General features: G+C 49.3%; 2 protein-coding genes across 2 annotated transcripts; one reads left to right on the forward strand and one right to left on the reverse strand.

The window, feature by feature from the left end:
- Positions 1-610: 610 nt before the first annotated feature.
- On the reverse strand, positions 611-41,312 carry LOC122376501 (formin-like protein 3; the record flags this gene model as incomplete). The annotated part of the gene is made up of 12 exons (XM_043356390.1): positions 39,881-41,312; positions 34,252-34,348; positions 14,505-14,752; positions 11,137-11,231; positions 5,885-6,093; positions 5,175-5,314; positions 4,257-4,380; positions 3,641-3,805; positions 2,700-3,095; positions 1,806-1,946; positions 1,213-1,354; positions 611-870 (listed from the first exon to the last, which is right to left on the reverse strand). Coding segments are annotated over exons 1-12 (2,088 nt in total), but the record flags the coding sequence as incomplete, so codon positions are not given.
- Positions 41,313-44,719: 3,407 nt separating this feature from the next.
- On the forward strand, positions 44,720-48,047 carry LOC122376502 (the record flags this gene model as incomplete). The annotated part of the gene is made up of 4 exons (XM_043356391.1): positions 44,720-45,944; positions 46,125-46,875; positions 47,209-47,698; positions 48,000-48,047. Coding segments are annotated over exons 1-4 (2,514 nt in total), but the record flags the coding sequence as incomplete, so codon positions are not given.
- Positions 48,048-61,602: the final 13,555 nt, after the last annotated feature.

Genomic DNA, 61,602 nt, shown 5'->3' on the forward strand with positions numbered 1-61,602 from the left:
TCTCTCTCTCTCTTCTCTCTCTCTCCTCTCTTCTTCTCTCTCTCTTCTCTCTCTCTCTCTCTCTCTCTCTCTCTTTCTCTCTCTCTTCTCCCTCTTCTCTCTCTCTCTCTCTCTCTATCTCTCTTCTCTCTCTTCTCTCTCTCTCTCTCTCTCTCGCTCTCTCCTCTCTCTCTCTCTCTCTCTCTCTCTCCTCTCTCTCTCTCTCTCTCTCTCTCTCTCTCTCTCGCTCTCTCTCTCTCTCTCTCTCTCTCTCTCTCTCTCTCTCTCTCTCTCTCTCTCTCTCTCTCTCTCTTCTCTCTCTCTCTCTCTCTCTCTCTCTCTCTCTCTCTCTCTCTATCTCTCTCTCTCTCTCTCTCTCTCTCTCTCTCTCTCTCTCTCTCTCTCTCTCTTCTCTCTCTCTCTCTCTCTATCTCCTCTCTCTCTCCTCTCTCTCTCTCTCTCTCTCTCTCTCTCTCTTCTCTCTCTCTCTCTCTCTCTCTCTCTCTCTCTCTCTCTCTTCTCTCTCTCTCTCTCTCTCTCTCTCTCTCTCTCTCTCTCTCTCTCTCTCTCTCTCTCTCTCTCTCTCTCTCTCTCTCTCTCTCTCTCTCTCTCTCTCTCTCTCCCCTTCCACTAACCTGGAAGCTCTATGCTCCTGATGCCGTGCTGTGCCATAAAAACTCGCTGTCGTATCGCTCCCCTCCGATGTCTCCGGCTGGAAGAACAGCGCTGCCTGCTGGTCAGCGCCAGCCGATACAGAGCGGACGAACCGAGCAGGGGGCTGTGGGATGCGGTGGGGGATGATGGCCTGTTCCACGGGCTCCTCGGGAGGGGTAGGCGCCGGCGCTGGCTCCGGGGGTGGGCGAACGGTCTCTGCCGAGGAGCTGCTCCGACCTGTGGGGGGGGGGGGAAGGTCAGATAGAAACAAAAACAGAAACAAAACAGAAACTTAGTGGAGAGGATTAACTGCATTATGTAGCGGCTGGGGTACTTTGAATAAAGTATTTCTCACTTATGAAATCCATACTGGTCTGTGGACCCCAGAATTCACTCTGCATGTACTCAGCGTAAAAACGAGCTATTTACTCGATTTAAAATCGAAGTACAACTCGTGATCGGTTGCAATTTCCACCGAGACCAGGTTCAGTGTGGACTCAGAGTGCATTCGACGTTGACTATGAACTCACCCGAGGTGAGACTGAGTATGGACTCTATATTGACTCTGAATGGACTCACCCGAGGTCAGACTCAGTGTGGACTCGGCGTTGTGTATGACGCTGGTCAGCTGGTCCATAGCCTCCTGGATGGCCGCCGCCTCGGAGCGCCGCTTCAGGGTCCCCTCACCAGGTGTCGCCTCGAACGCCCTGTTCTCGTACACCTGGTGACGTCAGCAAAAAGGAACGAGTTATAATTCTGAACAGGATGACGGTCTAGGCATCACAATGGACGACGTATGAGTGAATTATGTATGGTTCATAACACAAAACAAAACAGCAATCTTCTGAGGCAACGGTGCAGTTAATGACGAAAATCAAATGTCACGGTATCTGGGCTTGGTGTTTGAAACAGTATACACGTTACTTCAGAGAACCATGAATAAACAACATCTTATAGCCAGTTGAAATCAGAGCCCTTAGACAACTAACGACGACGACGTTAAATATAACCTGCTTTCGCTCTCCTCATTCCCCGAAAGGGTGAATTAGTACTTGGCATCACTAAACTACATATGTGCACTAAAGACGCAGTAGCCATTACCCCTTCCCTTCCCATCCTTCCGAGTGTTTCTTTTATTATTTTGATTCGATCAATATGTGGCCAATACAAACCTCCTGCGGTTTTCGGCGCGGCAGGGTCAGCGTATCCGAGCTACGGTGAGGGTCAAACAAAATCATGTCGTTCTTGACCTCGATCGTCTCCTCGCAGATCTTCTCCTTTTCAAAGTCGTCACCGGCCGATCGGGAAACCGTCTGTAGAGAAAGGGTTTAAAGGTCAATGGTGACAGGTCAGGTGTCATAGGTCAAGTGTTTGATGCCAGATATCATGCGCCAGAGGTCAGGGTCGGCGGTCACAGGTCAAGCTGAGAGTGCAGTTGTCAGGTCAGGACTAGATGGAACTACGCTCAACTAGACGTCACATGTAGGGTCAGGGGTCAGAGACTTCTAGGTCAAAGTTAAGGTCAGAACTGACAGATAAGGCTCGAATAGTAGGGGAAATTGATGGGAGATTTAGTTTGGCAACCAGAGGCCCTGACCTGAAGTCGAAGTCCCACGTGACGTTCTATCCACTATCGTCCTCTGCCATCATTAGGGCTTTCCGGCGTTCAAATTTATTGTTTTGTTTTGTTGGGTTAGGCCCTTTCGGTCCAATTAGACCATTTCAGAGCCGGAAGGATGATAGGAATTAGGGGGAGACATTGGTCTGGGCAGGCACCCTAGTGAGTCACCGGGGCTGAGCCCGTCCAGAGGACAGGCCAACCAGCCCCAAGGTACTCACTGCACCCGGCTACGGGGTGCGCTCCCTCGGGAGCAGCGGTGCCGCTCCAAGGGAGCAGCCCCCATGAGATAAAGTTACCTGTCCAACCCGGTTAAAGGGTTACGGCGTGGAGGAGAAGGATTTCAGTATCCTGAGGATAGAAGCACGGAACGGTCGGTTTAGCACTTTCCTTGATGTCCCTATTTTCTCTTCCCGACCTCCTCCCACCGTCCTCCCGCCATCCTCACCTGTTTCTCATTATCCTCCTCGCTGCTCTCCTTCTCTTTCTCCTCCACCTTCCCCTCCTTCACACTCGCCGGCGATCCTGTGACGTCACTACCCCCGCTCTGCACTGACGCAGACAGAGAGGAGAGAGAAGACACACCCGAGGCGGTAGAGCTGACCTCCACCCGCGCGCCATCTTCCGGCCGCGGCGAGAGGCTCGAGTACCGCGGCCGGCCGCCGGGCGGCGCTGCAGTCTGCGGGGAATTCTCTCGGCTGAGCCGTTTACTGAGCGAGTCGCATTCTTCCTTGGTGAGAAGCAGTTGTGATTTGTAGAAGTCGATTTGTTTTTCCAGTTCTTCCACGCGGCTGCGGTAACGCGCCTCGTTCAGACGCAGGGTTTGTATGGTATTCTCGTGCCGCTGCCGTTGGAAGGAGGGGTCAGGTCAGGTCAGGTCAGGTCAGGTGGCAAATGGCCACAGCACTTGAAAATTGAAAAGTATCTGACCGCTAACGAACACACAATAGCTGTGAGGCATCTGTAGCAGCATTGGCGTTATCTACACTGCAACGCAGACAACAGGAAAAACTAGTCTAAAGCTATCTTAGGTGTTGTTTTTATCCGCTGGGACTGAGAGCGTGAGATGATGTTTTACGCTGGAGTACGAAAACATCATCTCACATAGTCTAGTGCAAACAGCATATGCCAAAGTACGGTTTACGGATGCCTATTACCTATGGTGAGCGAGACAAGAGACTATCATATCGAGGAAATAAAGATATACCTACCGTTGTTCACATCTAATCACTCATGACAAAGCAAATGAAAAAGCTTCCATGGACTTTAAAATAAAATTAACATGCTGGACCAAAGAAGAGTACGAAAGAATTTCTGTATCACCAGCCCTGCCTGGGCTCCCAGCCCCTTCCCTCCCTAGATTCTCCCATCAAATATGACGCCGTATACCTTGATGTCGTCCTTCAGCTGATCCTTCTGCTGTCTGAGCCGTGACGACTGCTCCCGCTCAGTCTGTAGAAGCTGGTACAGCTCCTCGACGTCTGTGTACTGCCTCTGCCACCTCTCCAGCTCGGCACGGATCGCCGCGTGCTCGTTATTTGATGATGAGAGGAACTGGGGGAGATGTGGGATATAGTGTCAGAGACTGGACTGAGGTCGAGGTGTCAGAAATGGGACAGAGTGTAGATGCTTCGCCCGAATTCAAAGTTTGGCCACCGATTCTAGGTGAAATCAAACAGCTCTGCTCAGAGGAAACTGATTCGGGTTGCAGTCGAAGAAGCTATCTAAGTGACGCTTAATATTTATCTATCGTGCAGTTACCTAGATTTATCACGAATTTCAACGAAAAAGTCATTATTCCTGGAAAAATGCTTTACCGCTGTTGAGAATGAAGAAGCTAAGAAAAAAATCATCTTACGAAGCATGGCTTAACATGCTGGCACGTACCAATCAGGCCAAATAATCATTTGGATGCGATAAATGAATGCGTTATCAAAAAAGTAACATTTACGTCCGACCAAGAGCACACCAGCTACCACTGCCATTTCAGGGAAGTGACGCGCACCTTTTTGATGACGTTGACGTCGAAGCCGGCTTCCTCAATCTCGGCCTGCAGGTGAACACGCTCCTTTCTGTCGGCTGCCGTCTCTGCCAGCTTGTTCAGGAACTGCAGACAGGCCACCTGAAAACTGCAACAGCACGGGGTAGGAGAATATGTAAGAGTGCCAGCTTGTTCGGGTATTGGGGGCAGACCACCTACAAATTTAGTGGCATGAGAAAGGGAAATGCGCTACAGACTTAGCTAGCTTGTTTAGGAATTGGAAACAGGCCACCTGAAAACTGCAACAGCAGGGGAAAGGAAGCATGTTACAAACTCTGGAAACCAAAACCACACGGGGAAAGGGGATATGTTACAAAATCGAACAGTCTGTTCAAATACTTCATGAAGACAGGCCACCAGGATCTAAAAATGTAAGGGAAGTGAGAGCGGTACACGATTGCTCCAAATCGCACGACTGCAATATTGCATTCCACGATTCTGTGTTTCCACGATTTCAGCATTGAGTGTTGTTTAGTACGACGAGTTACAGCTAGGAATGGGCCACGATCAGGCAAAACAGAATGTCTAGAACTGCTACTGGCTACAGGTCGGCTGCATATAGTTACAACATTGGAATGGGAACGAAATCATAACTTGCAGCCCACTGACATTGGAATACGTGCGTTGTATGGCTGCGAACAGCAGCCTGCATTCTTACGTTCCCGACAGAGAAATGATGCCCACTGAGGTATGTGTTGTGGAAAATTTCAACATGAGGCCAATGCACTACTATCCTAGCCAATAGGGAGACCTGAAGTCAGAATCAAGGTCTCTCTCTCTCTCTCTCTCTCTCTCTCTCTCTCTCTCTCTCTCTCTCTCTCTCTCTCTCTCTCTCTCTCTCTCTCTCTCTCTCTCTCCCTTCCTCCCCTCCTCTCTCCTCACCTAGCCACACCAAACGAAGTGAGCATGCCGATGAGAAACTTGAAGCGGACCGGCTCTCCGAACCTCAGTCTGAGAGTGGAGGCTGCTTCCAGTACCTGCTCGTGGCCCCGTGGTGGCGTTTCACAGGCCACAGTCAGCAGCTGAGAAACAGAGGGCAGGGTCAGCAGGTTGAACAGAACAGAATAGAACAGAACAGGACAGGGTCGAAAGGGGGGGGGGTGTAGGGAGGGTCAATGGATAGGGTGAGGAAGTGCGGCATCAGTTGAATAGACTGGTAAAGCCGGGCTTTGTCCACCCGCTCCAGGTGAATTTCGATAAAATGGGGTAAAAGGGCTATGTGACATTAACCATAATAAGAGATTCGTAGCCACAAAGTATATAAGATCTAACCACGAAGTACAGGCTAATATCATAGGCCTAAAACAATGACACGCACGAAAGATTTTGGCAGATCAATATACATTCAGCAGGCTTCAGATAAACAAACCATTATTATTATAATTATTATTATTATTATTTCATATTCCCACTAACCACCATTCGGTGGGCATTACAGAGGGAAACACATTGACACACATAAACAATATACATACAATACAGGCAGCAAATGTATGATTAATTCAATCACGCTATAAAAATGCGAGCCGAGGAAGCACTGCGCTAAGAAGTTACAGCTCTGTCCGTTAGATGGCAGCACCATCACCGCTCACCTCCAGAGCCAATGTTCTCGACTTGCTGAAGTTGCTCATGATGCAGACTGCCACCGTGTAGAGGCCGTGCGAGTAGCCCACCAGTTTGCCGGCCGTCTCCTCACAGCGCAGACAATGTTTCAGACAGAGCAGACAGTCGTATTCGTCCGTCAGAGCACGGCGGAAGAAATTGTGGTGCTCCTTGGAGCGGAGAGTGCCGTTCATCGAGGCTGAAAAACAAAACAAAAGAAAAAGAGCGTTCAAGTATAAGCTACTGGGTAGCACTGCTAAAACCAAGAGTCAAACACTTATCGTGTTAGAAAAATGGGTAAATCGTAAAATGTGTGTTCAAACACCGGTCAAATCAATTCCAGAACCAGGCTTATGTTGCGTGTCACACGACTCAAATACCTACTCAAGAAAGCGTAATTGCATCGACGATTGTACTGTAGGTAATCGCAGTTCAAAGGTAATGCCTAATGACAACTGACAAGTGATAAACACTGATGTTCGAAACACGTACAGGCCTCTTCAAGTGCGTACCCACTTCACAGCTGATCTAACATCGTGGCAAGGCGCACCCATCCATCCGACACACACGCATTTCCGAAGCAACCAGAGGACCCACTTCCCACGCTAGCCAGAGCGTGACGTCACGGCATGTGCCCCACTGACGTCACGGTATGTCACCAGTGACGTCACGCCCCACTAAGGACCGAACTGTTGTTGATGAGCCGATCAAACGCAATGACTCGGTCCGGTGGCTAAACAACGGTATAGGTTAACCGCTGGGGCGAGACGCACCGATGTGGATAGAGCACTGGGATGACCTCTCCGGCCTCTACCTTCCATAAATCTCGTCATTTTTCACAAACGATGGTGGTGATATTTTACCTAACGAGGTTTTTGAGATCACAGCGACCATTTTTGCTTTGTGAGGCAGGTGCTAAGTGTTTCTCTAGTCTCATATCTTTCGATCAGAAGTCAGTTTCTGAACGATGACCCATATCTTGTGACCCGTAGTCCACTTTTTATCACATATCTCCCCATTTCTGTTCGGCTTCCGTGAGCCCCCGAGTTCCATTAGAAGCTGATCCATCACCATCAAATTATTCGCGACCAATCTGATGGGTTTCCAGCCTCCAATGATGGTTTGACCGCGCGCCAGTGGAATAATCTCCATTGGTTCCATTTGAGCACCAACATGTCATTAGAACCACACAAACCAAAATGTCGGCGAGGTCGGTGGTGTGGTTTTGCGTTTTAGCAGAACTAAAGACTGACTTCTCCAACCAGTTAACCCTCGCACGACCAGGCCATTTCTCCTAACACGAACGACCAGGGGGGGGGGGGTTGTTACGACCCCCCCCTGGCGTTTCGAAACGGAAGGTCGTAGAGCTTAGCGGAAAAAAACCAACGGATTGCTCTCAACGAGATCTCGCGAATGGTGGTATATTTTTTGGTCCTAGGTCAACATTTGACCTACTTTTGACCGGTCAAAGGTCAAAGTTTCGGAAAAATAGACTTTTTCAAATTTTTCGTGGCGATTGCGGCAAAACGGTGGGAGATATCGACTTGAAACCTTCACTATCGTGTTCCTTGATCAATTCTCTATCGTTTGGTATGTATTTCGTTTCCCTAGCTCTAAAAATGGCGCGTTGGGAGCGCCGGAGGTCGGCAAGGTCACAGTCGGCGGCAGAAATTCGAAAAATCAAAATTTAAATTTTTGAAATCTGATTGTATTTTTGGATTTGGGATGTCCATTTGCTCCTTATAGAAGCTAATATTGCTGCATATTCCCATTGAGGTGACAAGAATTAGCAAAATAGTGGTTCGGGCGCTTTTCAAAAATAGTACCGGACGATGTTCCTCTTGTGACGTCATAGCTCCGTGACCTGACCTGACCCGGTTAAGTTTCTTATACCATATGATAGCCAATACTTGCCCCAACATGCATGGGAAGTTTCATCACGATCCATCAACCGATGTCCGTACCACCGGCAGGAAACCTCGGGCGTTGGCACTCAGTTTGTGAAAATCCGGCCGGAGGCTGTTCCCTTTGTGACGTCATAACTCCGTGACCTGACATGACCCGGTCAAATTTTTTTTTTATGAAAAGATGCGCCAGGTTTGCCCCATAAGGTACCCAAAATTTGGCGGCGCTGCGCGCCGCCGTTTTTGCACTATTTCCGAAAAACCTCAGGGGGGGGGGGGTTGATACAACCCCCCCCCTAGGCGTTCTAGGGTTAAAACAGCCATCAATCTTGTTTCTCTGAAGAGATATCGACATGACGCACTGGCCACTGCAGCTAACTTTGCTCTCAGGGATTGCAGCGGTCCAGAGCGGAAGAAAACACAGAAAGTGATGTAAAAACTCTAAACTGCCGACAATGCAGCAGAGTTGCAGACAGGTGGGATGGGAATCCTCGCGTCAGCCTGACGACAATGGAGTCCGTGGAACAATAGGTTGGCCAAAGAACAGCGACAAAAAGCTCCGGCGGCGTAGACGGCGTGAAACACGGGCGGCTGAAACGTCGCACCAATTACGGGTCCGGAAATGTAACGTAATTAACGAGAAATAATGTCTCGGGCCTGCAGCCATGAGAGCAAAAGTGAGTGAGGGAAAATATTATTAACTTTAACCCGCGCCCTGCTGGGGGTCCTGGATTTCCACGCCCTGCTGGGGGGGGGGGGGTGTTTGAACACCCCCCCTTCTAACTCGGCTCCTGGGCCACGTAGCGATACGCGGAAGGCGGCGTTCGAAAGAGCGCCAAAAATAATGAGGAAATCACTTCGGTCAATTTTTTGGTCAGGTCAAAGGTCAGGTCACCAGAGGTCATTGAAGGCAAAATTTCGCCGATTTCCAGGTCGAATGTCGACAATTTCCAAGAAGCCAACGCATAACTCGGGAACCAATAGAGCTACAGCGCCGCGGAAAAGCGCATTCGATAGCCCTATTAACGCCCTTTCTGGATAATCTTCTCAGATTTGACCTAACGTCAACGGTTTTGCCTGCAGGGGGCAAAAACTGCAAAAATAGCCGATTTTTTCGGAAACAGTTTTTCTGCAATAACTTTTGACTCAAGCCTTGTACGAGCTTACTTTTACCGGCATCGTGTTCCTCTCGTCAAGACGCATCGAATGAACTATAACTTGACCTTGAAAGGTCAACTTGAAAATTTGACCTCAGGTCAAGGTCATGACCTGACCGGAAAGGGTCATGTTGCATATCAGTCGATCCGTATCGTTGAGCTGAACACATCTAAGGCGTTTTCATCGCTCTAGCATGCCTCTATCAAAAGTTATTTGCGAAAAACTGTTAGATACCATTCGTGACCTAAGATGTCCTCAGGGCATAAACAGGGGTCACGGACACCATTTTCATGTACAGTGTGTCTAAACCACTTGTAATTCAGTGTTTGGGAGTGTTTATAATGTCTTTCGTCCAAAAGAGGCGCATTTCAATTTTCTCCCATTGACTTATAATGGGGAGGTCGCAAAATTGGCCTGACCTTAGGTCATCGATATCAAAATTTTGAGATATACATTTTGTACATGCTATTGCCCTTAGCAATCGCTGAAAGTTTCAAAGCGATCGGTCACTCGGTGTAGCTATGACAGACATTGAAACTTTTTATGAGGTGAGGTCACTTCAAGTGACCTGGTGACCTGACCATGAATGACCTTGGTCTGAAATTTTCACAACATGTGTAGAATTGATGTATGATAAGGTGTACCAAAAACGGCGGCGCTCCGCGCCGCCGTTTTTGAGATATTCGCGAAAAACCACAAGGGGGGGTGTTCAAACACCCCCCCCCCCAGCAGGGCGCGGGTTAAATATGGATTGTGCAAATATACGACGCAGAAAGTCAAATATAGCAAAGAGATGTCGAGCTCATGACTATCTATTGGCCCATCAGATCCAGCAGCCACCCTAACTAATGCCATTACACTACTAACCACCAAACCAAAGCGACCTGACCTCTCAGTTCCCGCCCCTTCCCCCATCTCCACGGAAGACAATACGGATCCTTGGCTCCCCTCCACCTACCCTGTGTGGTCTTACGTCTCCCGTGGCGGTAACTGACAGACCCCGGCTGACAGCGACCACGGGGGTGCGATGGAGTCACGTCAGAGATAGTTGACAGACGGATGACGGATGAAGGATGACGGACGGATGACGGGCGGTCAGCGTGAGTCCTGTTGACAGGTCGTTCAAACCACTCAGAGTGACGGGTTCCATCGAGATGGGCCCATGTTTGTGGTGGGTCAGTGCGAGATGATTCGGAAGACGTGTTGTCTTGTTGGGTCCAGCTAGGGTGCCTTTTGGTGACGGGTCATTGTGACAGGTCTGTAAATGACATATATGAACCATAATACTCTACATGTCTGTCGTCTGTCTACACGTCTTCATGTCTTCGACAGGTCAGTAGCGACATTTCTTCAGTCAATAGAAATACAACGGCTTAACCGGTCGTCTCATAAAAGGATGTCGAACAGTCATGTGCATATGTGATAACTAGACTGTACTCTTTTCTTCAGCCCACATCCGGATCTGTAACACTAGCTCATACCTCCAGCCAAAATCGAGCCCGACTCCAACCACCGCATTAACTCCGTTCCGGTGTAGCGGGTGGCTCTCGTCTGGTGAAGCGGCACTAACACCCGTGAACAGCGCTTATTCGACCTCGCCCATCGAATCCGGTACAACACCGATCGACATACTGAGACGACCGCCGACGGGTCAAACTTCGACCGCCGACTGGTCAAACTTAGACCGCCGACGGGTCAAACTTAGACCGCCGATGGGTCAAACTTACACCACCGACTGGTCAAACTTAGACCGCCAACTGGTTCAACGGTGACTGACAGGTTGGTGAGAACTGCGCCGACATGTGAACACATTATTTATCGAGAGGGTTAGACGAGTGCTCTTATTTGGATGAGACGCAATCTCTCATTTGGGGTGTAAGGAGTGGTCCAGTGGTTTTAGGCTGTTCCAGAAAAAAACTCACTCAAAAGGTTCGCACAAGGACTTAGAAGTGAGTGTGTAAAGCGGCGTTGAGCTGAGAGAGTTCGTAACTAGAAAGTTGGAGCTACTGAGCTTCAGCGGAGTGTTCATCAGCAGGAAGTTGTCATTCATGACTTCTACGGCAGCCTTTCGATTCCACACGGCTGCTCGACGGCTGAATTCCGTCGCGGTGAGAGAAGCTGTGATTCCATCCTGTTGGATGATCATTCCTGCCTCCTTACCACCTCTGGCTGTGTCTTACCTGCATAATCAGTCTGTGAGAGCTGGATCATCTTGAGCAGGTCCAGCAGCGCCGTGACGCCATCGTACGGCTCCGCCACGAACTCACGAACGAAACTGGAACACGATGACGGCTCGTCACGGCAAGTCACGAAAAATCACTGCGAGTCACGGCCACGGGCGGTGACGAAAAACGTAGAAGGTCACGGTAGCCAGTGCACGAGTCCACGACTGAATACTTATTTGGAGGACAGATACAGCAGGACAAGGGCACAGATGGACTGGAACGAGTAACAACAAACGCTGACGAAAACTGTTTACCAGCAGTTGAACTCAATTTAAGATGAGGCGTCAACTATAGAAATTCAAACGGTTCAAACGATATCAAGTAAACTGTCATTCTGCATTCAGGTGCTCATGTAAAAGCGACAATTAGTTTGTCAGACAGCACGTCGATGTACTGTTGTTCGTGACATATTCATTGTCCAATGACAAAACTACCACTGACGTCACGTCAGTAAGCTCTAGCGGCCTTCATTCTTCACGTGAGCCAATTCCTCTCCTCACCACACGACACGTAAAACGAGCCACTCGACCCCAAACCAGGCCCTTCAATTCAGTCGCCGCCGCCGACCAGAGCAGCGCTTACCATCTCTCTGCGCTCCTCAGAGAAAGTATTCAGCTCCCACATAGATTTACGGCAGATTTTACGGCTGGGGACGCGGTTCAGACGCGAGTCAGCCGCTCAAGAACGGCGGAGAGCGTCACGAGAAGCCTGTCAGCACTCGACAAAAAGGTTTTAGAGATGAGCGCTAATCACGACCTCTGACCTGTCGCCGACGGGGACAGGGCGAACGGCTTTACATAGTTCACTTTGAGAGACGTGCCGCTTCAGAACAGCCCGGCCCATGGTAGGCACTGGGATGCTTATGGCAGGGCGGCTGCGGGGGCATTTAAGATTAGTCACTCACGATCGCGCAATCAATATTTCAATGTTTTTTTTTTTTTTTTTGTTCTAGGTGCAAATAGATTTCAACATAAAAGCGCAATAGTTTCCTCATTCTATGTAACAATAGTCGATTAAATTTTCACCTACAACTAAGCTGACGGGCCAGCCAGATAAGGCAGCTTTGTAGCCTCTTTTGTTGTCAGCTAAAGCTGGAAATCCCTGCCCTTAATTATCTTTTAGAGCAATACCGTTTAAGTCTCATCACATTATCGCATTAAGTATGGAATACTACTGCTATTAGTTAGCCTAATTAGACAATAAGACATCTCAAAAAGGCTCTAGCCTTTCTTGAGCGGTATGGACTCTCACACTCCGCAGCGTTTTATTTGGTGCTAAATTCTCCTCCACCCATGAGGTCCACCGTTTTTGTGAGGCACACTCGCCCGCGTTTTTGTGTTGTTTTCCAGCTTTCTGCTGCTGACGGACGGGGTAACCGACCTGAGCAGTAGGCTGTGGTGCGTCTAGTTAGGGGCGGGGCTGCTGGGCGCGGTAATTGGTCGTAAAGAGCCGACGGTGGCGGCTACTGACGAATGGAAGGGCTGATGGATAGCTGCGGCACGGAACGTCATGACAGCCAAATCACGCGGCACTGCACGCTAGCTAGTTCTTTCATCTTAGTGGGAGACAGATTACAATGCAAAAGCGACAGTCTGACTGGCAATCTATAAAAATATTGTTCAGTGCGATATCTTTGAATGAATAGCTGCAGCGAATGTGTCTTTATCCCAATGCTATTCATATTCCTTTGTTCTTCCCTCCACATTATTCATATTCCTTTGTCCCTCTCCAACGCTTCTAGGGGAAGGTGGGGTAAGACGGACCAGCTAAGGTTTGAGGCCGCATATCTTGCTACACTGCTCTCGTAATTCATATCATTTATAGTCTTCGGAATGCTCAATCCTTCCTCTGTTGATATGTGTAAAGACTAAATTTCAAATTAAAGACATCTAGGTGCTGGATGCTCTTAAAGAGGGACATGTCAAAAACTCAGACAAGAAAAAACGTGGGGTAAGACGGACCACCCAGCAGTGCCTGCTATCCGTTCATATGTGTTACACTTCTGCTCTGCACTCTTGTAAGAAAAAGTAACCAAAATGGTAAAATAACAAAATGAGCCTTTATTCTTTACTCATGTGTGATGGAAGTGCAGCTAAAAGCTGGGAACATGTGTGTTGATTGTCGTTTGGCATGAATGCATGCTAACTGAGCACTTGCATGCATGGCTCACATGCAACAAAGACTCCTTCTTGAAAAATTAGCTTACTTAAACTTGTGTCAATGTTTTGGAAAAGAACTTTCCATATGCAGGGTACAATGGACCACCACAGGGTAAGATGGACCACAGTGGTCCGTCTTGCCCCAAATCTAAATTCTGTCATTATCATGACGTATATTGTCAAATAGCCCAACATTGCAAAACCTTGCCTTTCTTAAAGTGTGACTATAACTAAGTTTATAACTTTGTTCTTCACAGTTAAGTGCAAAATAGAAACTAATCATGCAAGAAAGGCGCCGTAATTGAATCACCCGTAGACATCTTATATTAGATCGGTTTGACGAAAAACAACATTTTTCTCAATAACTCAAAAGCTATGCATCCTAGCAGCATGAGCTCAAGGTGGCCATTGTTACGAAGGAAAACAAACATAGTGAGTGCATAAAGCAGTACATACCAGCAGCGGTTCAGCCGGGAGGGCTGGTGGTCCGTCTTGCCCCGCTGGGCCGTCTTACCCCACCTTCCCCTACCACTGTTATCCCAAGCACCGTTTTGAACCACTTCAAAGTCCCCCCACCAAACCCGTCAACAATCACACACCCGTCGTCATACCAAGCCTCGCACCGCACCGTAAAACAATCTGCCGTTCCCTCCCCTCCCCAACTCCCCCCACACACACCGCCCATCACCCCACGGCACGTCCATGAATACACATTGTCCCTGATTGTCTATGCTTCACCACGATCCGGTCCGAGACCAATTCAACTGCCGGCCTAGGAGCCGTTAGAGGCGGCAGATGGCGCATAGAGTGCGCCAGGATGGTCGCACTGACGGCTGTGGCACGTATGGGATCATTGACATGTGACCAGAGGAATTTATCGGACTTGAATGGATAGCGGGATAGTGACGAATGATAGCGACAAAAAGGTGAAGTGTTTCATACTTCAAGCTGCTTGAATCAAGCACACTTCAAGCATGCTTCAAGCACGCCATGTTCGCGGCTACTGAAAAACAAGCGAACTAAATTCGGACCTAAAAGCGAACATTTATATACATAAACTCACGTTTGATTGATACTTCCCTCTAAAATGCAAGCGGTTAAACAATGAGTACTTTTTACCTTTCATCTTTCGCTTAGTACTACAACCTCTTCCCATTGACTCACCTTGGGAAGGACAGTTTCAGGTCCTGTTTCAGCTTCTTGAGCAGCTCCGAGACGTTGGAGAACTGTCTCATCGACATCTCCTGCTTGCTGTTACGCTCAGACTTGTTATCCTTCTTCTTCTTCTCCTTCTTTCCTTCTTTCTCTTTGACTTCAGATCCCTCAATGTAGAGTTTGGTGCCACCTTTCTTGCCGAATTTTCGCAGACCAACGATGTAATCCTCGGCATTGTAGAGAGGCGGGCGAAGTTCCTGGAAAGCAGCGAAAAACATGCGTCATTTCGTAGTCTTGCACATCTGACAAAGCCGTAAGGCACTGGAGTGGAACTCTATTGTGTACTGTAGATAGAGTAAACATGTTAACATGTAATGTCCTCTTTATAGAAGATATGTTTGATATGTTCAATAAATGAATAAATAAATAGGCTACGCAGGTAGGGGTAGCTATTTAGATGACACGGCTGGCGACTATCCAGAGCGTTTGTCTTTGACGTGAGCTTCCTAGTTCCCACGGCCGAGCTGAGGGCAGTGAAACTGACCACTGAACCAGGATCATCCATGTCGCGACAGGCTCCCACGCTGAGTATGAGGTGGGCACAGAACGCTCGAACCTATTTACCCACCCAGGCAAGAGTCGTGACACTGGCACTGTAGCGACCCGGGCTTGGCAAAGGACTGCCATGATGAAATGATGTGGTTTTGCAACGCTGCTCTTCATTCCTTGTGACATATTGGTTGCTTTTTATTATCGTTTTCTGTAGATTTGATGGCGTTTACTTTCGCTTCGCGCTTCCACTTCAGCACAACAAAGGCAACCCTGTTTGCATTGCTTTCTTTTCCGCTTTTTAGTTATTTCACGCTCCCATGCTGTGCTTTAAGTTTTTTTTCCATCTGTGGTATGTTCTTACCTAACGTCATAGCATGTCAAGGATAATGTAATAACAGATTGCAATGCTTCGAATGGCCAAAAATGAACTGAACACAACAGTTTTGCACGTTGGAAAACAGTTGAAAACACATCAGTTGAGCTCCGCTAGCGTGCTGTTTACGGATTCAGATCTAACAGGATGGCATTGTCTGCGATAAAATATTGCCTGCGGGGACAATGGAAGCGTGAAATCCTAATGACACATTTTTCTAATGCCATAACAGCATCCCGCGCAGTGTGTTGGGGCCGTTCACCTTGTGATTCGTCTAGCGGAAACAGGTCAGGCCACTTCATTGTGTGAGCGATGCAAGGAAGTGCCGTAAAGACGTCACTTTAGGTAACAGCTGGCGTGGCTAACGCTCCAACTTCCGGTCTATGTAAAGGACCGTTTATACCGAGAACACGAAGCTTACGGAGACGGAGACGCAGAGTGTAAAGTGTGTATAGTGGTTAGATCTGGGATACAAGTGTGGGTGATGTGTGTGTTTGGTGGGAAAGAGGAAGCATGCGAAAGGCAAATAGGAAAATGAATGCGGATTCCGTTCGACAAAGCACTTAGCGCACTTCCTTTTGTGTGAAGCAGGAACAAGCTTAAAAGCTGATAAATAAATAGATGCATCACATCACACCAGCCTCCACTTTGAGGCTAAAGATCAATCCCATAAATCCTGTCGGGCTCAGGCCATCTCCCGGCCATCAGTTCGTTCCTGACCCAGGCTGTCAGTAACCGTGTTTACATAGGGTTCCCTTAATCCTCCCCTATTTGTCTCTTAAATGTCCCTTATAAAGGAATCCTCTGTCTCCTTTACCTCGCTTCACTACAAATATGGCGCAACTAAGTCATTCTAGAAGCAGTTTGCAATCTTTGCTTACCTTTAGGGCTCTCCCAAATAGCTTCCAGACTAGACACTGAGGTAAAAGTGATAGCACACAGGGGCGGCGCCACGGGTTTTCGATAGGGGGGGACGGGGACCGAAAATCGAAAATCCCAAAAGTAGATACTGATTGTGTATGCAAAAAAAAAAAACGAGGCACGTAACGCCGCGAAACTTGGCAAGGCCCAAAACACATCGAATGGTGCATCCCGTTTCCAAACTTATCCTAGGACAATTAAGATCGATCACCTTTTCAAGCATCCTTGCCTCTAAATCAAAATTTGCAGTCTTGCCAACTCAAAGCTGGTTTCCTACAAGCTGCGAATTGCTTAGGTATGAGTAGCAGTGCCAGCTATTCTTACGTTTCGTACTTTCAAATTTTCGATCTTACGTCTGGTCAGCTTCAGGGCTTCACCATCATATAGTCATGGTGGAGGAAAAGTGGGAATGTCTTCTGCTCTGACAAGTGCGCCAAAACTGCAATATAATTTCAGAATCATGACATCACCACCTGATCCATATGTAACGGGCAGAGTGCAGCTAATGGCTAGCCGTCAGTGGTCATGTCATCGGTGGTCACTCAAAAGGCCATGCTAGGTCATGGAAGGTCACCAGCCGTTATTTGATCACACTTTCTGATGGATTTTACTTGCCAAGAGCTTCGCGGGAAAAACGAGCGCATGCACCGTTGAAAAAATTGAGTGAAAGGGTCTCAGGTCCGGCGACCTCTGCAGGTGAAATGCCCCAGGGTAGGATTCCGGTGCTTGTTGATTAACTTCGTCAAAAATGGCAGTAGAGCTGTGATGTCGGCACCATTGTGTTCGTCATGCTCGAGCTGGCACGACCTGCATCGTTCTCATATTCACCCTCCAATCGTAACTACAGCAGGCGCTGTTACGATAGCTCGGCAAAATCCAGAGACCTTCATTACCTCCCTTTGGGAGGTAATGAAGGTCTCTGGAAACTTCATCCCACATCTCTTTAGCATTAGTGGCTCTCCTTATGGAACAGGTTTCTTGACTGGTCTGTTTCACCCCAGAATTCAAAGACTATAATAGTCAAGGTAAATCCGAGCGCACCACAGTGAGCACAATTTGATAAGCTGGTGTATCTCAATTTTCATGTAGAACCTTTCACGTATCACGAACCTAAAACCCTTTCGTGCACTCATGCAAAAGCAACTGCCATGTTTCAACAGCTGGTAATGGCATTTTCACAGCCGCTGACGTAAGAAGGGGAGGGATGGGGGGCTCGATTAGACCCGCCGACCGAACTTAGTTTTGCAGAAAAAAAACGAGTGCTATCGAACCCCTTGACGAGAGGGAATCGATGCTATATCCAATTATAAGGTCTTGGGCTACTGCGTGCTTTTTTGGTCCTGCCTGTGATCTATCCGAACACTTCTCCCCACAAGTGCTGGGGTTAATGGCATAGATTTCAAATGGTTCCTGTGGTAGAACTGCCATGCTTGAATTTGACTAATTAGGAATGGAAAATTTTCATATGGTAACGGAAATCTATGGAATTTCAGTGAACTTGGTTTTATCGGCAATGGGGTCTGGCAATGGGGTGGGGAGGTTATAAGTAATAACCCTGCCTGGCGCCCCAAAAAGGGGGCACGATCCCCGAGGCCCTGCCAATCACCTTATAACTACAGGCATCACAGCTCCACACCTTTTGCAGATGGCCAGGACCCCCTGCGATGCATCCCAACAGCAATCTTTATTCAGAACCTGCCTTGATTAACCAACGATGCATTAAATGCGACGGATAGCTCTATAATGCATTATTATCAACTATTGAACGGCCCTCGCCGATAGGGGGGTACTGCACCCCCCTAACTTTCGATAGCGGGGGACCTGTCCCCCCCGTCCCCCCCGGTGGCGCCGCCCATGATAGCACATGAAAGCTCAAAGCAAGAAAAATCAGAAAACTATCTGGCATTTAACATACTTTTAACGGCTGAGCTATTATTCAAGTAGGTGTAATCACATCCACGGCAATATCAGAACACCGCACCTGTCGAATTTCTGTTGAATTTCTCCCTTGACTTTCTGCCGTTTATGCGTTAATGCCACTTAAAAATCCTCAGTCGGCGCACGTGCGCTTGTCGAGTCGGGGACCACCAGTAGGACGATTCGGAACTGCCGGCCAATCAGCATGCCGCTTTTGTGATATGGTAGTTTGAGAACCACTGGATATGGTAGCGTAGCAGCTTTTGGAAAGGCGCTACGCTACCAAATCCTCCCCTATTTGTCGCTTAAAGAGGGAATTGAAGGGCAGGATAAAAATACTTCAAAATATGAATTGTTGAATTTCAAGTATTAAATAAACCCAATTTATATTGTTTACAGCATAAACGATGCTTTGTATGCTTCTAACAACAATAGCGCCCATAGCAACGTTACACGCGATCGCTATGATGCCTAAAATTCGATCTGAAAATAGGGGAGAAATAGGGGAAGATTAAGGGAACCCTATGTAAACACGGCTACTGTGTACCTCCCACTCGCTCTCAGCACTCCTTGCCTTTCAATCGACCTCAAACTGCCCAATAGAATTGTAAACAGCGGAGCAATGGGCCATTGCCAGCTGCGCCAGGAGATTGAAGCAGATGGGAAGATGCGACCGCTCAGCGTTTGAGGTACGGGACCGTCGACTGACCGGTCATAGGGCCAGGGCGTCAGGTCACCGGGTCACTGGGGTGGGTCACAGAGTCAGCGCGCCTGCCTGGCCAGTGTGACATGGGCATTGTGACAGTGCACTTACTTGCTGCAAGTGACAAGCTAAATGGCTCCAACAACGAATTGCAAGGATGATAAAATTCTGACTAAGGTAAAGTCAAACAACTTCCCGTCAAGTTGGCACCTCAAAAAGCGTCTTCGCTGAGCTTCAGTCGGCATGCGAAGGTCAGTTTCATCCCCGCACCAGAGTTGGCAAAGCATGGTGACGATGACACCACCCGTGCCCACCTGTCATCATCTGTCATCCTGACAGTACCTGTCATCATCTGCCACCATGCCGCTACCTGACATCTGTCATCTCTAACCCACCATGACCCGCCAAACCGTTTGTGACCCGTCCACCAGGCGTGACGGCGGCCCCTCTTCAATAAACGGTCCGGTCCACACTAAACGGTCCGGTCCAAGATGTGACAAACGGTTTGGTCCCGGTCTGATCCGGTCCGGTTCGTACTAACGGGACAGTTCCGCGATCCATCGGTATCAGGGTACTTGAGACCAATCAGGATCGTAAACGGGAGATGAGCGAGCGAGATATTTCAGTTCGGAGGCTCGTAAAGATCTTTACAAAACGGTACAGTAAGGTTTATGGCAGAATCTTTATTTCTCCTCTCTTTCCAGTTCAATCCGTCCCGCATCCAGTCTCTCTGTACTTCCACCTCTGTCTTTGTTATCTATTTCTCCTTTCGCTCCCTATTCTCCTCTCTCCTTTCTCTCTCCCTCTCTCTCTCTCTCTCTCTCTCTCTCTCTATCTCTCTCTCTCTCTCTCTCTCTCTCTCTCTCTCTCTCTCTCTCTCTCTCTCTCTCTCTCTCTCTCTCTCTCTCTCTCTTCTTTTGCCTTCCTATCCTAGTTATAATACACTGTCCAACAGTTTGATCAAATTTCACAGCCTGGACGTTGAGTACAGGCGCAGTCAGCAGCTGGATGACAGGCTGTTATAAATATCACGTAACGGGTCACTGGCCGCAGCTGCACCGCACGCCACTCCGCTCGAGCGTGACGGGTACACGGGTGTGTCATGGATTCATCGCGTTCGTCACGGACGTAAACATTGCGCTGTGTAACAACTGTGGGCGTGTGACAAACAGCAAACATCCGCGCACACAGATATTCCAAGTAGAATTGGAGCTTTATGAACGCTATTGCGAGAACCTCGATATGCTGTAAGAGGAATATGATCAACTGAAATGGATGCATGCAGTGCAACCCTTGCAAGAAATAACATTGCAACACTATTATCCATGGTCAACCAACTACCCGATGCTGAAAAGCAGGAATGCCATAATTCTAAAGCCAGTATAAAGCCTATGATGAATTGCTTCTCTTCCTGTCAGTTTTCTCGAGAGCAAACGCATCACGCGACTGCAAAACACCTTGAAACCACGTGAACTTTTATCATGGCAGCCATGCAATCGAGATCAACAGAGTAAATCCTCTCAGTAGACGGGGAAAACACTGCAATCAGCAGGCTCCCACTCCCTAAACTGCACGTGGGCTTATGGTTCACGAGTCTGAGTCGCTTGCTCCGACTCGAGGAATGTTTGACACCGCTTGGACCAAGATTGGACCGCTTGGACCAAGAGATACGGCTTGAACCACGCGTGGCCTTGCAAGTCACCGGTGCAGTGACGGAAAACTGAGAGCAATGGGGTGTCTTTTCAGCCACAACGGTTTCCAGAGTAGGACACGACTGGCCAATGGTCATTTGACTCACGATTTACCTTTTTAGTGCTACAGTTGATGTTGTTTTCCACTACCGCAACAAAACAAGCATATAAATCTGGCATGAGATTTAGGTGAAATATGTCAGAGTAGTACAAGTTTAGAACGAGAGAAACTGTATGAGACAGGAGAGAAAGGCGGAGAGACTGTCTTGTAAAGAGCTGAGCTGCCACTGTCTGAGAAATATGAACGACTGACTTATCTAAACTCAGGAGGCTGCGTTTCAGACTGGGTGACCGGGGGGGGGGGGGGGTCCAACACTACATAGGTTGAAGTAGAACAGGCATAAGCAAAATTCATAAGATAATGTGCCGCACGATTTGCCACATTCTAGCAGCATGACAATTTTCAAAAGGAGTGATCTAAATCTAATTTATGGAATGCTTAATTTATAACTTTACCCGTTGTGCCTAAAAAAAAAATCAGGACCAAACAGTTCGAAGGTATTTGTCTCGTTCTCGACTTTCGAAACTACTCTGATTTTAATAGGTTTGTGCAATATACAGCTATGCCCCAGTTTCACCGTTCACTTATGATGTTTCAACACGATTCTTCTCCAAAAGACCATCATAATTCATGAAGCTCCTGAATACCCAATTTACGCAGACAGTAGCCCTCTCTGCTGTCTGTAAATAGCTAAAACCTGAATGAGCGACCTCCGTTCGGCTCAGAGAAGAACAAAGCGGACCGACTAGCTATGACCGAGATCCGTCAGCCACCGCCGCCGGCTCGTCTCCACCAGAACCCAGAGGCCAATTACACTTTATAATGACGCCACCACCCCCATTATCGATTGGCGGCGAGCCATATGAGACGATATCGGCGCACCGGAGACGATATCGGCGCACCAGAGACTTCCAGCGGCGCGCCAGATCACGCTCATCGATCGGATACGATTCTGGCGCGGCGGGGAGCCGTGATCGTCGCGCCGTGATGGTCGAGGTGGCGCGTGTGGCCTCATTATGGCGCACATCAATCATAAGATTGGAGTTGGCAAGGTCTTCGGAAGTTGGGGAGTAGCTGAATGAAATGGAGCAATATCCCTACTGCGCTTGATTATGATTTACGCTACCAATCAACACCCTGACACTTCATCTTCAGTGCATTGATGACATGTGGTCCAGTAAAAAAGAACAATATAAATTTCAATTTGAACAGAATTGTAACACAAAAAGGAATGTTTGACTCCTTGGCTTTACAAAAGGAGTTCGTATGTTGGTGATTAATCACAAAAGTGCCCGATAAGTCCTATGCTACTTCTTGCAGTTAAATGTCAATAACATTTTATGCGTACAATTCATATCCATCTATAAAAGCACAATATTCTTAGTCATTTCATTATCGGCGCTAACGCTTATCTGATATCCCGCTCCTGCCCGAGCGGCTCGGCGCTCGTAAGCACGCACGCCTCGTCTCTCCCAGCGTACGAACACAGCACCAATTGGCTGTCGACACGTGATAAATTGGTGGACCAAACTCCTAATGTGGCGAGCCGCTTTGGGTTTCAGGCGCCACGTTATTGATATCACAACAGGAGGCCACTCATTGGGGTGATCAGAGGCGTGCCGAGGGCTTAACTTCACGGAGCACGAAACGAATAGACGAAACAGAATGGAAATATCGAGGCATAATGGCTATCCCGTTTACCTCATCGGCTTAGTTCTAGATTATCCACAAGATTACTCAACAAATCGTTGACATTTTTTTCAGAATTGTTTAGTCCAAAGTTTGCTTCCGGTCTCCAATATTGTCTCGCCTCCCCCAAAGTCGTCGCTGACTCCGCCTCTGCCGGCGCCCGATTCTTCGACAGGCGATAACGATTCTGTCCCAGATAGATTGAATTCCCGTGTGATTTATTTTCGTCGGCGATGGGCCCGCCGTCTGGGCACGTCTTCGATACATCGAGAAGGAGAAATAAAACCTCTCAATTGGCCCATCCGTCTCTGGAACTGATGGAGAGCATCGCAGGAAGAACTGCTCCACATATGGATTACCACATTGGAATACGTTTAAACATGAGGAGACCCCACACGGCACACAACATCGGTACACACTAAGCGGCGTTCTTTCTGTTTCATGGTCTGTCTTTTTTACAGTCAGTCTTCAATATAGTTCGAAGAATCGCCACGTGAGGAAATGCCTAGAGTGATTAGACTTCTGTGTCAATAGATGTGAAGCCTGACTAGAGTCAGCAGTTTCAACTCACTTTGTGCTAATTGGTCGGAGAAATCGTAACCGCTTGGCCGCCTGCCTTCACCCTCCTCTGTTTTGCAGTAGGATAAGTGTTAGAAAGTTACCAATTCTACCGTTTTTAGATGACCACATGCCATGCAAGCGGTGACGGTGTAATTTTGGTCAGTTGCGTGACACGTCTGGCGCCCGTATAAGTCAGGTGGCCAGCCCCGGGATGTTCTTGGTCAGTGGGACTCCCAGGTCACGAGTTGAAATGACCGCAATATCACGTGACCGCAGCACTGACCCATGCACAAAGCCATGTGACACGAATGAATGGGGTCTGTATGCCATTGCGAAAAGAGTGACCCATCTAGCAGTGAAATAGCATAGCTGTTGGCGTTGAAACTTGCTAAGAAAATGGAAAAAAATCAGCGCAAGTGCCTTTCACCGATGTGTTTAGCTAGCAAATACTCCGGAAACTATTCTGTTGTCATGCAATTGAAAAAGAGCAAGCTGCCATGTTCACAAAATATGGAACACATCATGGCAACAAAGCCACAAATCAATATCATTTACAGAATCACCCTTTTATGTCCCCATACTGATGACTGACAAAACAATTACCAAGGACTAAATTCGTTTTCAGAATACCTACAAATGAAGCGTAAGTGATAGACCACCCATGCACTGTGCCATCCCACAATAGCCACTTCTGCAATGGCTATAATCATCCCGAGACCCAACTATCAAAACCCTTCCTACCCATCCTTTGTTGTTCAGTCCCATCGACTCTAAGACGTCGTCACGGTATTGAACTGCAGACCGGTACTTATCCTTACCCCACCATTCGCCTCGGGGCATGACCTTTGACCAGAGGTCAGTGGTTCGACCGTGGCCAACGCGTTACGGTTGACCGGCGACCCGACAGAGCGAATGTCACGCGTCGCGGACGGTAGGGGTCACGAAAGGTCACCTGGGGCGAGCGAGCACGCAAGGCAGGCGGATGGAACAGAAAGAACAGCCACGCACGAGCGACCGCCGACAAACATTGTTGGGGGGGCGGGGGGAGGCGGGACAATGACGTAGCTGAGATGACGCACATTCTGATCATCTGATGGACGGAAGGTTGTGTGCGCCGTGCGGGGATGGGCGGTGGAATAGGTGCTGCAAGAGCGGAAGATGGAAGAGTAAAGGGACAAAGGGGTATGGAAAACATACATGAACTTACAGTTGATTGGCGATTAATTTGGTATAAAAACACATTGCAGAGAGCACCTATATGGTAGACGAATTAGGCAATATAAGCATACATAGCAACTACAGCCAAAGTAAAACACATAAAAGCGCTATCCCAGGGCAACAACCGTTTACACATTCAGAGAACCATACCAAGCGCAATCGATCGATTTCAGACATGCTCGATGAAAATTGGCTATCATTTCGTGTTTACACGAAATGAGACGCAATTGCTCACAGATAAATCTGCTAAGTGCCTTTCATCTAACCACCGAATATCAATCCATCAGTGTCGTCGGGATTCATCGCACGGCGCTCGCCAATGTTTCCCAATCAGGGGTCGAGTGCCGGCTCAGCAGGCCCGGCGGACGACCGGCCGATCTTAAGTCACGTCACAGGGATCGAAAACTATATGTACCGGGCGTTCTCAGAGCTGATGCCCTCAAATATGTAACCAGCTGAGATTGAGGCGTAAAAATATAGACTTTTGACAGAAAATACTGCGAAAACATAATTTTATCAGTTCGGCAGAGGTAATTATCGATTTCAAATAATTCACACCGGAACGGGATAACAAACCCACTCCAGTGAATGAATTATTTCATATCAGCATCCTCACTCCTCAGGACCGACTCTGCCCGCACCAAGGTCTCTCACTCCCGCAGCGCCGCGGGGGTAAACCACACTCATCTCAACTTTCATCGGCGATTAACTAATGAGGCGGCAGTGGGAGGGAGGCGGCAGAAGCCAAGAAGAGGCAGCGGTCGAGCCGCTAAACAGTAGCACCTCGGGCCGGGAGAAAGCCCCGCTGATTGGTCATCGGTGACCTCGGGTCACGAGGATCTGCATAATGGGAGGGAGGTTGGGACTGGAGTAGACACTGAGCCGCTGAAAATACTGGCTCCATACGACGGCTGAGGGATCGTTATTTCATACACCGAATCTGCCTTAACTAAAAGGGGGAAGAAAAAGAGGGGGGATAACAAATCCCTTTTTAGTAGTGTTAGGATTACCCATTGTAATGTGAATTAGGAGCTGTAGAGCGTTTCTACCCTGTATCAACTCCCTCTATCTCCCTCCTACCCCCCTCTCTCTCTCTCCCTCCCTCTCTCCCTCTCTCTCTCTCTCTCTCTCTCTCTCTCTCTCTCTCTCTCTCTCTCTCTCTCTCTCTCTCTCTCCTTCTCCCTCTCCCTCCTCCGTCCCCCTTCACCCCATCTCAACTATGGCCATCGATAAAGGCAACAGTACGGTACTCGCGCCCACCGTTACGGCACCGCCTGGCCCTATCCGAGTGCCTTTGTGTTCAGTAGCGCTGCTACGCTATCGTCACGGATCACCGCCGCTTACAGCGCCTTCCGTGATACGGTTCGGTGAGCCCAGCTTCGGGAGACGAACGCCAAACGGTCACGAAGTACCGAAGACCAGTTATGTATTGTGAGATGACGGTTAGGAAGTTGTTATTTTAACGGTCGGTTGGCGATGCAACAAGTGATTGATGGAATACTGGGGTTTAGCTGTATTTTTATGCTCTAAGGAGCAGGTGGTGCAATTCTATACGCAAGATAGATTACGGGGAATGTAATGCGATGCTGACGGCACCCTGAAATTGCCCGCAGTGTACCGTGACATGATAAAAGTGCATCACAACGTGCAAACAGTTTCACAAAAAGTGCGGAAATTACAATGCACGGAGGAGAATATCGCGAATATAGCCAGAGACTGCAACTTTGTGCAAGAGAGTATCACCAAAAGTACGGAGACTGCAACACAGGGAGTACGATATCACCACCACTACTGGAGACTGCAACAGTGGGTTGTAGCGTAACACCAATATCGCGGAGACTGCAACTGCGTATAGTAGCGTACCACCCATGTGCTGTGAGATTGCATCCGCTTTTATACTCTTAGCGGATATCACTTAAATTTACTACGGAATTGAAACTACGTCAGCAGAGTACTATAATGATATTCTTTTTATGGAGTAATGATTCAAATATAGACCGCTCAAGTCTCAACTCTGAATAGCAACAGATCTCAAAGGCCGCGACTGCTATAATTTGCGTCAAGAGCATCGCTGGAGGAGACGCTATTCAACAAGCGACTTATCTAGTCTTAGAAATGTTTATTTTAAAATCAATTACAATCAATATCATAAAGATCTATGAACGGCCCACATATCCACCACCTTTTGTATAGCTCACCATGATCGAATCCATGCCGGTAATGTCCCTGATGATGACCATCGCCTAGTTCCTGGGTTCCCTCCGCTCCCAATTCTCTCAGTCGGATTCCGCAATGGATCCCTCACGCACGATCATATAGCAATCTCCTTTCGTCTCTCCAGACTCGATGTAAGACGTCTTAATCCACCGCGGCAGCTTCCTGCCGCTCAAACTTGATCTTTCACCAAAGTTCGTTATTCAGACAACGCCAGCGAATGGTTCTAATGTCACCAAAGTCAGACCATCATGTTCTGACAACTGATAGCAGGGTTCTCCACCATCCACCGTCCACCTCCCACCTTCCACCGTCCACCATCCACCGCCACCGTCCGCCCGGCACCACCTCTCGACTCAGACTGACTACCCCGCCGCCTCCTCCGCCGCCGCGCCGGTGGCTGCGACGCCGCCACCCGTACCGACCGATGGGGTCCACGGCTCGCTACCTAGCCGTCCATCAGGTGGTGTTTAGAGGAAACGCTGCACCGCGTCCCCACAGACGCTATAGCGGATTTTTTCCTTTCTCAGTGTAGGGGTGATGTGATATTCTCCCAGCGGACGTATACACAATTACGGGATAAGGGTAAGGGAAAAATGTAAAGGCAATGGTTATTTTTTGGGTTAAATTACCTCAACTTTAACCCGAGATAGCCCGAGAAACGGGTAGGTTTCTTTGTGAATACCAGACTTCTTCTGCCTCGAGTGATTCACCCGGGGATAGAATTAAAATTTAATAGTGAATATGGTCACACTATAAATGAATATGGTGAATATGAGCACACTACAATGAATATGGTTATAGTATACGGGAAAGCTCGAATTACGTACTAAGCCACTATAGCGCACCGGTCAGCATTGCATTGATTACACACTGCGCCATCGTCAGAACACCGGCCAGCATTACTTACGTACCTCGCTATCGTCAGAACGCTGGACAGCATTAATTACGTACCGGCAGCCGCCGGGAGGGAGGGCAGGACGACAGGACCTGAATACGTCAATCAGTACCGGCTGCCAACAGGATGACGTCCTGATGTGTTATTCCATCAGACGGGAGGCAGGGAAGATGAGAAAGTAGAGGAGAGGATGTGGTACACTCTTGTGGTAACCAAGTAGGATATCGAGAATAAATGTGACATTAACAAAGAATATGCATGCTGACATGGCCGTTATTTTCTCAAAGGGTTTAGCCACTAATCATCTTCCAGCTGATATTGAAATCACCCCTCGTTCTTAGCTATCTAGCTCAGCTAATAATTGCACACTTTTCTGGCCTCACGGAGCCTATTTTGCATCTATACTGTGAAGTGTAGCTCAACTAGTCGGATGGCATACCATTCCATGGATAACCGATGCCTGCTGGAAAGAGAACAAGCCCCACATCCCCCTCTGATAGTGAACGTGAGTTATAGCGGCTTCTTCGGAAGATCGATGATCTAATTGTGTCGGCAGTTGGGTTTTTATTGGCCTCAATATTGATCAGCGCGGACCGGGCCGACCGTAAAGTGGTGTATGAGTTACTGGACGCTGGCCGGGCCAGTAATCATCCTATCAGACGGGCCGATTTACACCACACCAGCTGTCTGCGGCGTCCCGCCCTCCGGGACCTCCTCTCCGCTCTGTTCTGTTCTGCTCTCTCTCTCTCTCTCTCTCTCTCTCTCTCTCTCTCTCTCTCTCTCTCTCTCTCTCTCTCTCTCTCTCTCTCTCTCTCTCTCTCTCTCTCTCTCTCTCTCTCTCTCTCTCTCCTCTGCTCTATGTTTTTTTGTGCTCTTCTTGTCTTCTATCCTCTGCCCTGCTGCCCCTGCTCTTCTTCCTTTTTCACTCTTCCCTTTATTTTCTCCTCTCCTCTCCTCTCCTCTCCTCTCCTCTCCTCTCCTCTCCTCTCCTCTCCTCTCCTCTCCTCTCCTCTCATCTCCTTTCCTCTCCTCTCCTGTCCTCTCATTTCCATTTTCTTCTTCCCATGATCTGACGATTCTAGCTAAGCAGAGCCCGCCTCAACACAACATTGTGTGAGAAAGGATGACTGGACCGGATCTCCCGGAGTTTTACGATAATAATGAGCACATTCTGCGAATAACACATCAGACAAATGATGCCGTTTGCTCGATGTGAGCCATTTCCAGGTGTATATTGCAATTCAAGCAATTCGTTAGAAGTCTGCATCCCGCATTGCCATACAGAGTGGTGCTGATAATCGCTCTTTCATCCACCTAACACCCTGCCACGCTTATTAATGGCGACAGAGAGGCGTTGAAACTCTTAGCTCATGACCTGGCCAAGACATCCAATACACTTCTCCGTGGTGAAGAGTGCACGCAGGTTGCACTAATTGAACACGATCGGACCAGACCGTGCGAAATAGACTGGCAAGACAGAGCCAAGCGGCGGACATTGAGAGCGATGCATTGAATTGAAGCCAGTGCTGACTGCTGGCGGGGGTATTGAGACTTGTTGATTTTCATGGATGATGAAGAAAATAAGAGGGAGTTTGGCTAGTGATTCCAGATCCAGATACTGTAACTCTCCTATGTAGGATAGCCAGGTAATGTTGGTGTTTTAGTACCACATTTAGTTATAAAGGCCTGATGAGTGAAGTGAGTGTTTTTCTGTACGCACACACGAAATACGAATGTTGAACCTCAGAGGCACATTTCAATGAGGTCAAACTCCGTCCAGAGGCCACTGACTCCCAGTTCATCTCCCGTCCCCACAGAACGGATGGTCTCTGCACCCACGACCAATCATCCCAACTCTCCCAGTCACCATCCCGTCATTCGTGACCGAACTCCAACCTCTCCGGAGCTCTATTGTATTCTAATTTCGGCACGCTTTCGGCCACGCCGTGCTACGGACAGCCACGAAAAGGCGGCACTTTCCCATGCGTCGCCCCTCCAAAGGCACACGGTATCGTTCAGAGCCGATTCAAAGCTGCTCAATCTCTGGCGCGATCTGCTCAAATCCAGGTTTCTCTGTGCGCTGTTTTCCGATGTCTCCTCACCGATATCGATCGATATAGTTTCGCTTCATTTGGGTGGATTGTCCAGGGAGTGTGCTACCCGAACAACAGTCGGGTGGTCCTGAAGATAGAATGGTGGTCGCTTCGTCCAACAGTGTGTGTGTGGTAAGCATAATGAGATGACGATCTTACCAACTGTTTTCGAAGACATGAGCTAAACGTCATCTGTGATAAAATGATGAACCAGGAACCGGCAGTATGAGCGGTTCTGAGTCTCTGACCAAGGCCAAGCAACGGGCTACCGATAACATCTGGGAGAACTCTACCTACAATTAAGCTGGAATAGCGAAGCAAAAGTCTCTCCTAAGTCTCCGTGATACAATGACACGCCTTGGGGCAGCGCCATGAGCGGTTCAATGCCGTCACGCTCATCAAACGACAGTTGGCGGCCGTCAGTCTGGTCATACCCAGCTGGCGTCGGGACGTGGTTTACGAAGCAGGAAGCAAACGGTCCCATCAGCCAGATGGCAGTTCAGTGCAGTTCAGTTCAGTGAACCTGGTCAGGAACATCATTATACCCCGCTTCGCTCCCAGGTGGGTGATGTTGCAATAAATGCAACAGATGCAAGAGCAACTGGTTTGAATATTTCGGAAGTTTAAGCATAGTTGCCGCAATCAGAATATAATGAAATTACGCATTTTCGCTATTATATAGATTTGCTGAAGGGCAGCCAAGCCCGAACAATATTCCCACTCATTTTTCTCCTATGATAATGAGCGTTAAACATCACATTAAAAAAACGATAAATGCAATGACGCATGACTCATTATCCTCGACAACGGTAGCAGCAATCAGAAAAAAAAACTGATATGCCCACTCTGAGACTCTCACTTGGTGAGAAGGTTTGCACTCACACTCTAACTCAAACCTCAAACAGCCTCGCATGTGCACAAACACTCCACACTTCCTGTCAAACAGATGCCGTATTTCACTCTCGCCCCTGTGCGAGCGCGTCTCAAGTTTTCACTTTACCACCATCGCCCTCCTTCCGTGCGTCTCCAGCGCACAATACCAGACTAATCACACATCCAATCAGCATGCTTCCAGCACGGCCGGAACACACCGCCTGAATAGCCAGCTGATTGCGCGGCGACGCTCGCGACGCAGCGACGACGACGCCGGCGCGTCACGAAATGTGACGCACGGGGAGTGAAAGTGGGCGGTGCTCGGGTGACTGTCATCAACCGAGCTGAGTGTTATTACCAGAACGCGCTATTAAGCCGCGGTCCTGGTACGAGAGTATGATTGGGGTCGGCAGATTACGAGAGGAAGGGTGAAGCTGGGAGCGGGAACTCGGTACGTCCTAGGCGCGGAACGTCAGTCATTGAGCTCTGGGGTGGAGCGAGAACTAATTAACCTGTAGCTAGGAATCTGCGAAAGAGAATTACCTACCTAAGCAGAAAAGTTGGTTGATTTCATTACTTCGCTCTGCGATCAACTTATCATATCAATATATTTTTTTAAGAGATCAGCGTTATGAGGAAAATCATGTTATCACTTATCAGCACATTTTAATTGCCGAATCCTCGAATAAATCAATTGACAAATGACAAATCTATTAACCCGCGCCCCGTAGGGGGGGCCGAAACGGCCCCCCCCTGTCCTTTTCGGTCGATATCTCCTAAACGGCTGGAGATATCGCTACCAAACTTTCAGGACCCCTCCGGGCATCAATTTTACACATTGTGACCAAAAAGTTTTCCAGAGGCTATGATAGGTTGGCCACAAATGACGTCAGAGTGACGTCATGTTCTGTCATTTTCGACCGAAAAAAGACCTTCGCGAGAAGACCTGTCAGGACTACAGCTTTGAAGATACAGAAAAATGATCAAGACATAAAAGGTATAGAATTGACAGGGCTACAAAACTGCTATCTCGAATTTTTGAAATTTTTGAGTTTTGACCCCCAAAAATCAAAAAAACATTTTTTTGGATATATTCGCGAAAAAAATCCAAAAAGTTTTTTGAGTTTCGAAAAAAACCGGAATATATGTGATAGTGCCTACCGTCTTCTATCTACATACCAAATTTCAGAACGATACCTCGTTTTTTGGCCAAGTTATAGCGAAAAAACTTCAAAAATGATGACGTCAAATTTTCAAACTCAATTTTTGGCAATTCTAGAACTCGTAGAGCAAAACGAAGACCACCATTAGACTCTCCGTGACGAGCTGCATCGAATCGATACCCATTTTATGCAAAAATATCAACTTTGAAATTTGACCTAATTTGACCTGACCTTGACATGACCTTCACAAAAACGTGACCTAGGCTGGTCCCAAAGGCTGCCTAACCCACATAATCGCATTTGTCATGTAAAATGGACCATAAAACATGTATCACACGACACATTCATATTGTGACCCCCGGTGACCTGACCTCGCTGTGACCTGACCTGGTATCAGTGACCTCAGATAGCAAAGTATGTGTTTGACGAACAATGTACCATCGATGGTTTTCAATAAATTACCAATTTACTCGCTTTCACAGCACATTTCTTGAATTGCCTGTGAATGGTGAAAATCTGACCTTTGACCTGACCTGTGACGTCATCGGTTTGACCTAGGTCAATGAAATTTGGTCACAAGGTAGTTCCCGGGTGGGGCTATCGAACGCCGTTTGAATTTTGAAAATCGGCCGGTAACTTTCCGAGATCTTAGGGGGGGGGGGCGAAACGGCCCCCCCCCCTACGGGTGGTAGGGTCCGCCGGTAGCCCTACGGGGCGCGGGTTAAGTCTATTATATTTCAGCACAAGTTTTTATCGACCAAATTAATAAGCCGCACACTTATCAAACAGCAATGCGACCGCAAAAAAATGTCCAAATGTCACCCACCTCTGTCCACTCCCTCTGTCCTTGTCTTTCTCTTCCTCCCACACCACCCCTGCATCCCCTAATAGCTGCACACTCGCCACTTAGAGGAGGCAGCTTTCACCATATTTAGGCACCGCCATATTGAACCAGTCCTGACAGCGCGGCGCCCGTGGCGCAGCTGGAGGCAAGAGTGACGCGCCAGAGACGAGACAGGCGCGCCGCGGGCGACCGCCCAGATACCCCAGATAGGGACAGGGATGAGATGAATGAAAGTAAACTAGCTGGACGTAAACAGGGGCTCGGGAGTCGAGTGGGTGCCGGTGGAATGGGTAGGCAGTGGAATGGATCCGTAATGTTGACCATCGCCCGCACATCGCCATTTTCCCATCCTAGAACGCACATGGGGGGGGGGGGGGGGTTGGTTGCCTTAGAATGTTGCCTTAGAAATGCTGCTGCTTTGGGTTACCGTTGGATATCAAGTGCGCTGCTCATCATATACCGATGACGATGCCGTTTTGTGGTGCCAAGCCAGCTAGAACCTCTTTGTCACACTATCCGACCAGGTTTTTGTTGCTAAGGTTATTTCAGCCAGCAGCCTTCAGGTCAAGTTAGGTCAAGGTCAATGATATGTGTGTGTATGTCTGTGTGTGTCTGTGTGTAAACTGTGCACCGATTGTTCATGTGTCATTATTACATGAGATCATGAAATGAGAAGGTTTTACCAAAAATACAGTCAAAGAAACTTCACGAAAAGTAAATTCGGCTTGCCTACAACGCAATGATTTTAGATGACCTAGGTTGACCTTGACCCTGACCTTGACATCTGTACATCGTCGAACAACATGTTCCATGATAGGTGGGAGGTAAGACTGGCAAAAAGGCCGAAATCAAGGTGTCAAAAGCTCACAAGACCCATAGCCAACGCAAGATATTAGGTATTTGTCATTTGGGTCATGACATGACCTGAAGAACAAGGTCAAATCTCCGAAACCAAACTCCACAGAAACTTGAAATTTTCAGTGGACATCAAGAAAGGATAGAGGAGCAGCTATACGAAAAATCAGGCTTCTAGCCCTAAAAATGTTGAGTGCAGAGCAGACAAACTATCTGGGAGGGGGGGGGGGGTGGCGGCAACCCCCCCATGTGCGGGCGAGGGTTAAAGGGACTATCCCGCCTTCTAAAATGTTGTTAAAACCAGTTAAATTGTGCCCGACTTTATAGATTGGATGACCAGGAACACGGTTCTGGCATTTATTTTTCATTAAACATCTTAGGCTTCCCATATTCCAAACACAAAATATGTGACGTCACAGCCCAAAATTACCTCCTTCCCCAGGCCACGTTACTGTCATAAAGCTGATTCTTTTTACTCTGTAGGCACCACAACAAAGTTCAGACCAAGTTTTAAGCGATTTTTCAACGAACAAACCCAATTAAATCAGAATGACTAAACGAGGTGACGTCACACTAACGGTCGCTCCATTTTGAAGATAGGGCCTTGTACAAGGCCCATTTTCAAATGAAGGGAACGAATTTCTTCAACACCAAGAGGCCGCGGGGGTTGCAACCTAGATAGATAGTGGTTTCTGAACCTCGCCGCAAACTTGGCTATCTCAACTCAAACCCCATGTTAAAGGTGGGATAGTCCCTTTAATGGACCAGACATACATAGAAGTCAGCATTTACGTTCTATAAAGCCTAAAATCACGCTAGCAAAATAGTCTAGAAAGAGTAAACATTGAAGATGTTATCTCGGAAGCACCTCAATTTCCTCATGACGTATGGATAAGAACGTCTTTCTGTTATTTTGCTGCGATGCCCTTATCAAAAATCGTTGGGAAAGAGGGAAATAGTTCTAATCCATGTCAGCACGTCAATTGCACTACATGCTACTTCGTCTAAAAAATGATTTGACTGGGTTCCACCTTCACCTTGGCATCTTAACCGCTGCGACAGATCACACTGGCCACAGTGCACCAGCTCAGTGGAGCTGAGGTCGCTGTCGGAGCAGTAGCGCCACCTACCTGAGACTCGGAGTCGGGCAGAGTGCCATCTGTCGGTAGTTTCCGGAACTCATCCTCTTCGGTCTCGGGAGAGATATCGAGCTCATCGTCCAGTCCACTGAAAACAGATCAAAACCGGCGTTAGATATTCTGTCACTAGCAGCAGCGTGCCATAAGCCACTTGTTTTTAATAGTGGACAGGGAAAAACAACAGGATTAGACAGAAACTTACATTATAAATGATGAGATCAGTGGCAAAATGAACGAGCCATGATATTACGAATGTTATTAGGTATTGGTTGTTAAGGCAACACAACACAAGGATGACCGTTCAACAGCGAAACATGAAAAATAGTTTGAACTGCGTATCCAATACTATCTGCAAGTTGTGAGATGGCAACTGGCGACAGAGGTCACGCTAGAGCATAACAAGAAGATAATGCACGAGCAAGGTCGAGATGAATCAGTGGAGTTTGTGCTTGGACAAACGGTAAGAAAACATAGGTACGTATGTACAAGCACATACAAAACGTGCACTAAAACGGCGCGGGATGGGCAGAACTAGTATGTATAACCGAGCACTGTCTCATCAGGAAATGCTCTTAAAAATCTCATGCATGCAAAACAATCCGCGATAGAAACAGTTGCTGTGGGGTTGCCACATCTTTCAGCTGCGTACAAACAGGGAGGAATACAGATTGTGGAGAGAAACGGTAAAGCCCTGCAAGACTCCTGGCTCCATCGGCTGGGCTGAATGAACAATGATCAATTGACCATGTCTGTTATTGAACTTCCACGTCATAGTCTGCCAATGTTAAATTGACAGCTTCGCAGATACCTGCTTATTTTCCAAGAAGAGCACGGTACCCGTAACTGTTCCTTCCCTCATTTCCATACCGAGTTGCCACCATTCCTCCCCACCGTTCCCGCATATAGAACACAGCTCCCAAATCAATCAGCTCCTCTCAGCACCGTGGTACTTCGCAGCCCGGAGTGACGTCATCAATCAGTGCCTCTCCGGCCCGTGTGGAGTTTCACGGGCCGGGAGTGACGTCATCCATCAGCCCCGGGGACCAATGAGCGCCCTCGGCTGACCTATCAGTCAGTGAGTTGATTGATGGGCCGTCATCAGTATCTCATCAACAGGTGGACTTTTGAGATGACCGACGCGTGGACTCAAGAAAAATGTGTCATGGATCGGTCACAATGGGATATTGGATAGAATAAAATAGAACCGGATTACGGATAGCATGGGATAGTAAAGGACAGGCTATGAATAGGACAGTGTGGGGATGTGTTCTTTTATATAGCAAGATAATGATGATAAAATAGGATAGGGTAGGATATAACAGCCTAAGGAATGATAGGAAAGAACAGGGCAGGATAAGACAAGATAGAATATATATACGAGTAAGTACCGACAGGAGAGAACAGGATGCCAAGATAGGAGAGGATAGGGTTGATAAAAAACTGTTAGAATGGGATCGAAATGGCATCGATGGATAGTTCAATAATCAAAGACCTTGCTTTGCTGTTTCCTATCATCAGTCGATCGCCCATGTCACCAAATTCAAACACAAATCTCAGATTCGCGGAGACACACAATCACCATTCGACACATAAAACTATCACACTGTGTCTAAGATAGGTATCATATCTGGCCCATGTTATCCTCCTGAGCCTCAGGCACAGACCAGCACGTGATATTATTGGACCAAGTCTGGGCGAACCACGACCCTTCGTTCACATTAGCATGAATAAGCCATCGAAGGAGAAATATGACCGGGATCAGGGTGGGTGCGACGCCGAAATACCGGTTCATTATCAGCCGATGTCGATATGTATTTGTGTCGGAAAACTCGCCGGAGAGCCAGCAGATGAATGGTTTGTAGATAATGACAGCTGACAAGGTGATAGAGGACGGAGGAGACAGCCGCACCAGGTCAAAAATGAAGCCATGGAAGAGAAGACAGGTTTGAGTTACAGCCGGGGCAACGGCCAAGGTGCCATACTCGAGCTTTGATTATCCGTCGAATGGGTTAGGGGTTTGGTTTCGTCCCAACGAGTTGAGCGAGCTTTCTAAGAGCCAACTCAGCTCCACATCCATCGACTTTCAGTCATTTATTGTCGCTTGTAAATTGCGGGAAGTCGGGCATCTGTCTGCATTTGTTCGCATACATCTGCATCTTTACCGCTATCGTCTATCACCGTTGTCTATCGAAAGCAGCGACATACAACGAGACTACTGGGTCTCTGCAGAGATGAGAGACCAACGCCATTTTCCCATCTGACCGCCCGAACGTTCGACTCCTAGGATGAGGTCACCTGACGCCTCCGGCACCGTCTCGATGGAGTTTTAATGACACAAATTGGAGCGGACGGAGAGACGGAGGGCTCCAGGGACCACCGAGGCCTCACGCAGCGCGGATCACGGACGCTACGGGGCACACCGGAGGCGGTAGAGGAGCAAGCTGGCAGACGGGGAGGGTCGACTGAACAGTGAGAGAAGCGGCCTTCGCGGGAGCAGGGTAAGGCAACGAAAAAACTATTCCCAAAAAATGTGCGCACCAATTAGCTACCTCGGTACTATGTAGTCATAAAAATAAAAAAAAAGTTGTAAACGTCTAAGTAATGTAATATTTGATGTTGTTCCGCGGTGCTGTGTAAATACATTTCTGATAAATACCAAGCCAATCATGTTCCTCACAAACTCAAAAGTCAGTTTGTCCTTCCCCTCTCCACAATCTACACATCCCGTTGTAAATTTCACGCTCCCCAAACCAGGCAATGCCTCCAAACCGCAGTCGCCCAGTTCCCACAGCCTGTTGTTGTTGTTCACCAACAGTACGGCACCGATCTCTCAGCTGACCGCCCCTCCGCCCCTCTGCCCCGCCCTCCACCGCTCTCCCCGCCCCGCTCCGTCCCTCTGCCCCGCCCCCTGACCTCTGCCGCCCGCGCACAATCGGGCGTGTCAGTTTGCCCCGCGGCTATGCCAAGAGAATCGCGGCGGTCAGCGAGACTAGAGCAGAACGGAATCCGAGCATTGTGGTTCCAGAATTTGGGACTGGCACGTAGTCTTGAGAGGACGTCATGGAACGTGAGGGGAATCTCCATTCACATTGTCCAGGCCAATTTAGTGAGTTGGGATGAGGTGGAGTGGAGGCATGGAGAGAAGCTGTGCAGATAACGATGAGTGTTGTGCACTGATGCTGAAAGATCTGGAGAGGTGACTAATAACAAGTGTCGAGGGCTGGTGTGGAGAGAATAACATTTCAAGCGCAGAAACATGCACAAAAAGAGCGCTTTATAAGGGGGTTTTGCAATGACAATCGTTTGCAAATCCTTTCGTAAATCGTGACGCAGATTTTTCCATATGTAATTGGGCTTATAGAGTCCACTGACCGGGCCCAAGTAAAATTTTTTTGGCGGCCTGTAAGCAAGAAGAACCAAGAACCAAGAACCAATACTTCACTGACGACAATTGACAAGTTTCCAGCCTATATAGCTGATCCTGAGACCTGAGATGACCAGTGAGTGCCTCGCACGCTGCAGTCTCTGGCCGTTTAGTCGAACCTTTTATCACCTCTCCTGAACGATATCCATCACGCAACGGAAATTCAGACGAGCCTCCGCGCGGCCAAATACGCAAAAGTGAAAGTAAAATTGCACAGAGCGATTAATGACAGTCTCATTAACTGTTGCACTGGCTTGCAGGTGACGGTTGGAACGGTGAGGTAAGAGAGACAGCGCCAGCCGTCATGCGGAGAGGAAGGTAAACGCGGTCACGGAGGTGTGGAGGCGAAGTCACGTCTCATGGAACACGACGTGGCGACCCGTGAGAAAATAACGGTCGGTCAAACCAAATAGCGGACATATTTTCGAGCCGACAGTGTGGGTTCAGACTTCAGAGCGCGCTCAGAGACGGCGTTTGAGCCCAGCTACTCTCACATTAAATTACTAGCGCGAGACTATACGCTGCTGAGAGCCGGAGTGATGTGACCATTCGCGGGAAGAATCCACGCTGTGACCGCTTCAAGAGTCGCGGTTTGACGCAGATAATCTACAACTGACTCGGTACCGTTCGTATGTGGGTTGAAACTCAATGTTCACACAGATATGCGCGACGATGCTTCCGAATGTGCAAGGCTCTCAGGACTTCTTTACTTGCATGTGCGACTTCTATGGAATACGACGACAGAATAGCATCTTACAATAGTTCCTAAATTTGGATGGTAGATGGCAAAATAGCCTCCACTTGTTTTGCTAAAAAAAAGTCTAATGACAAAAATAAGCACAAACAAATATTTGTGAGACAATCGAAATCCATGACAAAAAGACATTTGTCTCGGAACGGAAAAGGTGCAGGGGTCGAATTTGTTCAATCCTAGAATTCGACACGGTCAGCATACTTAGGCACAAGCCATCACTGCTCCAGTTTTCCTCGCAATACCTCGCGGAGCAGAGATATCTGAACGCCACAGAACTACTCTAGAGATGGCCTTTCCAGCCTCCTAATGATGCGCTCGGTTCGTCACGCCCACTTTCGAAGAGTTATGGTCGAGACAAGATCACACGACTACGCATGCGTTTCTGCCTTCTGAGTGTCATACATCAATGGTGCAACTCGTTTTCTTCCTTGGAAACCTAATATAATGCAAAGATATATCCATTGATCATACAGCCACATGAGAAGTGGCTGCACAATATGATTCCATGCGAATCAGTGAATGATGTTGATCCGCTCTATGCATGCATTCTCATGATATTTCTTCACGAAATGCAAGGTACATGCATCCCAAATCCCATGATAAGATGTGTGATTTTTCCACGCGATGAAATCGAAAAGAGATCGTGACTTCTGAAGTCTGATTTATGAACAGAGAAACCCTTCAGCTAGTTACTGGGAATACCCAGCTCTGAGAACAGGAAGCAACTGACTCCCAGAACTGATAGGGAACAAGGAACTGTTGAGCAAAATACAAAGGATGATATTGGGTATAAATTATTACCTTACCTGGATAATCCTTTACCAACTATCAAAGACAGAAATCGCTGATTATCGTTAAACTACAGAAAATATCTACCTATGTCCCAGTTTTATAGCGTTATTATTTTGTTTTGTATCGATAATTTTTACTCTGATAACAGACAAACTGCAATGTCATCCAGGCACTAGGTGCCGCGCCCAGTCGCACAGTTTCCGTTCGATACAAGGAACATTCCTCTGTCCTTATCTGGGATCAGTTTCACCTGCAGCTGACAAGCGCGTAAATTCTCGAGAGCTGTGGTCCTTTGGTTTTCCTGAGCTTGTATAAGATTCTTATTATATGTTTTCACACTTCAATTGTAGTTTCACAATACATTGAATTCTAAAAACACTACTGGCGTAACTCTAATTTTGATAAGGGGATGGTGTGAACTTCCGGGATTCACACTGACAAAAATTCTAACAAAATAAGGATAAACAGAACAGAAAAACCTATCGGCACAGCCAATTAAGATCACGATAATCCTTGACCGCATGAAGCATGCATGCAACGCTCGAATGGCTTACACCGACAACATTCATATTGCTAACAGAACTGCAGTACACAGCATCAACTTCTCGTATATGTACTTGCACAGCCAGTGCTGACAATTTTAGACTTACCAGCCGGCGCAGCATCCAAAGAAAGTCAGCAGACCTCTGCGCCTCCTGGCACGGGGACGAGACTTGCCCATGGTATCCAGCTCTGGTTCACCGATACTGGCTTACACTCGCTTACCACTCGGTTGGTGAGCCTTGAGTTAGCAGCTGTGTGACAAAAGGGGCGACTTAGCACTCATGAGTCCCAGAGGTACTTTGCAGAAGGTCCAGAAGTAGCCGCGAGTCGAAATGACCACTTGTCATGAGTATTTCTGCCTGGTTTCTTGACAAAATCAATCAGTACCTGCCGCCTGCAGTATTGTCCAAATCACTCGTTAGTTGTGCCTTTTCCACAGCAGTAACACTGCTCTCTTGCAACTACCACTGCTGTTCCATAGCGGGCATCAAAGGGCAAAAGCATGCAGGTCTTCACTGAATTATAGGCAAAATGTCAATCACAGACGTGCTTGTGCCTGGAGTCACTCTTGGTCTCACAACTGGCCAACTGAGATGGGTGAGGTGACATTGGTACCCTTGAACCTCAAGGCGGTAGCATAGGCACTGTCCTGATCAGCAGCGTTCACGGGTCAATAGATCACTTCTTAGCGCACTGAAGTCTTCCCGCTATCGTTTCAGACAGACTCTCAGTGCGAAATCACGAACACTAGCACAATCGCCCCAGAAACTGTCACCACCAGGAACAAAGCCGGTCTCAGGTCACCATCGGAGGTTACCATCATAGATCACCATCATCACCAGCCGAAATCACCACCAGCACCAGCTCACCACTCCACCAACACCTCCCCTCGCTCCCTACCGCACCACGGACGTCAACCCCCCACAGCTGCGGCGCGCCACTGGTCGCTGCTCGGCGCCGCCGCCGAGTGCCGGCCGCCCGCCCTCCGCAGGTCGCGTCAGAACAGCCACAGCCACAAGATGACGCCCCTGCCAGCCGGCCGGCGCCCGCGGCTATGGAAATCGGCGCAGCGGTGCGACGCGGCGGCGGTGGCTGCGGCGAGGCGCCGGGGCTGGCTGGGCACGGGTGTGTGAGCATGAATACCCGGCGGAGGCTCATAGCGTCTAGGCGTGCTCACTCGGGCGTGGCGGGTGCGGAGAACGGCCAGCACGAGCAGCGGAGGCTCGAGAGGTGGTAGGGTCGGTTGGACATTATACTTGTACAGCAGATGATGGGGTCACTCCACTCAGGAGAGGTAACCTGGGTACTCCCCAAACGACAGAAGTCGGCAGCCGGCATGGCTCCTCAGACTACAAGAAATCGAAACGGGAGTGGCTTAGTACCCCGTGTCACCGACGAAAGTGCTCGGACCAACCCGCGCTACCGCTGTGCCGCCGTGATAGCCGGCCGGCCGCCGTGCCACCGCGGCGGCGCCGCCGCTCGCTGCAGCCGTCCCGCCGCCGCACCGCCGTCACCCCGTCCAGACTCAGGATGAGTTGTGAGGCATTGTGCAGGGCGGGGCCGCGAGCAGACGCGGCCGGCGGTCGGTACGCGTGCCGCCGACGCTGCCGAGCCGCAGCAGCGCCGCGGCCGCCACCGAGACAGAGATATAAATTAAAGACACGTCGTTTTAAGGCACGTAGGCCGCCAAGCTGGCGCCTTCAGCCACCTCCCCGCTGCAGTGCAAGTTCGCACTCGTTTTGCACACGTCTTAAGCATTGCGTATAAAATGTGGGTCACGTGCGACCCCGGCAGAGTCTCACTTCGACCGTCGCGCTGTGCGCACGGACTGATCTGCCCCGCTCGACGCCTCGCCCGGCTGAGCGGGGACAGAGTACAGAAGCACGCGCGCAGACCGACTCTCCTGCGCGCAGCCGCGCCCGGCGGGGCAGTGTCAGTGCTTCAGATTTGTACAGTGAATGTGAATGGTGCTCCGTGTCTGCGTGTTTCATCTACCGGTTTTCTTCACAACTGCTTCCGCTTCTTGCTTCGCGTATACTTCAATAAATCCTCTACGGGAAATCTTCACGTCTATCTACTACTGAAATTCGCCGAATATCAAAAACCCAGGAGCTCACATAGCAGGCGGGCGGGCTACGAATGTCGCACAAACTCACCGAATAAAATACAGTCCACATCCAACCAGAAAAGAACTCCGAACGACAGTTTGTCGGCGACATTTGCTGGTCCTCCGGGCCGGATCCTGAACTATGGCAAGTGGAGAAGCAAGCCCGTCTCTAGAGCGAATGGGTGAAAGTGACAAAGAAGAAACCGCTGACATGGAAGAAGTACCAGCTGAACCAGCCGCTGCAGGTCAAGGACAAGCTGCAGTGACAACAGTCCAAGAGGAACCACGAGAAGGCCAATGCTCCAACGGGGAGTGGCGGCACCTCAGACAGGTGAGAGGTCGTCATCGGGCGGCTCTCACAAGGATTTTCCGGCGCGCTGAAGCTCTCGTGACAGATAGAGCCTCACGCGTCCAGTTTGGAAATATCCGCAGAGAAATGGACAGCGCTTTCCAAGCGTTGATGGCCGTTCACGAATGTATCTCTGGATACACGCAGAGTGAGGAAGAAAAAGAAAATGAGGCTCAGTACTTAAACGAAGTTCGTACGGAGAAAGAGAGAATCGAGGAGAAAATCGAGACTTTCATGACAAGCACCACAGACGAACTACAGCTGACCTCTACGAGACAGACTGACTTCAGCAAGGATGGAGGAGGGCAACCTGAAGACGGCTTGGGACGCTCAGTGTCACGCATGACCCGTAGCGTCGCTCGCCGAGCAAGGTCACAGGTTAGTGGCAGCTCGGCGGCCTCTCATGCATCAGCTGAAGCCAGGATATCATCCAAACTGAAGGAGTTGCGTGTGCGCCAGCTGGAGCGAGAAAGGACACGAGAGCAAGAGCTGCGCGAACAAGAACAAAGGATAAGGCAACAAGAACAAAAGATAAGGCAACAAGAACAAGAACTGCACTACGAGAGAGACCTTCAGAAAGCCAGAGATGAAGCTGAAGCTGCCCGACTGGAGGCGGACCTGAGGGAAGAAATGGAAGACGAGCTCAATGCAGACAGGCGAGACGATTTTGTGGATGAAAATCTGGGAGAACCAATCACCGAGAAAAGCGTTTCTCAAAGGCCGAACTGCTCCAGATCACAACTTCGTTTCTCCGAGCCAGTCTCCATTACGCCCAGAGAACCTCTAGAACCTCTAACCGAAATCAGGGAAGAACCTCCGCAACTAGAACCTCCACGAATGGCGCCCAGTCCCGGTATGTCCACAAGCCAGACGTCATGGATAGATCAGCTGCGACCGACAGCTGCACCACGTCCGGCTCCTACGACATCCGCGTTCACTAAGAGCATTCTCCGTCTCCAGCTGCCGACCTTCTCAGGCAAGCCGTCTGAGTGGCCGCGCTGGATCGGACTGTTCCGAGCGCTCGTGCACGACCAGCCATCGCTCAGCGACGCGGAAAGAATGGCTCATCTGCAAGCGTCAGTGATGGGACAAGCGCAAGAAGCCATCGCTGGCATGTTATTTGACGGCAACCTCTACCAACAAGCCCTCAAAACTCTACAAGATCGTTGCGGCCGAAGCACGGATGTGATTAAGGTACATCTCGAGAAAGTGTTCTCGGCTGAACCTCCTCAGAAGAACAGTGTTCGGTCGTTAGAGTACTTCCATTCCGCCCTGCACTGCGCGGTCACGCTCATGCAGGCCCAAGGATATGAGGCGGACCTGTACAGCACAGAGAATCTCAGAAGAACGGTGGTCAAACTTCCAGAATATCTAGGGCGTGAATGGGGTAAACATGTACTCGAACTCCACCCAAGACACCCATCACTCATCGACCTGGACGTTTGGCTGCTGAAGCAGGTCCAAATTGCATCGCTCTGCCAAACCGCTGAAACGCCGAGTGACAGGCGAGGGAGAACCAGAGACCAGACGACTAAGCGAGCAGCGCATGCTACTGCAACTTCGTCACCAGCCTCTCCATCAACGGCACAGAAACCAGGTGGGAATGCGTCGTGTCCGAAGTGCGGCGGTGAGCACAGACTGCACCAGTGTCGTGAGTTCAAAAATCTGGACGTCGAAAGAAGAATCGACCTAATATTCGACAAGGGACTGTGCCTCTGGTGTCTGCAAAGGGGACATCTCGCCAGAGAATGTCAGAACACCAAGCTCTGTGGTGTAAATGGGTGCCAGAGACGCCATAATCAGCTGATACATGGCAGCACCAAACGAACCACGCCCCTCACCGACCGCTCGGGAGCCGTAGCCAGTCGGCCTGCCAATGAAACAACTTCAGCGGCAGAAGGAGAAGAGGTACGTGTGGTGGCTGCATCTACCTCCATCGGAAAGACGGGTGGAACTCTTCTACAAATCGTTCCAGTTCGAATTCATGGAAAGAAGGCAGGAACTCACCGTGACACCTATGCTCTTCTCGATTCAGGGTCAGAATCTTCCTTCTGCAGTGAAGCTGTGCTGAACCAACTGGGAATCACAGGACAAGACGAACAGCTGTGTCTTCAGACAGTGGAAGGAACTGGAAAACCTCAAGCATCAACTAGAGTGAAGCTAGAGCTGAGCTCTGTGGCCCCTGGGGAAACTCGAAGAATCATCGTGCCTGAGGCGTGGTCTGTTCCATCTCTCGACATCTCCATGCCGAACGTCTGCAAGAAGCAGCGGGAGAAGTGGCGTCACATCAAGGACTTGGACATTCCTCAGTGCTCCCATGGACAGGTGGAACTGTTGCTCGGAGCTAACGTCAGCGAAGCAGTCATCCAGCAAGAGGTCCGGGTGGGTCAACCAGGCCAACCGATAGCTGTACGTACTGCTTTTGGTTGGACCCTGACTGGCGCTGTGTCCGACCTGCACCCTGGAAAACATGGACGAACTAGAAGAGCGATGTTCATCCAGAAAGGCTCCGCTGCTGACGAGGAACTGGACAACATGCTGAAGGACTGGTGGACAACTGAATCCTTCGGAGCCAAGTATGAAAGGTCAGTGTCACAGTCGAAAGAAGACCGTCGAGCGCAAGAGCTTCTAGAGTCAACAACCACCAAGTTAACCGGCAACCGCTACGAGACTGGCCTCCTCTGGAAGACTGACGACGACACGCCGTTTCCAGACAGCAAGGTGATGGCTACAAAGAGACTACACGGCACCGAGAGGCGTCTGGTAAACGATCAAGAGAAAGCAGCAGCTTACCAGGCCACGATCGATGCATATGTAAAAAAGGGCCACGCCAGAAAGCTGTCCAGGGAGGAGGCACAGCTCCGGCTACCCAGATGCTGGTTCCTACCACACCATGCCGTGACTAATCCCAATAAGCCAGGCCGCTTCAGGATAGTCTTCGATGCAGCAGCCAGATCGTACGGAACATCGCTGAATGACAAGCTCCTGACCGGACCAGACCTGCTGAAGAACCTCACCGGCGTCCTGCTCCGTTTCCGAGAAGAAAAAGTCGGCATGGCGGCAGACATCCAAGAAATGTACCACCAGGTCCGTGTCATCGAGAAGGACCGACCTGCGCTCAGCTTCCTGTGGCGCGACCTGGATCAAACTAGAGAACCAGACATCTACGAGATGCAGGTGACCATCTTCGGCGCCAAATCGTCTCCAGCGTCTGCCAACTACGTCCTCCAAAGAACAGTCGCGGACCATGGAGAAGACTGCGGGCTGCCAAAGAAGGCCGTGGAAACTGTGAAGAACAGTTTCTACATGGACGACTTCTTACGATCAGAAGAACATGAAGATGATGCGTTGAAGACGACGAAGCAGGTGACAGAGACACTCTCCCGAGGCGGCTTCCATCTGTCCAAGTGGGTAAGCAACTCGCGGCGCGTCCTGGAGAGCATTCCCCGAGAGAAGCGCGCCCAGCCGGAACTAGACCTCACAGAAGCGGAGCTGCCCACACAAGGTGCCTTGGGAGTGGTCTGGGATGCTGAAAAGGACAGTCTGAGCTTCAGATTCCGAGACTCAAGCGTCCCGATGACAAAGCGGGGAGGCCTCCAAAGGACTGCGTCGATCTCCGATCCTCTGGGGATCGCCGCGCCCTTCGTCATCAGAGCCAAAATGTTCATGCAGCAGCTCTGGACCAAGCAACTGGACTGGGACGACGAGCTGGATCGTGAGGAGCAGAAAGAATGGGAAGAATGGCTCCAAGAACTGCCAGCACTGAGAAACATCAGTGTCCCACGCTGCCTCCGTCCAACATCAAGTGACACAATAGCGCGTGAGCTTCATGTCTTCTGCGACGCATCAGAGGGAGCGTTCGGAGCAGTCGCTTATCTCCGTACGACCTCACCAGACAGCACGCATCACTGCTCGTTCATCATGAGCAAGACACGAGTTGCACCGCTGAAGAGACTGTCGATCGTCAGACTGGAGCTGCAGGCAGCAGTGCTCGCAGTGCGCTTGGTGGACGCGCTCCAAAAGGAGATACCAGATCAAGTCAAGAAGGTCACCTACTGGAGCGACAGCCGGGTCGTCCTGCAGTACATCAGCAACGAGAGCAGACGATTCCATACATTCGTCTCAAACAGAGTGGCAGAAATCCACGACCTGTCAGACAAAGGTCAGTGGCGTCACTGCCCAGGACGACTCAACCCAGCCGATCTGTGCTCCAGGGGTGAGACAGTGAAGGAGCTCGCCGACAACCCTCTCTGGCTATCCGGCCCAGACTTCCTCCGAGGCGACGAAGAAGGGTGGCCAGAGCAGCTTCACGTTCAGAAGCTGGCTGAAGAAGACGTAGAAGTGAAAGTTGGAGCCTTCGCCACAGTCACGGTGAGGGATCCAAAGGCAGCACTGCCGACACCGAGCAAATTCTCGTCTTGGACAAAATACAAGCGCACGGTGGCCTGGATCCTGCGCTTCCTCCGCAACTCGAAGCTGAAAGGCGAGCAGAAGCGACAGCGAAACCTAGGCCCACTGACCGTGTCAGAGCTCCATGACGCGGAGAAGACCATCCTCCAGATGGTGCAGGCGGAGGCCTACCGGGCCGAGCTGCACCAGTTACAGGCGGGTCAGCAGCTCAACAAGAAGAGCGGCATCGCCGATCTGTCACCAATTCTGGACGCTGATGGCATCTTACGAGTCGGGGGGCGACTAGAGAATGCCCCACTGGACGAAGACGCTCGCCATCCCATTCTACTCCCAGCAGGTTCTGATGTGGCGAGGATGATCATCTACGAAACGCACCGTCAGCTCATGCACGCCGGCGCAGAACACACCCTGAACGAAGTTCGCCAGAAATTCTGGATTCCGAGGGGTCGTTCGCAGGTAAAACGAGTCCTTATCGACTGCGCCATCTGTCGCAAGAGAAGGGCGAGACCTCAGCCTCCAAGAATGGCCGATCTTCCCGCTGACCGGTTTAACACCTCCCATCCGTTCAGCTTCGTGGGGATCGACTATTTCGGGCCGCTCACAGTCAGGCGGTTCCGCAAGACGGAAAAAAGGTACGGCCTGCTGGTGACGTGTCTGGCCACGCGAGCCATTCATCTGGAAGTGTCCAACAGCCTGGATACTGACAGCTTCCTGATGGCCTTCCGACGGTTCGTGGCACGCCGAGGTCGTCCAAAGAAGGTTTTCTCCGACAACGGAACAAACCTGAAAAGCGGTGAACGTGAACTCCGAGAGGCACTAACACAGTGGAACCAGCAGAAGATCTCTGACGAGCTGAGCCAGCAGCAGATCGAATGGTGTTTCAACCCACCAGCCGCGAGCCACATGGGCGGCATATGGGAAAGAATGATCGGCGCAGTCAAGAGAGCGCTATCGGTCGTGCTCGGCGGCGAGGTGACAACAGACGAGGTGCTGTCAACTGTCTTCTGCGAAATAGAGAGCATGATCAACAGTAGACCGCTGACACACGTCACAGACGATGTGAGAGACCTGACAGCTCTCACACCGAACCATTATCTCCTGGGGAGGGGAAGCCGTTGTCTTCCCCCTGGAGTCTTCAGCAGCCAGGATCTGCACTCCAAAAAAAGATGGAGGTACGTTCAAGCACTGACGGACCATCTCTGGCGAAGATGGAAAAGGGAGTACCTCCATACCCTGATCCACAGGAGAAAATGGCAAGCTGACCAACGGAACCTAGCAGTCGGCGACGTGGTGCTGCTAGCAGAATCTGACACGCCCCGAGGTCACTGGCCGCTGGCGCGCGTGCTGCGTGTGTTCCCAGGGCCTGACGGCCGAGTCCGCGCCGTACAGCTCAAGACGGCAGCAGGTGGTACGTATACCCGGCCTGCCACGAAGGTGGCGCTTCTGGAACTTGCCCCGTCGCCTCCTCAGCCATCTCATTAGCCGACCGAACGCAAACAAGAAATGATGCTGGCTGACGAAGGACTGACCAGCCAGCGCCCCCGAACCAGTTAAAGTAAGGAAGAGTGTTGTGCGTGTACGTGCTTACCGACGCACTCACTATTCATCCGTGTTTTGCTTTGTGAACATGAGCCTCGTAACTCGCGCATAACGGCCGTTTGTGTTTGGTAGTTTATTCGATTCAGGCGTGTAAATCGTACTTGTTTGAACGTCTTTGTCGGTGATCGTGTCATTTTGTGTTCTCCCTGTGGTCAAACACGGGGGTGGAGTGATGTCACCGACGAAAGTGCTCGGACCAACCCGCGCTACCGCTGTGCCGCCGTGATAGCCGGCCGGCCGCCGTGCCACCGCGGCGGCGCCGCCGCTCGCTGCAGCCGTCCCGCCGCCGCACCGCCGTCACCCCGTCCAGACTCAGGATGAGTTGTGAGGCATTGTGCAGGGCGGGGCCGCGAGCAGACGCGGCCGGCGGTCGGTACGCGTGCCGCCGACGCTGCCGAGCCGCAGCAGCGCCGCGGCCGCCACCGAGACAGAGATATAAATTAAAGACACGTCGTTTTAAGGCACGTAGGCCGCCAAGCTGGCGCCTTCAGCCACCTCCCCGCTGCAGTGCAAGTTCGCACTCGTTTTGCACACGTCTTAAGCATTGCGTATAAAATGTGGGTCACGTGCGACCCCGGCAGAGTCTCACTTCGACCGTCGCGCTGTGCGCACGGACTGATCTGCCCCGCTCGACGCCTCGCCCGGCTGAGCGGGGACAGAGTACAGAAGCACGCGCGCAGACCGACTCTCCTGCGCGCAGCCGCGCCCGGCGGGGCAGTGTCAGTGCTTCAGATTTGTACAGTGAATGTGAATGGTGCTCCGTGTCTGCGTGTTTCATCTACCGGTTTTCTTCACAACTGCTTCCGCTTCTTGCTTCGCGTATACTTCAATAAATCCTCTACGGGAAATCTTCACGTCTATCTACTACTGAAATTCGCCGAATATCAAAAACCCAGGAGCTCACATAGCAGGCGGGCGGGCTACGAATGTCGCACAAACTCACCGAATAAAATACAGTCCACATCCAACCAGAAAAGAACTCCGAACGACAGTTTGTCGGCGACACCCCGGAAAGGTACAACTTTGGGAATGGCCGTTTATTATTTGGGTGTCAAAGGGAATCTTTTACATAAAAAGCGCAGTAATCGCACTAGCAACCACAGTTATCCTGGACACTGTCTTTAAGCATAAGCATGAACAGTGAACACGCAAATCTCGTAAGTCGATCTCAAATGAAATTTTACCGAGGCTGTAAAAATTGCCTGCCGATGGGCGATGGCACTAAGGGCGGCACCTGGTGATGGTGCCTCTCATCTACATTGTATCATCACTGATCACCCTCGGCCCGATCGAGAGGTCACGGCAGGTCAACCAGACCGCCCCGAGAGCGTCCGGACGACACACTTTATCGGCTGGATGGGAAGTTATCACCACGGGCGGGTTGAAGCTGGAATTTCTCTCTTGTTCACGCTGGTCTGCTGCCTTCGTCGTCGGGTTACAAACTATAACAAATCCCGCGATCTTGGAGGGTTTCAGGTCTAAATTGTGCGCTCGTGCTGCATCCCAGCCACGAGAAGAAAATTCCATGGGACTAACGCAGGGAACTGTACTCGCCCCACTGATGTTTGTCGCTCGTGATCTGTCTTCACAGTGTAACCTCTGGCGGATGATTTATGAATTCACCTCTGCTGGCCGTCGAGCTAATCAATCACAAGAGACAGGAAGGCACAGAGTTCATGCCGACCCAGATCAGCAGCTGCGCATTGAGTGCTTCCGGTTGACCGTAAAATCCAGCACGTGCTGAATTGTACGCTGCTGTCAATCATGTTCATCCAATGCGGATGCCCTATCGCTAGCACTTCTACACCCCCTGTTACCAGTCGTAATGTCCGCGATTCAAACCAGCACGTGTCAAATTATGCTGATCGTGTTTGTTACGTGTTCTCTTGTCCACTATCGTCGACTCTTGCCGCTGTCAACAGTGGCTATTTCAGCCGCATCTGCCAACTCTTGCGCTATCTGGTTACGTACGAACGTACACCTTCGAATACCCGGACAGTGACTTGGCGAATAGTGCAGTGACGCTGCAGCTTCTTCGTAGCACAGCCACCCCACCAATTGACGTTCCTCTGCTGTAAAAGGGTGCGTGACGGATGGGGGCTTTGTGCACCAGGGGTTAACCGACCGAGACAAAATGATGTTTATGATAATGATAATGATAGGGCTGAAGATGATAAGCTTCCGTCCTCTTCTCAGCAATATTTTGATGCCGTATTAGTCTGGCATGCATATTGCATAAGTCGGGGGGACAATGCACCCATCGGAAAGTTCTTGTTAAATAAATGGAGCCAGCAACTCAGCGTACACACCTACTGTAGGACTACACGGCCAATAAGGAAAGCAACAAACATTAACAATACAATTGCAAGAAGGCTGGTGAGTCAACCACGTGAGTTTCTAGAGTTCAGCGCATGACTATGCCTCACAGTTCTACAGTTACACCAGTTCAGAACCATCCTCCGTCTAGTTTCGTTCCAGGTGACTGGGCATCTCAACGTCACCTGTTCAGCAGTGACCCCGCGCAGAGCGGAGCGACCGGTATGGTATACCGCCGAAAGGTCACTACTTCTACTCCTGTGACTCACGGATCGTTCGTCCATGCATTGAGCCTCAATGACATTTAAACAGGATTTGTTTGTGGGGCCGAAGGGGAAAGGATCAGTTTGGCTCTTCATGCAGGGTATAAATGGGGAAGCATTGAGACAGGTGCTTTTGACAAACTCTGAGACAGGGAGATACAAAATGGAAATAGTGAGAGGATAGGAAAATGTATTTTATTTGAGGTGGAGGTGATAAAAGCACGCGTTAGTATCAAAATGGACAAATGATGCAAGGAAGATACCTAAACCAAGAGGTTGCGTCCGCGTATATACAGCTAGGTCAATGGTCAAGACAAAACAACAAAAGCCGATTTTCATTGATTCTCACAGGAATGAAAAATAGAGTGAGTCTGAATTACGAACCGAGAACAACATAAATCATTTCCAATGATCAAAGGGCGGCGCGCCAGCCCACGTGCAGCCAAACCATATAAGGAGTTCGGTTTTTTGTTACTGTCAAGCAGGTCGGAACTGCTGAGGTAGCAGTGTGCGTCATTGTTGTCGTATTTGGAACTCTCAGTCCGTTATTGTTTGACGTCAAACACATCATGAACTCCGGGACTGTCTGGACGAAAATGGCGCTCATAACTCGCCTAGTAAAAATGGCAGCTTCATGAGTGAATGAAGATCGGGGTATGGGACGTTTTTAGCAAAGCGATAGTCTAGCAAGTAGCAACGTTAGTAAAGCTGCTAAAACCGATATCGTCTGCCTATAGGTAGAACTTACAACAGAGAGTCGAAAGAACTGTAGATTTCGTCATCTTCGCCTTCAAACTGTTTCAGTTTACCCCGGAAACAGGACGACATGACGTCGTCATCACGCTAACTCAGCTTTCATTCTATCACAGAATACACTGCGATCACTGTTCGCTTGTTCATTCATTTCACATGTAAACACTGGCATTCGAAGCACTCAGTTAAGCCACTCCGTGCCTTCATCCACTATTTCTTCCACTTCCTCACATATATTCTCGCTTATAATTGTCGTTTCTTACTCTCGCTTATCACTCTTTTCTTTCACTCTTTCATGCAGTTCGTTCTAATCCACGACTCAGCAGCCCACAAAACTCTTCCACACTCACTGCAAGCCCCACCTCAACTGAAACACCCTTCAGTCCCAGCACTCAGTCACACGAGGTCAAAATCGTCAACGAAAGTCAAAGTCACAGTCGCTGTCAACCCTGCAACACCTGACTGAGTCTAGGATTGACACAGAGGTAACAATTGCTGTAACCGTCAGACTTTACCGTGCTGGTGACGCGAGCAAGACAGGTCACGTCGTCAGTGATCTATCCATATCCACAGAGACTCTGCCCGAACAACTCAGTTCGTAGGTTGACCGCATGTGTCACGTGCGAGGTTGCACGTGACCCATGCAACCGTCACGTGCCACGGGTTGTGTCGGATTCGCTCCCACACTGCGCACAATTTGAGCTCGACTGCGCTTGTGTGTGAATGGGTGGTTGTGGCCAGACTCCGTAACAGAATGGATGTGCAAAAAAATCTGCCAGTCATGGTAGAGTTCACTGCGGTAAATGTTTGATCACGTGATACGCGGAATAACGGTAGAGGGTGCTGGAGTATCAGTCACGTGATACTTGGCTAGTGTACGCGCGTGGGAAATGTGACTCATTACCCTCGTCAGTCCCAATGCGGGTATTATAAAAGGATGATTTTGAAATATGGAATCTTGGAAAAAGAACCGATTGAATATTTGTATGTTGGTGACCTTAAGCCCTAGTGTAAAGACAAAAGAAACCAGACTGACCTCCAGATGATGTGAAGACGATGCTGTAGTCGACGATGATGAGGAGAAGACGACGAAGAGAGGACGACGAAGAGAAGTGTGCACAAATTTTCGGCCCTAGGCCATCCTCAGGTGATGAGAGGGGAGGTAGGAGGGGGAGGAAGACCACCTCCGACGGTCGCCGCGGCGAGGCACCAACTGACGCCAGACGGAGGTTTGAAATGACACCAGTTGGCGCGCGAGGTGACCTGCAGCGCCACCTGTCTCGGTAGGCCATCTGTCGGTCACCGTTCGGACTGGCAACTCCTTCAGCCGCCGGTTATAATATCGGCCATGATGTGGTTTGGGTGTTCAGCGATGGTCTGCGGTCTCGAATAAATAGCGATTCTGCGATTTTCCTGTTTGGGCCGTCTTTGCATACCGTCAAGATGTTGATGCGGAAGCAGTTGGTGATGTCTGTTTGTTCGTTTGGGTGGCAGGTAGTCATGTGGTCGCCGAGGGGAGTGTCCGGGTTTCTGTGCCGCGCGTCTCGGAGGTGCTCGTTAAATCTCAGTCGCACGCTTCGTCTTGTCTCTCCGATATAAATATTCCGCGTCTTTACTTTTTCACACAGCTCACAGGCTATCTCATAGACCACATTTTTTGTGTGACACCTGCCACCCAGACCGCTCATACAAGTCGCGCATTTGCGACCCCCTCCAGGGCAGGGGGGCGGTTCCAGAGCGGAGCGCACTAGGCTCTTTTTGAGGCTATTGTCGTTTTTTCCACGCCACTTGGAATGCCAGCCCTGACGCCCGGACTGTGCCCTGGATTTTGTGAGCGAGCGAGTCATCGATGAATGGCAGTGAGATGAATGTTCGGTCATCTTGGCGCCGCCGCGCCCGGCTCTGTTCGTTCTGCCTTTCCCGAGGTATCGACATCACCTGGGCCGTAGAGGAACGAACCAGACGCGGCGGGTAACCGTTTGAGATGAACAGATCTGTCACCTTGGCGACACTCCGGTCCCTTGCGGCGGGGTCAGATGACAAACGCACCGCTCGTTTCAGCTGTGCCTTCAGCACAGACTTTTTCATCTGAGCGGGATGAGCAGAGTCATATGGCATAATGATTGGGGCTGCCATGGGTTTGTAGTAGAGCTCAGTTTGGTAGGTGCCATCTGGGTGGATTGTGACCAAAGTGTCTAAGAATGGTAACTGTCCTCCGTTCGTATCTGAGCGCTCAGCTGTGAATGTGATCGACGGGTGTACGGTGTTGATGAACTGTAAGTACGCGTCCAGTTCCTCTGCTCCGTGCGGCCACACTCCAAATACGTCATCGATGTATCTGAGGTAGAGGGTGGGTTGCAGGCGGGGTGAGCTCAGAATACGCTCTTCTACCTTTCCCATGAATACCACCGCCAGTGGAGGAGCGACGCGGCTGCCCATCGCAATTCCCCTCGTTTGTCGGTAGTACCTGTCACCGAATCGAAGGTAATTGTTGTTAAGGCAGTGAGAGAGAGGCACCAACTGACTCCGTCTGGCGTCAGTTGGTGCCTCGCCGCGGCGACCGTCGGAGGTGGTCTTCCTCCCCCTCCTACCTCCCCTCTCATCACCTGAGGATGGCCTAGGGCCGAAAATTTGTGCACACTTCTCTTCGTCGTCCTCTCTTCGTCGTCTTCTCCTCATCATCGTCGACTACAGCATCGTCTTCACATCATCTGGAGGTCAGTCTGGTTTCTTTTGTCTTTACACTAGGGCTTAAGGTCACCAACATACAAATATTCAAGTTGAAACAATGCCCTACATCCAAGAGGCGTTCCGACAATTAAAAAAGAACCGATTGATGAAATAATTAAGAAACTCAAATGTCCAGGTAAATTTAGACTTGAGTTTTACTTATCTCTTTACAGACAAAATAGCTCATGTGTTCAATGTGGCCAAGTCGATTCAAATAGTTATATCAAGCTTCGCATCCGAACAGCAATGCCGATCATGCCCAGCCCAAGTCAGCGACCTACCCTCCATTATCAGCTGAGCAGCGGCATCACCGGCCGGCGCACCGTGTTTTAACTCTGGCCAAAAACTGGCCAGGACGTGAAATATCGACTATTTTTAAACGTTTTCATTTGGCCACTATCGTGGTCAAAAATGATCAGAGCATCTTTAACGACGGAAACTTTTATTCTCTTCACTTTTGAAAACGTTGAAAATGTACAACAAAGTCAGACAATTCTCGAAAGCTAAACTTCGGCGAAAAAACGCAGAAACAGTCGCCTTGCTTCACGTCAACATCTTCGAGCTTTGGATTGACAAAACTATATAATTTGGGTACCAAACGATAGCGTGAGCTCTTGGCTTTGTAATGAGTCATAATTTATATGATTATGATGCATATAGGTGTTACATTTATTGATTTCCGGCAGCCCTTACATTGGCACACTTTTGAAAAAGGTCAATGTTCTAATAGAGCTACAAAAAATTGTACGCTAGTGTACGGTCTCGGACTACCACCACACTGTGGGTCAAGGAGTTGTCTATATGTCCTCAAAATTTCAGCTGCGCCTGAGTGCGCCGGTGTTGGGGGTGAACACTTTTTTGAACGAGTCACGTCTGCTCCTGCTGAGCCATGGGACGGTCGCTAGCGTGCGTCAAGGGAAAATACCGTGCGTCAAGTTGGTGTCCCATGGAAGGTCGCCGACCTGTGTGCGACCTGCCGTACCCTGGGGCGTAATCAGCTGACGGCACGACCCCCTACGACACGTGCCAGCTGCATTTTCATGTGCCGCGAGAAGAAAACAAAGGGTCTCCGGAACCGGAGACCGGACAATGTCGGTGAATGACAGTTGTTCATTCAAAAACTGCTAGCATTCCTATGAAACATACATTCCTTAAATATCAACAGCATTATCGGTGTAATTAATTAAGTATTAGTACCTATAGGTCTATAACCGGAACCTTCCACCCCATGGCTATTGCAGTAAATTCATAGATGGGCTCTGGAGCTGTATATGGTCGCTACACATGCTTCCTTGATAGCTTATAAACATATTTTAGTTCCTGATGAAGCGCAATTAAATATTCATTGTGCCCAGTTTAAGATGGGACTGTGAGCTGAAAGGTGACTGTATGAGACCTGCCACAGACCCCTGATCACGATGATCGGCTTTTGGTCGTCCATTACCTGTTAGCGTTCGGCAGGGTTACCATCGGCCTCTTCAGTCAGTATTACTACTTCGATGTACTTCGATGTAGGTGGTATGGTATCATTAGTGCTGTCCAGCTTTATGAAAAAGCATCAGTTTGCTGCAGTAAGCGTCAGTTAGTATGGCAATGAGGTGCTTTTACATGCACGTTGCATGTTACATAACGCACCATACAGTAGAAATTGGTAAGAAGTTTTGGGATACATTCTACCATTTCACGTCATGCGATGGCGGATCCAGTGAAGGGCATAGTGGGTATTTGCCCTCCCCATAGCTGAATAGTGTCGGCAAGACTATCCCTCTGCCGCTCCCAAAGCTTTTGGTGATGAGAAATATAATACAGCGTCGATGCCTATCTAGACGAAAAGCAGGTCTTTTTGCCACAATCATTTTGAGGGATGGAGCTGACCGCTCGCTGCTCATTGTTTAGGTCGGTATGCTGATAACAAATGGAACTCCCTGAACTGCACACATGCAGATTGCAGACGTAGTGAAGCGTTGTAAAGTCACCGGCGCGGCGGTGGGTCGAGATCACTGAATGGGTCGGAAACTTTTGCCCTCTCCAAACGGATTAGCTGGATCCGCCCCTGACGCCATGTGACGTAAAACATACAGGACTCTGGACTAACTAAAGTGGAGACAGGGCCTAACATCAAGTTGATATCAAAACATACGTTTGAAAATGTTTTTTTTTTAAATAAATATAAAGATTGTAGGTCCTATATGAATAAGTCCTATATAAGAGCATTCAAGGTCATCTGAGGTCATCAACGCTAATTAACAAGGTCATGTCCTCAACCTTGACTTGCCTCGTCGATGAGCCTTGCTCAGACTTACGATTACTATAAATTTACAGATACCTAAATGCTCGTGCATTCATAGCTAGAATATGACACAATATTTGTATATGTTTCGTGACACTTATGACGTCATAAACAAGTACATAAGCATCTGGTCCGACACATTTTGCACTTTAAATGATCGTTAGTCTCCAACGTTTCGTTTGAGCCCAAAAACACGTCTGTATCTCATATAGTTTCTTAGTTACGAGCCCTGGCCAGTTTTGATCCCGAGTTAAAACATAGTGCGGCGGCGGGGACTGCGACCCATTGGTCACGTGACTGACCTCTGTGACCCCACACCACCCACACAGTCGCGGATGGACGGTATGGGAACGGTGCGGGGTGAATTGGGGAAGACAGGCAGCGACTGCTCTACTTCGTGCTCAAGGTAAGAAGATAACTAAGTTTTATGCATGCTCGAGCTGAAATTGAAAAAAGGCAGAAACGTCGACTACAGTTCAGAAAAAAATGACTGATTACACACCTATGTCCATGACGTGGTTGAAAAATAAGCCGTGTTGCAAATTGCCAATGAGTTTGCCATTGCAACTGATCAGCAAAGCCTAATACATGCTGGAGGACGAGTTAACAAGCTTAGGTATGTGATGAACTGAAACGTTGTATGCAATGCCTCGGGTGGCTGGGAAAGCACCCGATTCAATTATTCAGACATACCAGCCAATACGTCTTTTTGTGGCGGGAATAATGTCGTCTGTCGATAATGCGAAGCGGCATCGCGGTATTGAGAGGCAGATATGGATCGTCGAGGATAGTGTAAAACATAGCCTGCCAATGAGAAACGATGTGGAATAACTGAACTTCCAATGTGGCAAGTATTGACCAATGGTGTCAGGTTACCAAGACCCGTCGAATGGCTTGGATGATTTGGTGTAAATATGCGGTTCTTGCATGGTCCTCGGCAGGGCTAGGTACATACTCAGTTGCTGATAAAATACAATGAAATTTTGCTTTTCCCTTCAACGTAAAATAAAGTGGAACTTTATTTTCCAAACACAGGTAGCACTGGATGTCAGCAGAGCCCAACCACAGTGACAGCGTGTTTCCGAGACGGACGCTTATTGAATTACATAAGCCCGCGTATGCTCGTGAAACTAATAGTTCAAATTCTGACCACCGCAGCAGCTTAGCGCTGCTATCGCACTGGGTCCAGGCTGAGATACAGATAGCAGCACCAGTCTAAGTGCGGTTCCAGGGTGACAAGGCTGTGATATGTAGATGGCAGCACATGTCTCGCTTAATTCCATCACAGTAAGCCCAAGAGGGAGAGTTGTTCTAAAATGCAATGAAGCTGAGCAAACTGCAAAGGACTGAGGGCTAGCTTCTTACTTGGCGAGGCCTACTACCAGCGATTATGATGGCGGTTTTCAAGGCTTTTGAATTTGATGGCAGATAAAGGCAAGGCCCTTGCCCTTCAAAGCTCAAGCTGTCGAATTCGAAAGTCAAGTGTCAACCATGGCTCAGGCCTTGTCAGGCTCGCTTGGGGTACCCTTCAGGGGGGGGGGGCAGTGTGAGGCTCCATTATGGGACAGCAGAGCGGCTCATAAGGGTTTACTTACCAAGCACAGAGGTTTAAACAAGCGACTTGGCACCTTACAGGTAAAAAGCCAAAGGAACTCGGAAGGGTCGTGAAATGGTGACAACTGCAAATGACGCTGGTTTTATCGAGATGCGGTCCAGGGTGTTGTGAAGCAGAGCAGAACACTTACTTCAGATGAAATCGCACCCTCTTCAAAGTCTCCTTCTTGGTTGGTTTCTGCAGGCCGACCACAAGAATAGACTGCATGATACAGCCGTATCCAGGAGTTGGTTCACGCCGCCGCCGACAGGGCGCAGCACCGGCGTGCCGAGAGGCTGGTTCGTGGCGGTGCCGCTAGGGCGCAGCACCGGCGCCGGCCGCCGTCCAGGCTCGTGCCTATCCGATGACACAGAGTCGCATGGTTCACACAGGTGAAATATTAGATGATGGAAAATGTTATTTGAAATTGCGCGTAAAGTAACAGCGTGAAGCGCTATCCAACTGCTGAACTGCTTATACGTATCGCTAAACGTGATAATCAGGTAAAGCGTTGAAAGCTGCGCTGTCAATTCGATCCGTCTACAAGAGCACACCGAGAGATTTGAATTATTTATGAAACCCTAATTGTGATGACAACCACTGCTGAAGATGTCAAACCGTGTCACTTGTGGCGACAGATTGATGGGCTGTGTTGTGAGTGTTTAAATACATGCTTGTCGTGTATGATAGACGTCTTTTCATAAAATACCTCAGGCTCCGAAGTCTTTTCATCTTAAGCCTCGCATTCATACTAGCCTTGGAAGCTTTATTGTTAAGTGCCCAGATGATGCTGATTCTGAAAAAATCTCCTAGAAGACATAACTATCTAATTACTCGACTTGAGAACGAGTTTTCATAGTAATGTTTTGTCCCAGTCTGCAGTTCAGACCTAACATTGAAAGCAACTTATTGCAAGATAGGCACTTCTAGAAGGTACCGATGGTATAGATTATGAAGATGTAGAAATCGGCCCAATCCATCACACTCGTAACAAAATATTCCCGACTAGACGTAAGTGTAAGAACCCTTCCCCAAATCAGCTTCGGGAAAACACGGGAAAATCCACCAGCGCTTGCCCGCACGCTCGTGTTTTCTAATCACACCCAAGTGTTCTTCCTGGCTCTTTGTCACTCCGATGTCCGTAATCATCCTGATGGAATCATAACTTAGGACGCCCAGCTCGTCACACACGACATGATATCCGTTCAGCGTTCGTTCTCTTCTGGTTTGGATTGGAGAGAGCACATTGGGAAGGCCCGGGTGAATCGAAGCGGAGAAAATATGGCGGAAAGGAACCGGATGGCGGATGGATCTGTGCTTGATACAGTTATGGCCTTCCCAAATCTGCAACATCATCACGAAGGTCTCTGCAGCTTACGCCCGTGCGATAATTTATGGATTAGGTTTGTCGTAAATAACAAAGCCTCAAAGGCGTCGAAAAAGTCACTCCGTTTGTCGCAAAGTAAGGCAGTTGAGCGTGGGAGCTTTATTGTTGGGCCACACCTGAGCTGTCCGTTTTATGTGAAGCATGTGACTTGTTAACCGAACGATCTATGTGGTCCTGTCGCTAGTCAGAAATTAATCACTTTTGAGCTGTTACGAGGACTAAAGGCCTAGCCCACATCCGCGTCACTCACACAGTGGGTCTATCGCCTTCTTATTACGCCTATGCGAGCATGATAGGAGTAGGTACCAAGTATGTGGCTATCGAGAAGCATCTTACAAAAATGTAATTTGCTCTATAACATAACTATCTCCTTTTGAAATGCTGTTGCTTTTCCATTTCAAATGTACTAACAAAAATCTGCGATCTGGGAAAAGCATGCAGGACAGAAGCAATACCGGAGACGGATGTTCATACAATTTTGCTACTGCCTACAAGGACGCCTATTCGCCTCTATGAAGGTAAGTTCACAGCGCTACAGTGTAGCAGCACAACCATCCAGTCAGCAACAGAGCCCGCCGACACAGCGGGTGGTAAAAACCGTGCCGAAGTCGCCCATCGCCGGACCCGGCATTGTTTCGCCGGCTGGTGATATAAATCCGCGACGGGCGGCTGTCAGCCGTACGGTGACAGTGTCCGACTGTCATATGTCACCTGTGACAGTGTCCGACTGTCATTTGTCATTGATGACAGGGGTGGCGGCGGGGTGCTGAGCGGCGCAGCGAGAGAGATAGTCATGAGAGAGGCGGGATTGAACGGAATGTGAGCGTAGATAAGGGCGTGAAGACATGGTGATAACAGATGAATACACAGAGAGATGATGAAAACTCGAGCGGTCATCGAGCTCTGTCTCTTGCTGTGTCTCTCTGTGTCGGTCTCTGTTTCGCTGTCTCTCTCTCTCTCTCTCTCTCTCTCTCTCCTCTCCTCTCTCTCTCTCTCTCTCATCTCTCTCTCTCCTCTCTCTCTCTCTCTCTCTCTCTCTCTCTCTCTCTCTCTCTCTCTCTCTCTCTCTCTCTCTCTATCTCTCTCTCTCTCTCTCTGTCACTCCCTCTCTTTCCCTCTCTCCAGCGTTAAAATATAGTCTCCTTTTGTCCGTCCGTTGAGCTTCTTTCAGCACCATGGCGACACGACTGCCAGTTCTCATAAACCACCACCTGATCCTCGACAACGTAATACTATTAGAGACCACCAGTATTGTTGGAAAGTCCTTCCAAGGCCGGGCGAAAATCCCGTACGGGAAGAGGCTGATCTACAGATAACTCAGAGCCCTACAGTGGGTCCCAACGCCTAATGGTGGCCGATTTCTACCGATAGGACTGGCCCCTCTGCGTCACCTGAGGACCTACCTGGAATGACCACCTCCAAGGCCACCAATAACCCCGATACCGATCGAGAAAAACGCACTGAGGTGTATTATATCAGTTTGGCGATAACGCCTCGACGACAGCCGTCACTGGTGAACCGAGGGTTCCATAACTCTTCCAGGAAAAACACGACAACGGCCATAACTCACCACGGATATTAGCTGGACGCGAAGAGACGGAATTTGGAACGGGAGCCTCAGCTCAAGGAAAAGTCTTGTGCAGCACAGCTGGTGTGTTCTTTGCTCTTTGATATTCGACCTCATGGCCATTTCTGCCGTATAATAAAATTCATACCAATAGAAGTTTGCTCCTTAGCGCACTAGCCGAGTGCTTTGAACACTGTTTACATTCTTGTAAGCGACACGTGATTTGTTCACATCCTGTATTCACTTTCAGTGCGCTATTGAGTGTTGTCAACAGGCCTGCCTACAAATGCCCACACATGTAAACAAATCTGTCTACTACCGTGCCGACAAACTTCAGTGTAAGCGAGTCTGCAAATGTGCCAACTCAAATACAAGCATGTTCACGAGTGTAACAACAGACAGATAACCGTCGTGTCTAAAAGTATGTTGCCGCTTCGGCTGGGCTGAGTGACACGGACCCCAGT

Source organism: Amphibalanus amphitrite, unplaced genomic scaffold (genome assembly GCF_019059575.1).
Source record: "Amphibalanus amphitrite isolate SeventyFive unplaced genomic scaffold, NRLGWU_Aamphi_draft 002169F_arrow, whole genome shotgun sequence".
NCBI lineage: Eukaryota > Metazoa > Arthropoda > Thecostraca > Balanomorpha > Balanidae > Amphibalanus > Amphibalanus amphitrite.